The sequence below is a fragment of the Musca vetustissima genome, unplaced genomic scaffold (assembly GCF_032173495.1).
Source record: "Musca vetustissima isolate MV318-11 ecotype Yass unplaced genomic scaffold, APGP_CSIRO_Mvet_v1 utg19436, whole genome shotgun sequence".
Classification (NCBI taxonomy): domain Eukaryota; kingdom Metazoa; phylum Arthropoda; class Insecta; order Diptera; family Muscidae; genus Musca; species Musca vetustissima.
Window position 1 is genome coordinate 370,985 of NW_026884542.1, and position 60,948 is coordinate 431,932.

General features: G+C 34.0%; 1 protein-coding gene across 1 annotated transcript; it reads right to left on the bottom strand.

Moving 5' to 3' along the window:
• Window positions 1-50,338: 50,338 nt before the first annotated feature.
• LOC133331507 (cytokine receptor-like) lies at window positions 50,339-59,950 on the bottom strand. The gene is made up of 13 exons (XM_061539897.1): window positions 59,874-59,950; window positions 59,292-59,446; window positions 58,268-58,379; window positions 57,962-58,092; window positions 54,555-54,789; window positions 53,981-54,470; window positions 53,608-53,914; window positions 53,055-53,533; window positions 52,877-52,942; window positions 52,604-52,788; window positions 51,194-52,533; window positions 50,656-50,721; window positions 50,339-50,548 (listed from the first exon to the last, which is right to left on the bottom strand). The coding sequence occupies exons 1-13, from the start codon at window positions 59,890-59,892 to the stop codon at window positions 50,339-50,341; spliced, it is 3,795 nt and encodes a 1,264-aa protein (XP_061395881.1). The 5' UTR covers window positions 59,893-59,950.
• Between the last annotated feature and the right edge of the window lie 998 nt (window positions 59,951-60,948).

Genomic DNA, 60,948 nt, shown 5'->3' on the forward strand with positions numbered 1-60,948 from the left:
CAGTCTTATGGTCAATTAGTGTGTACACACTTTCACACGGTGAAAATGTGCCTCATCGAAATATTGGTTCTAGACGCCATGTTTCTTCGGACCAAATCCGTTTCAGAAAAATTTGATTTCATCCCATCTTTTTATGTCTTCCAAACTTAGTTCAATTCCGAATTTGGGGAATATCGGTCCATGCCTTCTGGTGCCTCCCACACAGGGGCTACGGCTAAGCCTAAATACGGGCTATAGTTCACATATAGTTCATTATCGAACCGTACGTTCTATTTTTTTATCTCGATATCCTTCGCAGTTGAAATGATTACAACAGAGTGTTAGAACCAAATATAAAAAAATGGGATTATATGGGGACTACGCCTAAAAGGGGTTGACTATTAGTAGTTTTTGGTAGGGAGATTTGTTTCCATATACGGCTACAAAATGGCAAATTTCAGTGATTTTGGTTGAAAAACGGGCTCAAGAACCTCAAAATGCCGAAATTTGGGGGTACCTTTATATGGGGGCTACCAGAAAAAATGGACTTATATTTATAATTTTTAGTGAAGATATTTGGTACCCAATAAGAACCCAATATACCAAATTTCAGCGAATTCGGTTGAAAAACGCACTCAAGAACCCCAAAATACCGAAACTTGGGGGTACCCTTATGTGGGAGCTACCAGAAAAAATTGACTTATATTTATAATTTTTAGTGGGGACATTTGGTACCCAATAAGAACCCAATGTACTAAATTTCAGCGAATTCGGTTTAAAAACGCGCTCAATAACCCCAAAATACCGAAAATTGGGGGTACCCTTATATAGGGGGCTACCAGAAAAAATGGACCTACATTCATAATTTTTTGTGGAGTGATTTGGAACCTATTAAGAATTCAAAGTACTAAATTACAGCCAATTCGGTGGAAAAATACGACCAAAACCCCAAAATACTGAAAATTAGGAGGTACCGTTATATGGGGGCTACCAGAAAAAGTAGACCTATATTTATAATTTTTTGTGGAGACATTTAGTACCCAATAAGAACCCAATGTACCAAATTTCAGCGAATTCGGTTGAAAAACGCGCTCAAGAACCCCAAAATATCGAAAATTGGGGGGTACCCTTATATGGGAGCTATGCCTAAACGTGGACCGATATATCCCATCTTCGAACTTGACCTGCCTGCAGACAAAAGACAACCCTATGCAAAATTTCAGCACCCTAACTCAATTCCTTCGGAAGATAGCGTGATTACAACAGACGAACGGACGGACATGGCTAGACAGCCTTAGAATTTTACTCTGATGAAGAATATATATACTTTATAGGGTCGGAAATGAATATTTCGGTGAGTTACAAACGGAATGACAAAATTAATATACCCAGCATATTATGGTGAAGGGCATAAAAACGAAGAAAAGCCTAAAAATATCAAATTTTGAGGTAGCACTATATGGGGGCTACCGTAAAAATGAACCGATATATATCATTTTCAATACCAAACATGCCAGAAGCGACATTAATATACATATGTTCCGAATTTCTATCTTCAATATTGCGAGCTTTAGTTTTTTTACAGAAGTGTCTTTTTGCTTCAATAAAAACATACTATTGTAATTACGTCTGTTTTTTGACGTTAGATGTCTAAATTTTTGTGTGAACATGTAGTTTGATTAAACAAACAATAATCAAACAAAAAGTCAATTTCGAATTTTTTATGTTGTTACGCCCGTTTGCATTTATGTGACGATATGTATTGAACAATTCCGATTTATTGTTGAATAAAAACTCCCTCGATGTCGACTGTCATTATTTGCCCCCTGACTTCGTTTTTGTAATCAATGACCATCGGTCTTCCAAACGTATTCAAAAACGCCATTTTGAATTTTTACTTTTAACCTGTTCAGTGTTAAAAAAATTGTTTTTCGGAATAAAAATCTAAAATTAAATCATAAAAATGCATAGAATTTTAGAAAAAACAGCAATTTTCATTTTAACCCTCGGACAGTTTCGTCTGTTTTTCAGCAAAAACAAAAACATCAATGTTAACGGTACATAGGATAACCCAAAAATCGCAAAGAAAGAGAGAATTTTTAAATGCCGAATATATTCGACAAAAACACTGAAAGGGTTAATCAGCGTCTCCGAAAACCTTTTAATCTGATATTTAACATTTTTCCTACATCCACTGCTCTAATAACAACCAAAAATGGGATATCTGTCCCTCAGTGAGACAATGCACTGTGGCGTATACGCTCACAGAATTATGCTTATGTTTCTTACTCATACGCCACGAACCTCCTATATATAAATTACATATTATTTTTCACTAATTTAACCCATTATTACCAAAAGACAACACCATTTTTAGCTTATATGTACTATATATATAGTTGATATATAGTCCAGGGACCGGGAAAATTGGTCGCCATAGGCGATATAAGTATATATAACAATATAAAATAAAGGGCAGAAACTTCCGGACTCGTGTATATAGTTCTTATAGCATTTATGTCTTATGAGACGTTTTTAACCGCCTCATTACTATATTGATATCTAGAAGAAGATCTGGGTCCAGGGTTATGGACCTAGACCGTAATAACGTCTGTTATGAGAAAATGCATTATGTCAAGACTTTACTGTTTTATGTGTTTCAGAAAATGACTATTTCAATGATAAAATTAATATGCCAAATTAAGTTATAATGGCACTTTGGAATTGGACACCTTAGTCATTAAATAATGCATAAAAAGCCTGCTTGCATTTCTTCAATTAATATAAATAAATAATGGTTACCTAATGTTTCCATATTATGAATATGTTTACGATTCAACGCCATTGGAATTTGCATACAAGTCCCAATATGTAAAAGCATCTCGATCTGTCTGAACGTAATGTTTCACTTTTTCATCGTTGTCAAACATATCCATCCACGTGCTTATTTTATGTTAATGGAATATTTTCATTACTTATGCAAAATTGTTTCAACAGAGAACACTTTACGATACGCGTGTTTTCAGCAAACAAATTATTGCGAAATTTGGCATTTTGACAAGTGAAAACACATGTGCCCTATCACCTTTTACATATGTCGATACTTAATGCTGCAAAACGTGTCATACAAATAATTTGATGTATAAAAATGATAAAATATCTTAAATAACCGAAATGGATTTCTCAAGAGCATATGTGTTAGTCATTTTTTATTTTATGGTTTAATCTATGTAACTGTTTTAGTTTCTCAGCACCATTTGGTTTCCTGAATATTAATAGATTGGAAAGGGTCTGTAGGTTAAAAAGTAATAAAGGCGTTCAAATTGCAATGTGTAGAAATTCAGTTAATAGGGAAGCGCAAAAAAATAAAACTTAGAGTGACACCATTAACATGAAGTTTCTTATATTTCTGGGAGTGCTTAATTAAAGACCTTTCGGTTGGAAAATGTCATTGGTGTCTTCAAACACACAGAAAACTGACAGGGTATGAGATCTGTGACAAAACCATGGGTACAGAGTCGATCAAGTTCATATTAAACTCCGTCTCCAACTACATAAAGCTGGTCAACTAATCCGTCACTTTTGTACAAGAAAACCAGTAAAGAAAGTAGTAAAGTCAGACTGGGCCGACTATATGATACCCTTCACCACTTTGGCGATATTCTACAAATGTATCTTTACAGATCTCGTCTTTTCGAAGGAACATTGACATGAAATTGAACGAACTTAAAAATGCGATCTTTATCTATAAGAAAACCGATTAACATCAATCCTTACACATGCCATTCTGCAATCTATTCCATACTTTTTAAATAGACTTTAAGCAAACTTTACGCACACTATTTGGTATGCTTCACTGTTTAAAATGTAATATCAATCAAGCACCCATTGATTATTTGGTTTACAATTAACATGAATAGGTCGAAATTATATATGGAAACTATGCTATATCTAAATCTGAACCAATTTCAAGGAAACTTGCCCGAGATTAATTTATATATATGCTATATGTAAATCTGAACCAATTTCAAAAAAACTTGACACACACAAGGTTATAGTAACTTCAGTACATTGTACAAAATTGTGTGCGGGTCGGCCAATTTTTGGTCTTTTAGTGCACAATTTACATTAAATCGGACGAAAATATATCTGAACCGATTTTCGCAAAACTTAGCACATATCATTCTGGACCCAATTCAGTACCCTATACCAAATTTCGTGGAAATCGAAAGATATATAGAGACTTTGGAGACCCATTTACCTTAACTCGGGCTAAAATATAAATGGGAGCTATATATGTCTGACCCGATTTTCTCGAAACTTGGCACACGTCTTTCTAGACTTAATTCAGTACTTTATGCCAAATTTCGTGCAAATCGAAAGATATATGGGCAATATTGCCAATTTTTTAATATTCCATTTTCAAAAAATCAGCTTTTTTGTTTTTGTGGCACATCTATGATTTTTGGTACACATATAGAGAAAAATGTCCTGACTACGAAACCGTTCGCGATCAAATTTTTGGTTGATGCGCGCAAAAGTTATCGAGGTTTTAATTTTGAGCATAAGAAAAAAATCTTAAAATTACGCCGTTTATTATATTGACCAAAAACGTTGATATATTCTTCCTCCGTAAAATAAGAATATGAATATATTATAATAATCACGATAAAGTTGCAAATATTCGCGAAATATGAGAAAAATAAAAAAAATATATAGCAGATTACATCAATATTTTCATTATATTAATGACATACACACACCTAAAAAATAATTTAAAAATATCTACATAATCTAAACACCATGATGAATCAAATGATATCAAAATCACACAAGTCCGTGTAGCGGTTTCTAAATCACAGCGACAACAAAACAAGATATTGAGGAAAAATATTTGTTTTTGGTTCGAAAAAATAATGTCATCATATTTATTTTTTTAATTGTATACAAGAAATTTCAGAAAAAAATGTTGGGGTTATTCTGCTATTTTACCCGAATTTCGCCGAAAAATTGACATATATAATAATAATCACTTTTTGTGTATAAGTATACGCCTTGCGGATTATATCAAGACCCTTCCAATTAATCTTATAATTCTATAAATAGGAATAAATCATAAAATAAAATAATATTATGAAATGTAAATTTTAAATTGCGTGTAAATCGCGTAATTCTCAAAATCATTTGATGCGCATGCGGTTTCCAGGAAGTACTGAAGTTTATCTTCCAATCCATATATATTTTGCGAAATTTCATTTGACGGCTAAGATGTGCCACACGTTCCATTGAAGTACCCAAAAAATCGTAAAACGCGAATAATTTCCGAAAACTCCATATGCCATTAACGCGCATCCGATTTCGGTGTGCACAATAAAAAAATTCATCGATCTATACCGATTTCAATGTGGTCCATTAAGAACCATGGATGTGCCAGCTCACACTATTTTTGAGATAAATTGCGTCTAAATCGCGTAATTCTCAAAATCATTTGATGCGCATGCGGTTTCCAGGAAGTACTGAAGTTTATCTTCCAATCCATGCATATTTTGCGAAATTTCATTTGACGGCTAAGATGTGCCACACGTTGCATTGAAGTACCCAAAAAATCGTAAAACGCGAATAATTTCCAAACACTCCATATGCCATTAACGCGCATCCGATTTCGGTGTGCACCCTAAAAAAATACATCGATCTATACCATTTCAATGTGGTCCATTAAGAACCATGGATGTGCCAGCAAAATCTATTTTTGAGATAAATTGCGTACATCTCTCTTTCGGCTGAAGTTTTTAAAGTTCTCTTTTTGAAAAAGATCAAAATCCGTATGATGTCATTTATTGAAGCGGAAATGATACACAGAGAACGCAAATAAATCCGCGATATTTTCAAAAACATTTTTTGCCAAATTTCGTGTTTTTGGAAGGCCAGTTCCCGCCGTTCTAATAGATGGATTTTCACGAAGAAGATTTTATATCATCCGAAACGTAAAAAACCTTATTGATCGCGGGTACCCATATCATTCAGTTGACAGATCTAAAGATTTGGACCGAAAAATAGGTTTTTTAGAAATTTGATCGCACAAAATTCGCACCTTCGGATGAGTATTACTCTGAAGCTGTGCATACTACATACACAAAATACATATCAAATGACGCAGATTCGCGACTACAATAATCTTATAATCGATTTTTAGAAATTCCTGTTTGCGTATTAAAGCTAGAATAAAAATTAAAAAAACACTCAAAATCGAGCTTCAAAATGTCAGCATCATTTAAAGGTAGATGCAGTGAAAATTTTGAAAAATGATACATAAGGGCGTAGTCCCCATTTTGTTGGCTTCTAGTTTTATTTTGACCCGAAGACCGTGCAATGAGTGGCTTAGTCACAAATCGATAGAGAACATAAAAAAACTGGTTCGTCTCAACGTGTTTTTACACATTTTTTTACATTAAAGTAGACACAGCTTCCACCAAAATAAAGTTTGGAGGTCAATATCATGAGCAGTTTGCAACGACAGATCAATTAACCCAAAACTATTCACTTTTTTTCATATACTTAAGTAGTTCCCGAGTTATAAAGGGGTGAACCTCCGCTTCAGCTATGTTAAAAAATTGGCAATATTGCCCATATATATATACCTTAAATCGGACGAAAATATATCTATATCTAAATCTGGATCGATTTTCACGAAACTTAGCACACATCATTCTAGATTTAATTCAGTACGCTGTGCAAAATTGCATACAAATCGAAAGGTATATAGGAACTTTGGTGCACTATTTACATAGAATCGGACAAAACTATATATGGGAGCTATATCTAAATCTGAACCAATTTCCACGAAAATTAACACACATTATTCTGGTTCTAATTCAGTACTCTGTGCCGAATTTCGTGCAAATCGAATGATATATAGGGGCTTTGGTGCACCATTTACCTTAAATCGGACGAAACTATATTTTAGCTCCCATATATAGTTTCGTCCGATTTAAGGTATCTAAATCTAAACCGTTTTTTCCCAATTTCAATTGGGTTCGTCCTTGGGACAAATAAGAGACTTGTGCCAAATTTCATCCAAATCGGTAATAAATGCGACCTGTACTTTGTTTATTATTTAACATCTACAGACGGACGGACGGACTTGCATAAATCGACTCAGAAAGTGATTCTATGCATATTCTCAAAAGGAACGATGTGTCTACCTCGTTTCCTTTTGCCTGTTACAAACATATGCACAAAGACATAATACCCTGTACCACAGTCTTTATATTGGGGCGGTCTTTATATTGGGGCTAAGTTGTAAACTATTGAGAATCTGAAATATCAAAATTAAAATACCGAAAAGAGGTCGGCGCCGTTACATGGATCACAATGTACAAGGAAATTTTTTCTACCTTCCAAAACCAAAAATAGCACATATGTGTATACACCCTGCTCGTTACTCGTATGGTTTTATTGTATTATTAAGTATAACTATGTAACATAACTACATTGAGGATCATATGAATACATTTAGAATAATCATAATATTATATAACAAAATTTGCAAAGATTTGTTTACTTATTACCAATCTAATCTACGTTCACAAAATATTGCAGTGGATTTTTGTGAATATCTAGCTGTACCCACGGACAATTTGCTACAACATCAATAGCCTTTGAGGTAATTATCCAAAATGAGGCTATATGCAATCCCTGAGCTTGGGCAAATTCTACACAACATACAAATGGTAATTGATATTATTATGAATATTGTTGTTGCATGTGCATGCACATCGAATATATTTAAGATACCTTATTTGCTCATTAATCCCCTACGAAATTTCGATAGCCAAAATTTGATGTGATTAGGAAGCAACATTTTCTATTTGTCTACTCTCCAATACTGTTGTTGATTAACACAAATGAGGTATCATGTAGGACATGTCAGTGTGATATTGTGAATATATGAAAACGCTGCCAATCATCATTACGTTATTTAATATTCATATTTACACATTTTTCGATCGGTTTTATATACTAACGTGCTAATACGATGGTCATTGTAATGATGGCTCCAAACTGATGCTGTAAAATGTAAACGAACAACCTGCATTTAATGCACGTCATTTGCCAGCCGGTTGAAAATCATAAATATTTGAAATCGAGAATGAAAAACAAAAATATATTATGTTAGAGGTTAGGGTGGTAATAATGTTGAGCCTATAATGATTTACTTTATATATTGTAATTATACAGCTTTATTATACCGAAAATATTGACAACGGAAACAGGGAAATTAAAAGCAAGAATACTCCGCAGTTGCATCGTTATGAATCGATAGCAAATGCGAGGACCAAAAAAAATATTCCTGAAATATTTATTTTCAAAAAAAAGTATTTTTTTACTGTTTTTCAAATTATTCGCCAGCATGATTTTGACACTTTTTCATATGCCCAAACAAATTGTCCATTCCGATTGTCAAAAAACGGTAACACCGCAATTGAATGTGCGGATATAAAATTAAGCCATTAAGTGACAGGTGACCACCTGCTGGTTTAAGTCGATGTGTAAAATTAAAGTTTTGTCGTCTGTTGGCCATCACAATCCTTCTCCGAATTTCAAAACTGAAGTCATTCTTTTTATTTATGGCGGTACCAAGGTATATGAAATCATTAACTACCTCGAAGTTGTAGTTCTCAAGTTCCACAGTTGGTCCGAGTATACTGGACGTCTTGCGCGTTGATACCATCAGCTTGGTCTTCTTGCCGTTTACTGCCAGACCCACTTTGGGAGACTCCTTCTCAATTTGTTCAAAGTTGGCTGTTACCGTTCGCAATGTACGACCCATTATATCGATTGTATTGTTTGGTGTACAGAGCGCCATTTCTGTTCACCTTTGCGTATCGTATGACCTTTTCCAGTAGAATATTAAAAAGATCACACGACAAACTGTCACTTGTCTGAATCCTCGTTCGGTATTAAAGGGCTCCGATAGGTCCTTTGGGACTTTAACTGCTGACCTTGTGTCACTTAAAGTTATCCTGCATAGTCGTATTAATTTTGCAGGGATGCTGAACGTAGACATCGCTTTAAACCCCTCTGAACTGATAAGCGGCTTTATAGTCGACGAATAGGTGCTATGTGCCGATGTATTTTTCGTGGGACTTTTTCTTGTCTCCTTTTTTGTTCACGGGACACAGGATGCTGAGGCTCCAATCATTGGGCATGCATTCCTCTAGCCAAATTTTAGTAATCACCTGGTGTATGCTCCTGACCAGCATCTGACCACCAGCCTTGAATAGTTCGGCTGGTAACCCATCGGCTCCTGCTGATTTATTGTTCATGAGCCGATTGATTGCTTTTATGACCTCATCTTAGCTAGGTGCTATACACTCTGTACCATAATCTCTTATTGGTTCTGGGGTATCTTCTTCACCGCCACTATTTGATACCAGAAGCTTTTCAAAATGCTCCTTTCAGATTCTCAACACGCTGTCTGTATCTGTCACCAGGTTTCCTTCACATTACGTGTTGCTACTGTCTGCAGGGTACCCAAGAGTTGCTTTTGCTGCAGTATGTAGGGAGTGGGCAATTCTTTTCCATTGTGCTTCTATACTATTATCGGGCTTTCGTAAAGCACGTGGGTAAGTTGAGCGGAGTAGGCCTCGGCTACCTGTTGTGTTTACAGCTTTTTGACGTCGAGTTTCCGTGTTGTGTTAGTTCGCACCTTTGCTGCAACATTAAGACGAGTACGATTATTGACTGCTACCATGTAGTGGTCGGAATCGATATTCGCTCCTCGGATCGAACGAACGTCTAATACACTGGATGAATGCCTTCCGTCTATCACAACATGATCAATTTGATTTCTCGTTGATTGATCAGGAGAAATCCAGGTGGCCTTGTGTATATCGAGATGCTTGAATCTGGTGCTGTTAACTACCATGTTTTTTGCTGCCGCCAAATCAATCAACCTCATGCCGTTGTCGGATGTTACTTCATGAATGCTGAATTTTCCGACGGTGGGGCCAAAGATATTTTCCCTTCCAATTTTTGCATTAAAATCTCTTAGCAGAATATTAATTTCATGGCCAGAGCAGCAGTGATATGCTGTTTCTAGACGCTCGTAAAATATGTCTTTAGCCTGCTCATCTTTGCCTTCAGTCGGAGCATGGGCGCAAATAAGTCTGATGTAGAAGAACTTCGCTTTTATGCGGATTACAGCAATTCCCTCATCTACTGGAGTGAATCAGGAGACGAGGTCTTTTATTCTCCTGTTAACCATAAATCCGCAGCCAAATTCATGTCTCGTTTCATGGCAGCTATAATACACTGCGTAATCGTCTGATTTACTTACACCTGTCCCTTTCCATCGCATTTCCTGTAAGGCAATAATATCGGCTCTGTACTTCTTGAGTACATCCGCCAAAGCGAAAACTGCACCTGTTCTCTAAAAGGTGCACACATTCCAAGTGCAGATTCGCAGATCGTGGTCCTTTATACCTTTGCGAGGGTCGTCAACATTAGGGGGGTTTGGTTTTCTTTTTCTTTGCTTTTTCATAGTAGGAGGTGTTTTCCGAGTGTGGGCAACTGACCCGACGCCTCAACCAATTTTTTTATAGTTCCTATGGGTGAACTCGCGGCACATATTAGCTCACTATTTCAAAGGGTAATGAAAAGAGCTACCCCAGGAAACACCGCGGGGAGGTCAGTGTCCACAATTGAGATGAAAGAGGGATCAAGATAAGCACGGACTTCGCCATGTCCATTCACTTAAAAAAAATTAATAGTTTTTTTTAATGTAGACGCTTTCAGGGGTAGTTACTAAAAGGAGTTGACCGATGGTCCCATCTTCAAACATTACACATGTTTGATTAAAATATTAGGCTGTGTAGAGTTTGATTTTAGTCTAAAAGTTTCGGTCACATTATTCAATCAAACATATTTTATCAAAATAAAGACCATACTATTTTTGACACCTCTAAGTTGTACGCTTACTTATCTCAGGGCATAAACATAATATTTATTTAACCATATTCAACTGTCTTCATACTTATTAATGGCGTGACTATGATTTTTTCCTTTTTCCGAATTATTTGTGGAGATACATTGGTGTTGTCGAATACAACTTTATTGCGAATTTCACTTTAAGCTATCCACAAACAGCCAATAGTACCCACAACATTGTAACGGTGTTTACGTGTCCTATTTAATCCATTAACACTTGGGCACACAACTCAATACAAATACATTATGTAGACATTAAAACACATAAAGAGGTATGAATATATTCCGGATATATAAGGGTGGATCATGAAAACGAGATTTCACTTTTCTGGAACAAAATGTCAAAGCCTGTAGGACAACTTAGCACTAAACACCATATGACATATTAACATACACAAATATATAGCTATTATATTTTTTTGAACACGGCTTTAAACAGATCACGCACGATTCATGTTTTTTTTACTGTCAAACATTTTTCATTTTGTTTTATACTTTAATCATGAATACACTAATCAACATAGATGTGAACATATATACGTCTAGAAATTCATGGGCGAAAGAGGCGCACAAAACATTGGAAAAAACACAAAAATTTTTGAACTAAGCAGACTGATAGGCTTTAAAGCACAGAGCGTGTGGGGAAGACAACGAAACGTTGGAACATTTTCTATGCCAATGCCCAGCTTTTGCATTCATCCGAACCCAATTCTTGAAAACCGACACTATTCCTGAACTTAATGACCTAAGGGGGTGTGAATGGAAAATATTAAAGGACTTCTGTAAAAACACAGAATTCCTAGAAGAATAGGGAGACCAAACAAAAGACTTAAGAATAATTCCAATCTAAATACTTTTCCTTCCTAGAGCGCACAACAGGCCTACTATGGCTTAAGTGTATGTCCCATAATGGACATGTGGTGGTTTTTTTTTAAACCACCCCTCTTTTCAAACTAACTAACTAACTAATCATGAATCGCCTTAAAAATCAACGACGCTTGCAAATCGTTGAATCAATTATCGATTTGAAGCTTTACAAAACACAGCTGGTGCAAGAATTGAAGACAAACGACGTACCACAACGCATAGATTTTGTTTATGGCAGTATGCTAATATTGTGCTAACCGGATGAACCATTTGAAGCGTAGTCAACATTTACGTAAAATACTATCGATTTAAATATAATTTTTTAGGGTTTTTTAATTTTGTATGTTTTCTTTGTTTGGAACAAAATCCTATAGCTCTTAATAATTTTTGTTATGCGTAGTTCCATGTTCCATGTTTTCCAAAAAATATTTATATTCATCTCTTAACTAAAAAATTTTTATAATCGATCACGAACTGAAACATTTAATTTAACTGGTCTGTCTATGGCTCAAAAAAGACTATTTTTAATACGTTAGAAATGCATGCGTATTCTGAATGATTTGATATTTTGATTTTTAGGAAAGTTTCTTACAGAAAATATTTCTGCCTCAATGTAGTGCCCAAACATTTGAGTAAACCAAAACAAATATTTCCATAAAACAATATCTCTTTGTTATAAATCTCGATACAACCTAATGTCTATGTGCCCAGCCATTTATACACTACGAATATACCTCGTTACAGCGATACTCCAAATTTCTTTGTAACGAATGTCCATTATGGTGGACAGTAAACGAAAATGAATGAATATTGGCAATTTTCATGGTCATCTTCTGACCCCACCCCTTCATCCCACCTTCCAAAGTATTTGAGTGCGTTGGACTCGAATGTCCATGGCCTTCCATTAATACATAAAATTATTTTCCATCCAATACGTGCAAATGTAATACTCACTGTCGTACATTAACCCCCATCATTCATTGCAATTGCCGCAAAATTTATGTGAGATATCGGAATCGAAATGATTTACACCATAAACTGGACCATTATATATGTTATTGTCAAATTAGTAAACAATGTTGTTCATACATACATGCATATATTATCTATATAGGCGAATAGCATGGACGTGTAAGGAGGATTTACAATCATCTACTGATGAGTATACGAGTGTTGGTCGTAAATACTAAAACAGTGTAAATTCTAATAAATAAAACCTCTGATTAGATCATCTCTCGCTGAAAACAAGTACAAATGTTGTTAAATTCGAACGCGCCGAACTTTTTATATACTCCACCATGTGTTGGACTTTCAAAATACATAAAATCGATCGGAAATTTATTATGGAGACTTGTCTTGGTAAATTGCTGCCAGGGAAATTGAGAAATGGGAGCTTTGAAGTGTACTGAAAAATTTCTTTGAAGACACTGTCCCGCAATGCCAAATTACAGCCAATGAGGAATCAAAATGTCACAAAAATACTTAATATTGGCATATTTGCAACCCAAAGATAATACAATCCACGAAATATATGTCAAACTTTTGCGGGTATATTTTTTGGGTTTGGGGGAAGAAGGGCGATTTGTTGGATGATTTTGTTATTATATATATGAAATTTGAGATATAGTCAATTGTTTAGTGGGACTATAAAAAGAAAATTTCAGATGTAGTCCAAAATCCAATGGATCGAATATTCTCCTATAAGTCTAATAGACCATAAGCGAATTACACCATAATTCAAATTATTCACAGCCTAGATGAAGCTAAATTCATAGAAAATACATATTTACATGAAATCTATAAATAAACATATGGATACTAATTTATTATGAGAATGTTCACTTGAGCGATTTTTCCTACTATTTCATGTATTCCTTCACCAACTTGTTCTTCAAAATTCTATTATCGCCTAAGACGACTGTACATATTACTACAACAAACCTCACATTATCAATATACATATTGACAAAATTTCCCTCACACCGCAATACCAAGTACCCAGAACAACATCATCTTCGTAAATTATTCATAAACATCTTGTCTATTCCAAGGTCCAATCTAATCCCCCCTCAATGACGTTAAGAACAAAAATTAAAAAGTTCTCTCGTAAAACAAGATTGTGGTGGTGATGGTAAAAATCAAGATTGACGTTTACGATTAATTGCTTTTTATGAATATAATTTTTTGTTTGTTTGTCGAATGTTGATGGATGTGCAGGGTATGCTGAAAATGGACCATCATTTAGATTATAAATAAATCACAAAAATATGTTTGGAGATTTCATTTTCATGTTTAAATTCCTTCAGGATTTATGCAAATTTCCGTTCTGATTAAATAAATCGATAAAAATATTTATTTATAAATACTCTTCATTGGAAAATGCAATATGGATGTCTCATGGAGAAAATAAGCTGCACAAAAATAATTGTCTGTGTATAAATTATATTCGAGACAAATAATTATATACTGGAATGTTTAAAAATAATTATAACACAGATTAAGTTGTTCCAAAACAAAAAAAAAATGAATAAAAGTGTAGAACTTTTTTGTATCTGTATTAATTTAATGCACATGAGATGCCAACAACTCGATGCTAAAGGGCTGAATCATGAGTTTCTCATGCAATAAAAAGAAGCGGGTCTAGAAAACAGCATAGAAGGGTATATCGGGACTCCTAAGTTGTCATCAAAATAAAGGATGTAAAACCCTTCGTGGTTTCAAAAGTATGAGACTTGAATTCGACATCTGTCAAACTAAGTAGTTAAATCATTTTTTTTCTTCTCAGTTGAAAGTATGTCATTTAAGACAAGTGAAAAAGCTGTTAAGTTCGGCCGGGCCGAACTTTGGACACCCTCCACCATAGGTATAAAGGTACTTGAAATTAAAATATAAGGAACATATCAAAAAGTGGACATATATCGACATTTCTAAAAACGGGTTATGTAAACCATAATACAAGTTTCAGAAATTTTTAATGGATAATTATACCCTCAGCCTTTTGGCTAATGAGGGTGTATACATTTTAACACGGTGAAAATGTGCCTCAACGAAATATTGGTTCTAGACCCCATGTTTCTTTGGACCAAATCCGTTTCAGAAAATATTAAATTTCATCCAAACTTTGCTCATCTTTTTATTTCTTCCAAACTTAGTTCAAATTCGAAGATGGGGAATATCGTTCCACACCTTCTGGAAAGGGGCTATGTATAAATGCGGGCTATCACTATCGAACCATACGTTCTACTTTTTTATCTCGCTATTACAGAGAGTCTTAGAACCAAACTTAAAACACGGAACAAATCAGATAATTATTTTAATATAAACAAGCGAAAAAGCGTTAAGTTCGGCCGGGCCGAACTTTCAATACCCTCCATCATAGATATACTGTCAGGTACTTGAAATGAAAATGTGTATAGGGAAAATACAAAAAGTGGACCTAAATTATAGATGGCTGATCGAGCTTTAGGTCAATATTTGTATTTTTTATTATTTTCCGATATTTCGAAATTCATTGAATTTCATCTTCAGGGAAGTTTTCTAACCTACAATAAATAAACATTACAACTAATTAGAATATATATCACAGCTTTTTAATACTAAAAACATATAACTCATAAGATACGATCGCTTACTTTTAAATAACAAACATAAAAATAATTAGCTTAAAACACGGTCAAAAGTTATTATTGCACTGATTGTTATTTGTTAATTGCACGATCCCCTCCTGCGCGTTAGATGTCTGTAGCAGTAAGCAGTGTTGTCTGTGTCTGCTTTGTTGTTTATTCGTTTTGTTGTTGGTAAACTATTGATGTGGAGCATCTCTATTGTTAGTCTCTTGTTGTAATGGTTCTCTTCTTGTAACACTTTCACGTCGTCTATGTTAGGCAAGTGATTGTTATGTTTACAGTGTTCTGCTAACGCCGTTTTTTGCATTGAATTTGTGTATCTTAATGTAATGTCAGATTTATGTGCTGACATTCGTGTTTTCAATTTGTTTTTTGTTGTTCCAACATATAATTTACCGCAACCTTCTTTCTCGTGGACCTATATCGACACCATAATGTAAAATATAAAACAAATTTCAGAAAATTTTAATCGATAATTATACCCTCAGCTTTATACACTTTGACATAGTTAAAATTGTTCTAGATCCCATGTTACTTTGGACCAAATTTGTTTCAGAAAATTTTGATTTCATCCAAACTTTGGCCATCTTATTATTTCTTCCAAACTTAGTTCAAGTTCGAAGATGGGGAATATCGGTCCACTCCTTCTGGTACCTCCCACACAGGGGCTAGGCCTAAATACGGGTTATAGTTCATTATCGAACCTTACGTTCTAGTTTTTTATCTCGATATCCAGGTGATATGATTACAACTGAGTCTTAGAACCAAACCCAAAACGCGGAACAAATTGCATAACTATTTTAATATAAAATAATAATAATATAATTTTTTTGTAGGGAAATTTGTTACCATATACGACTACAAAATACCAAATTTCAGCGAATTCGGTTGAAAAACGTGCTCAAGAACATCAAATTAGCGAAAATTGGGGGTACCCTTATATGGAGGCTACCAGAAAAATTTGACCTATATTTATAATTGTTGGTAGAGATATTTGGCACCCAATAAGAACTCAAATTACTAAATTACAGCCAACTCAGTGAAAAAATCCGGTCAAAACACCCCAAATACTGGAAAGTGGACCTATATTTAAAAATTTTAGTGGGGAAATTTTTTTGTCGATCTTTCTCAATTCGTTTAGAGGCTAGAGTGATTACAACAGACAGACAGACGGACATGGCTATATCGTCATAGAATTTTACGATGATCAAGAATATATATACAGTATAGGGACGGAAATGATTATTTCGATGAGTTACAAACGGAAAAACAAAATTAATATACCCTCCATACTATGGTGAAGGGTATAAAAATGGATCACTTAACTATATAACAACGCAAAATATTATCAAAACTGACTATAATAATAGCGATTATTCCACAGTTATATATCGTGCTTTAAGAGGATATTATGCTTTACATAATCGTATGATAATAAATAAAATTACCGTATTTGAGGTTTAAGAATCCTCAAGTAATGAAGAGAGGCTATCCAGTAAAGGACATTGTTTGTGATTGGATCTACTTCTTCGAAAACAGCGATGGAACGGCTCTCACCGTCAATTCTTACACCCGTCAGCACACTGTGGTAAGGGTATTACATTTTTGGGAATATGTTTGTAACGGGCAAAAGGAAACGAGATATACCAATGGTTGCTTTTGAGGAAATGAATAGCATCAATTTCTGACTCGTTTTAAGCATGTCCGTTCGTCTGTCCATGTTAAATTGAAAACAAAGTATTTGGCCCAAGGACGAACCCTATTGAAATTAAAAAAAAAGCTCCCATAAATATTTTCTTCCGATTTTACGTAAATTGTGCACTAAACTTCAAATATAAGTTCGATTTTACGAATACTAAGTGTAAAGTTTCGTAAAAAACAAGACGCTGATACATGTCACACATCTTGAGGAACAATTCCTTGCCGCGCAATTTCTCATCATGGTGATATCAACTGTCACCAATATTCGCGGGTTGGTGCTGGAAACAGTACGCGGAGGTCATGTAGATATTATATATATATATATATATATATACACGCCTTTCAATTGATCAAAATTGCTCGTCAAATCCTGCACAAAGAAGTACTATATGTTTGGTGATTTCATCGACTCATGGAGCACACCAACGCATGACAACGCGAAGAACTCGTTCCAGCACATGGTGCTGGCAATTTCTATTAGATCATCTGCCACAGAAGTACTAGATCTTAGTCGACTCAAGGAGCACATTATTCATGATATCGCGAATTTTCTTTAATTGTGAAAGGCATAAAAATATCTGCGATTCTTGCAAAGAAATGCACTCGATTCAAAATGAGTAGCTGCACTGTGAATAAAAACGACACATGTTTATCGATCAAAATCGGGACAATAACAAAATAGATATTAAAAAACTTCTAAAATTATCGAATAGTTACGTCGAATAGGCAGCGAAGTATGTGCTTATTATAGAAAACGGCTAACAGTATACGTACTTGTCTTGAAAATATTTAATTTTGGACATGTATCTCCAAAATTCATCTATAATAAATTCAATGTATATAATGTCAGTAGTTGTAAATAGTATGTAAAACAAGAACCAAATAAACAAAATATAATTAGGTCCAATTTGCATTATCCACATATCACTTATTTTCATTCTATTAATTAACATTTCATAGGTGGTAATGACGTACATGAAAAACACTGAAAGCACCCCCAAAAACACTGAAAGCACCACATCATTATTGCTTTACAATTGCCCCAATACAAAATAACACTGTCGTCATAAAATTAACTTTCCATTAATCCAATATAATTTAAAATTTATTGATTTTTATTTTCCCACAAAAAACGTCATTCCTTTATTCGATTTATTTAAAAACTCTGCCGTGGTAGCCACAGCGCTTACCAGCCACCTACAATCGGCTGACCTTGCTGGGTATGTTTGTAAGTACGCCATTGTTCCCTCTGTTGATTGATTAATGTTTGGCATTGTTCAACAAATAATGGAAAACGCATAAGCACACTTTATGTGTAAACACACGTACGTACATACTCGTCCGTATGTAAATTGAACAGTGACTAAAAGTGAAAGGCAAAGAAGATACCGAAGAAGAATGTGGAAGCATTCAGGAGATGGTCTGTCGTAAATTATTACATAATTTAGAGGATTCAAACATTAACAAAGTATAATAGTATAATACTATTGTAATTTTTATACCCTCCACCATAGTATCGAGGGTATATTAATTTTGTTTTTCCGTTTGTAACACATCGAAATAATCATTTCCGACCCTATAAAGTACATATATTCTTGATCAGCGTAAAATTCTAAGACGATCTAAGCATGTCCGTATGTTGTAATCACTCTAGCGTCTAAACGAATTGAGATAGATCGCCAAAACTTTGCATAGAGTCGTATTTTGTCTGCAGGCAGGTCAAGTTCGATATAAGGGTACCCTCCAATTTTAGGTATTTTGGGGTTCTTGGGAGCGTTTTTCAACCTAATTCGCTGAAATTTTGTACATTGGGTACCAAATATCTCCACAAAAAATTATAAATATAAAAAATAGTTCCATTTTTTCGGGTAGCCCCCATATAAGTGTACCCTCCAATTTTCGGTATTTTGGGTTTCTTGAGCACGTTTTTCAACCGAATTCGCTGAAATTTTCTAAATTGGGTTCTTATTGGGTACCAAATATCTCCACAAAAAATTATAAATATCGGTCCACTTCTTCTGGTAACCCCCATATAAGGGCACCCACAATTTTCGGTATTTTGGTGTTCTTGAGCTCGTTTTTCAACCGAATTGGCTGTAATTTAGTATTTTGAGTTCTTAATAGATACCAAATCTCTCAACGAAAAATTATGAATATAGGTCAATTTTTCGGATAGCCCTCATATAAGGGTACCCCCAATTTTTGGTATTTTGGGGTACTTGAGTGCGTTTTTCAGCCGAATTTGCTGCAATTTGGTATTTTGTAGTCGTATATGGTAACAAATCTCCCAAAAAATATTAATATTTCCCCCCTTTTTGGGGTAGTCCCCATATAACCCTTTTTTATATTGAAATAGGTATCTGATTTGTTACACGTTTTGAGTTTGGTTCTATGACTCATTTCACCTGCGGAGGATAGCGAAATAAATAATTAGAACCTAGCCCCTGTGTGGAGGTTCCAGAAGGAGTGGACCGATATTCCCCATCTTCGAATTTGAACTAAGATTGGAAGAAATAATAAGATGGGTAAAGTTTGGTTTGGTTTGAATATTTTTTACGAAATATCGCAATTTGTTTATGTAAAAAATTGATTTGGTCGATATTTTTGAATAAAGAATTTTTGTGTCCACTAACCACTACTGTCATTGGCTTTCAAATGAATCATCAAAACAATTGTACAACAATGCAACATGTTTGTTAACGCATCTACACACAATGACCGAACTACTTAAACTGAGATGTTCTGTACCATCATTCAAGTTGAATAGAAAAATCTCCTTCATTTACTTAGCACTCGAACCAGTTTGTAATGTACAAATGCGGATGATTATATAAACTGAGAGTCTGAGAACTTCAGATTCATGGAATTTATTCATTTTAAACTCTACAATATTACATTCCAAATACAATAACATTTACCTAATGTGATATTTGTACATATTTTGAATTTCTTCATATTATAAGGTTTAGACAGAATCACTCAATTACCTATAATTAAGATATAAACATTGTTCCAAATAATGAATTAATTCTTTTTATATATTAAAATATTTACATACATTTCGTTCGAAATGCCGAAACTACCAAGAATTAAACAAAAATGGGGAGCTAATCCAATTGAGCATTTAACCGTTCCGTAATTTTTTATGTTTGCTACCCAGAGCACCTCATTTTGAAGCTACATATTGGGTAACTTTTTTGGTTGAAATTTAATTTTACCTCGTCAAAATAGGAATATCTCAGGCTTTAGCCGCATGTGTTTTTATATTGCCCTGCATACAGATTAATAGACTGTTGTCTTATTTCGTCAGGAAAAAAGAAACGTGTCCAAAATATACGGTATTTTGGACACGTTTCAACCGAATTGTCTATAGTTTGGTATTCTCATTGGGCGACAAATCTCACTACCAAAAATTATTTTTAGTGACCCAAGATCTAGAGAAACCCCCATAAAATGTTACCCCCAATATTCGGTATTTTAGACACGTTTTTAAACCAAAGTGGCTGTTACTTGGTATTTTGTATTCTCATTGGGTGTCAAATCTCATTACCAAAAATTATCAATACGAGTATCGATCCCCATTTTGATATAACCCCATATAAGGTTAGCTTCTCCATTCAGTATTTTGAGAATTTAAACATATTTTTCAGCGTGTTCAAGGTCCTATCATAGCATCAGTCTTTTCCTAAGAGCCTCCATTAATTTAAGACATTTAGAATGTCAAACTCATGGTGGAGGGTATACAAAGTTCTGTCCGTCCAGGTGAAGTATTAATGTCCAATCACTTCGAACGAAAAAGCTCTTGATGTAATGACTTCTCTTCAATTATTAAAGATTCTCAGAATATGAAATACGACAATATTGTTTATTAACATACTAGCGGGCGCGACAAACCCGACTTTTTTTGCCTAGCAATATTATTGATGTATATTTTTTGGTATTTTAGGTTGGTTTTAATATCCTCCACCATAAGTATTTGTCAGAGCACACAGAAAGTAACATTACAAACCTGAATATCTACAATTTTATGTTTATGCTCCCTCCACGGTTTGCGAAAGAACTTTGAAATTTGCTCATACATTTCTACTACTCATAAGATATTTGGTATTGAAAATGTTCAATTTTTCGTCCATTTTAAGGGTAGCCCTCATATAACGATACCGTTATATGGGGGCTTGAATATAACGATATTCAAGAGAAGGATATTCAAGAGAATCTCCTTAATTAAAATTTTCAATATTGATTTAAGTATTCGTATAGCCCCCATATAACGGTATCCCTTAATATTAGATATTTGGCATATTGGATATTTGGCGCCCAAACTTCCAAATATCCCCCTTATTATAGTATTTCACCTTTTTGGATAATGTGGGGGATATTAAGCAAAATGCTTCATAATATATAGCCATAATATTATGGCTACCAGATGGCATCCAATCCAATTCTATTTTGTCCATGTTAACTAAATTGTTATTTTGATGTAAAAACATTTGTAGTTCTTGGACAATTCTTCTTTTCACTGTTAAATTGGAATGTTTTTAAATCTTAAAAAATGTAAGAAGATATCATTATTCAGAATGCAACAAATCTGCATTGATTATCACATTGGTTCTTATAAGTTGGAAAATATTTCGTCTTTCGTAGATCTAGGCGTAATATTAGACCCTAAACTGAAGTTTAATCTCCATATAGAGTCTTGCATTAATAAAGCAAAATCTTTATTAGGATTCATTAAGCGCTGGTCCAAAGAATTTGATGATCCTTACGTTACAAAACGCCTATTTATTACTTTAGTTCGACCAACACTAGAGTATGGTTGTATTTTATGGAGCCCCTCCTACAAGTGTTATTCTGATAAAATAGAATCTGTCCAAACTCAATTTCTTTTGTTTGCTTTGCGGGGTCTACAATGGGACCCATCTGTAAGGCTCCCCTCATATGAAAGTCGCTTAATGTTAATAGATTTGCCTACCCTTGAAAGTAGACGTTTTATGCTAAGGGCGATTTTTATAATAAAATTGATACGTGGCTTAATCGATTCCCCTAATTTATTAAATGAAATAAATTTCAATATTCCATCCCGTACTACCCGTAACTTTATCCCAATAAATTTACCGCTCGTAAGATCTAATTATGAAACTAGTAGTCCAATGCGAACTTTGTGTGAAATATTTAACAATATATATAGTAGCTTATCACTGACTGAACCATTAGATATAATAAAAAAATTACTATTGCGTATGTAGCAGAGTGCCAGATGTGTAGTTTGTGTAGTTTTTAAATATTAAAGTGATTCTATATTTACTTTAATTATAAATGTGTTTATTTATAGTAGTCTATTGCCGGCTGATAAAATATGTAGCCGGTCATCCCACCATTTACTAACCCCTCCATAGTCCGGACTATGGGGTTTCGCGTTCCCTTAGATATATGAGGTCGCCCCCACGGTCGGTTGGGGCGGGTGTGAGTGGCGTGGGACCGAACGAAAAAAAAACAAATTGTGAGCACAACGATTATTAACCTCCGCATCTGAATTACCCATAAAATAAATTTGTAGAAATTGATCTGCATCAGGTAGTTGTAACAGTGCCCCCAGTAAGTGACAAATATTTCCTTGTATCTGAAATATTTAAATTTTTGTCCATCATTAATTTCCGATGTTTGTTTTAATACAAAATGGAATATTATAAGAAATATATAGCCATTTTTTATACCTTGAAAGTGGGCATGAAATTGTCCTGTATAATATTTTTAGCGCCAAATGACGTCATCTAAAAACAGTTTTTATGTTTCTGAATATTGGCCAAGATATGATTAGAATCAATTTCAATCCCATAAACTAATGAGCGTAAAGGATCTGGTGGTAGGACCAATTGTAGCAATTTTACTTTTCCTCCAGGAAAACTAATTCAATAGATTCCCCAGTGTATTTGAGCGCCTTACAATATATACAAATTATTTTCATTTCGCTCTATTTCATACCGTCGTGCTTGCTGCTCTATTTCAATTGCATTCTTAGCCTATTTACTTCATTGGCATTCTGACATAGCAATACGACTATTTTCTTGATCTGTCTCTTTCTGGTCATCAGTGCACGTGAGATAGCTCTTCGCCTATTGGATTCACTGTGACGACCTAAGTTAGGTAGTTTTCTGCTCCACATCTTACCATAATTAATAACTTAAAAATTTTCAAACATAAAAAAATAATTTGACACAAAATGCAAATTTTATTTAAAAAACATTTGTGTGAAAAATATAGAAGCCGATTTTAGAGGTTTCGCGGTATTTATTCGACATTTTAAACCTTCTCGAACATTTCAAGACTAAGATCAGATAAATCCGTTCAGCCGTTCCCGAGTTTTAGCGTGACTAACGAACAGCAATTCATTTTTATTTATTAACATATTCGCCGAATGAGAAATGTGCTTCATAACTGAAGAAAATTTCGTTTAAGCACCCATTCGACTTTATGGATGTTCAGTTAGTTTCAGTTTTTGCATGAGCTGGACTTCTACGGATTATGTAAGCGCAGATCTAAAATACGCCATTAAGTGCTGTAAGACAGTCCTAATTTCTGAGGACGATAAGGAATCGACACTTTCTGCAAACACTTTAGCATTATTTTCTTTTTCACAATTTATAAATAACCATAACCGCAATATCCTCCTAAAGCAATGTGACTGTGGCATAATTGTGTGGGTTTTTAGATAGTTTATAGATCCATTTCCGAAAATGTTCGACTTTCAACAGAAAAACAGCTTAGCTTTACAGATGACGATTTCCGGCTCCATACTTTTCAAAGCACGAAATAGATAATCCTTTTATATTAGAAATTTTCCGAATATATTGTTTTTATCCGCTTTTTGCATTCATTAAGCTTTATGCTTAAAAAATATACTAAAAATAGTTCTCGGTTAGAACTAAATTTCTTTCTATTCATTTTCCGAGTCCCGGCACTTTGTCCATCTTCACCTACTTCAGGATATTTTGCAATTCTCTTACACTGACTTCACTGACCCATATAAGACCTGTATTGACGGACAAAGAGTAAATAGGGCTCGGTTGAGTTAATTTTGAAGATTTAATTTTTGTTTCTCTCACCACTTTCTACAACGGCTGAATACAACATATTAGTCGTTAACGAAGACAACAATAGTATTAAATCTATCAGAATCCCTGTAACACATGAATACCAAATATTTTTTACAGCTAATTCCTCATAGTTTTTTCTTTCTCTTTTGACATATTCCTTTTGACATAAAACTAACCATCCCTTTTTATAAAGCTCTCCTCCAAAAAAATTATTTTATCAAAAACGAAGACAAACAAAAGACCGACAACCAGAAAACAAACAAGAATGTGATAAAACTTAACGCACCATGAAGTCGTAAAAACCTAATCATATAATTCTTGTCAATACCCTAAATATGGCAACTTCTTCGGATTTCCATAAATAAACTGGACACTCCGTCAATAATACACTGCGTAGCATAACTATGGTCGCACCTTTAATTCAATTGGTATGTTAGTTGACAAATAAAATGGACCCATTAAGATATAGTTCAAAATAAAACGACCAAAAACACATATTATTCAACAAAAATAATTATTTTATTTTTTATGGTTTCGCCGAATTCTGCACTTTCAAAATTGCTGGTGTTGCATAACTATAGACGCACTTTTACAAAATTAGAAAAATTTATTTTTTAAAACTTAAATAAAATAAAATAACTTTTATAAATAATGGGTAGGGCCTCCCTTATTTTGAATAAGTTCAAAAATTGTATCCATCACACTGTTGATCAAAATTATTCGCAAGTCTTCATCGATTGACCGCCATTCATCGATAATCACTTCTTGGAGGTAAAATACAATTTGGTATTGGCGATTTTCTGCATAGACACGATGGGTCAGGATTCCACACATGTTCTCGATCGGATTTTGGTCGGAAATTTTAATATTTTTCGATTTGAACCATACTTGAGTATGGCGAATTTTATGAACTGGTGCGTTGTCCTGTCCTGAAGTTTAAAAAAATAATTTTTTTCTAATTTTGTAAAAGTGCGTCTATAGCTTTGCAATACCGGTAATTCTGAAAGTGCAGAATTCTGGTTTCGCCGAATTCTGCACTTTCAAAATAAATAATAAATTAATTATTTTTGTTGAATAATATGTGTTTTTGATCGTTTTATTGTGAACCATATCTTAACGGGTCCATTTTATTTGTCAACTACCATACCAATTGAATTAAAGGTGCGACTATAGTTATGATCCGCAGTGTATGACTTTGGATTACCACAATGCTTGCATTTTACCTCCAAAGGTTTGTTTTGCAAACTCAGCGTAAATCATAACTTTCCCAAATTTCTTGTTGATTGTGCCCAAAGAAAGATGTTTATCTCTGCCCAATGGGGGAATATGTATCATATAAAAGACCAATTCCTTATAGGAAAAATATGTCGATATTTTGTAACATTACATCATGTGTGTTAACATTAATTCGATATACTTTAACCAATATAACAAACTTTGAAATCATGAAATGGATAACTCTCTATAAAAGCTATGTACTCATTATACGGTGACCTTTACGTTCTTTACATATTTACATGATAACGACCTTAAGTTAATAGCATACTGTTACATACATAACTACAAATGTGCCAGGGCTAGGCCACAATATTTGCATATTTTGGGATTACAATCGACCGCAACATATAAAAGCACAGCCCATTATTTCCATATTCAGCGATAATTCCGTTAATATCACTTCCGTGTCGATTTGTGCACTTGTGGTTAGATACATTTGTATTAATGTTCGTTTTCGCCTTATTATCTAGAAAAGTGTTCACCAAATATTAACCGCAAACTTTTCCACCTCGAAGATCCAAATAATCCTAAATACGTAAGTAGCAACTTCAACGTAAAGGGACAAAGGAATGAAATAATAAATGAATTTGTAATTTCAAAGGATTAGAATAGTGACAGTTAAAGATAAGTTATCATACCTCAGCTAATGGAGATTAACTAAGAGAATGATTCGAAAATAGCACGATTTATTTTTTTTGGAATAACAACTGTAAACGGGCTCTTCTAACACTAACAAAAATAATGTCACATAAGGGTACCAAACTCCATACACAATCGCATGGTACAATACAAGGTAACTGCACTTCAAGTTCGATATGACACTTTTTAGATTTATGTAAAACGACCCAGCAGGAAAATTTTGTACACATTATATGTGAAATATAAACTATGATAATACAATTTACCCTTTACAATATATAAAAAAAATAAAACACAATTTTGTGTAATGTTCTACATTTATTTTTGATATATTCCCAAATCTGCAGCCGATGGAAAATATAGTATCAGCGTTTATTTTTTTCTGAAACGAGGTTTCTCCCATGAATTACATTAATTTAAAAAAGTTTAATCGCACGTTAACAATTATACATTATAAAAACAATGAAATCGCAACAGAAATTCGTTGCCCTTCGGTTTACAATTTACTTCAATTTCCTAATGGGAAAATGTGGCAATGAAAAATTCCTATTTTCAACGCTAAAAGAAGTGTGTGTGAAATACGATTTTTTTGCAAATGGAGAGCAGGACTTCTATGAGAGAGGCAATGTGAAGTTACATTTAAAATGGCAACAAATCATACAACAAAACGGTGCACATTTGGCCCAAATCGGACATTCCGAAGCATTTTAAATAAAGTCCTATAGTTCATATAAAAGTAATGGATTTCTTTTTCCCCAACTTAATATTTAGAGTTCAGTAAGAATTTGGACACTAGAAGCACTGCAAGACAGTTTCCATAGGACTTGACGGAAAAATAAAATATGTATGTGTAAATTTATTTAAATATTGATCAAGGTTTAAATATAGATGACTAAAGATGATAGATTATACAAATATATGACAAATAGAGGGCATACATTTTATAGATGACAGCCAGTTAAAATAGATGATTGTCCTCTAGAAAAGAGGCCGTATGGTCACGTTAGGCTAGACATACCTTAACCCATGGTACAATAATACAAGGTAGGGCAGCTTGAGGTGAATAACAAAAAATCAACTATGCACGTGTGGCCTCTTCTGCCAAAATTAAAATAAATATACGCAACAAGTGTTTGTGTTTATTTGACATTTTTCAACACAAAACTAAAAACGCGAAAAATGAATGAAAGGTTATGATTTCTTCTCAAAATCCAGTAGGGAATACCATAAAATGTTTGTTTCACCCGCAACATAACGAACGTGTTAAAAACTTTATTTTCATTTCAATTTATTTTGAATTTATTTGACATAGAATTCAAAACAATACGCACACATACACAAAATATGTATTTGCTTTTTTACTTGAAATTGGAAAGCAGTCAAAATGACTGCCTTCGGCGTTCTAGTGTTAATTTATTATCGTTCAGATATAGTTGGGCCTAGTTTTGGAATTATTTAAATTTTTTTTAAATAATTCCAAAACCAAGTTTAGAACATTTTCCGCAAAAATGTGTTTTACCCTCCAATATCCCGAAATTACATACTACAGCTACTACAACGGGAATGGGGAATACAATTATACTCGTATGGGGACTACCCGGAAACTTGGACCAATATTTATAATTCTTGCTAAGAAGATTTTGATATGATAATCCTAAATATACAATTGCAGCCAATTTAGTATAAACTCGTGACCAAGCTCCCCAAAATACCGAGTACCAATATTAATAATATTTAGTAGAATTTCTTCTGCCAAATAAAAGAACCAAATTCCAAATTACAGTTGATTAGGTTGAGAAACGTGCCCAAAGCATCGAATAATGTGGAGTACTGTTAAATGGGGACTATTTGGAACCTTGGGCGAATATTGATAGGTACACTTTTTACTCAATTATCTTTTAAAATATAAAATTACAGCCAAATACCGAGCATGTGTGCTCTGATAAATACCAAGGTGTTACAAACGATCTGTACACTCCACATTTTGTTAGAGAGTGTAAAAACAAATCTAAAATGCCGATAATTATATACCTGAACAATACTGCTAAGGCAATACAACGTTTGCCGGGCCAGCTAATCTGTATATAATACTAAAATTGCCAACAAATTATGTTTTTTTTTTTTTTTTTGAAAATGTGAATTTTATATTAAAAGGCATTTACTGCCTCCACCCCGTACAATGGTATGTAAAAATGAATTGTAGAATTTGTATTTTTCAACTCTGCATTGATTATTAATTTTTATATTTACGGATTTCAATTAGAAAACATTTAAATGTCCTGTGGTGACAACAAATCATGAAGATTTGTGTTGTTACAAAAATATGTAGCATATGAGCAATGTCATTTGTGAATAACCTACGTTTATATTATTAATTTGATTTTCTGCCATTAAGAGAAATAAAAGTAAAAACATTATTTAATGTATGTTCATAATATTGTTTAACCTCTGTAGCATATAACATTCTTTTTGCTGTATTTTTCTTTTCTTATATCGATCACCGTCAATGCTAGTTCCGCATATAACTAAAAATTCCGATGTGTGTACGGAGTCTGAGTGCTCAAGTCTAGTGCTTGAACTAAACCAGTATTTTCGTTTTTGCTTTCTTATGCCTAAGAGAATCAGTAGAGGGTGTTAGGGGCCAAAACTAATGAACATAAAGATTAACTGTCTGCTGGGATTAACTGTCTGCGGAGATTTAAAGCAGAGGATTTTAGAGATATAAATGTAGTAACATTTATATCATTCTCATAAAAAAAAAACAATTGAAAAAGCGTTAAGTTCGGCCGGGCCGAACTTTGGATACCCTCCACCATAGAAATACAGAAACATTTTTGAAATGAAAATATAGGGAACATACATATGACTACAATTCTACCAACGGATTGTTGAAACCCACATAGAAATTTCAGCAATATCAATGGGAGTTTCCCTATAATCTCAAAACCCCAAAATGTCGACATAGTATAAAATCCTGAACATACTCCAATTTAGAGGGCAAATTTATATGAGGCATACTAAACCGGGACCAATATTGACCACATTGTGTATGAATTTGCGAATACTTGGTGTTTTCATTATATAAGAGGTTATGCCTAATTAAGGGCCGACATAGCTCAAGTTCCAAGCTAATAATTTAGTTTTGAATCCCAATGCCGTGCATCACGCTAAATATTAAATATGTAGGATATTTTATATAGGGCCCGCCTAAATGCGGGTGGATATAGTTCATTCTCAAACCTCACTTTCTACTTTTTATGTCGATATCCTCCGATAGAAAAATGATTACAACCATACAGGGTATGAACTGAAAATTTCGTCTACAGAAGATCCCCTATTCTATGGTCAAATACAGCTATTTGGTAATAACCCCAACACACGGAACAAATTAGCCAACTATTTTAATATAAAAAAGGGGGTTATATGGGGACTACCCCTAAAATGGGGTGAATATAAATAATTAAAAATTGGGGGGTACCCTTATATGGGGGCTATCAGAAAAAGTGGACCGATGTTTATAATTTTTTGTGTAGATATTTTTGCACTAAATAAGAACCCAATATACCAAATTTCAGCGAATTCGGTTGAAAAACGCGCTCAAGATCCCCAAAAAAAACGAAAATTGGGGGTACCCTTATATGGGGGCTATCAGAAAAAGTGGACCGATGTTTATAATTTTTTGTGTAGATATTTGGCACCAATGTACCAAATTTCAGCGAATTCGGTTGAAAAACTAGATCAAGAACCTCAAAATACCAAAAATTGGGGGTACCCTTATATGGGAGCTATGCCTAAACGTGGACCCATATATCCCATCTTCGAACTTGACCTGCCTGCAGACAAAAGACGATTCTATGCAACATTTTGACGATCTATCTCAATTGGTTTAGACGCTAGAGTGATTACAACAGACGGACAGACGGACATGCTTAAATCGTCATAGAACGTCATAGAAAGCTGATCAAGAATATATATACTTTATAGGGTCGGAGATGATTATTTCGATGCGTTACAAATGGAAAAGCAAAACTAATATACCCTCCATACATATAAAAAGGGGGTTATATGGGGACTACCCTTAAAAAGGGGTGAATATTAATAATTTTTGGCGGGGAGATTTGTTACCATATACGACTACAAAATACCAAATTTCAGCGAATTTGCTTGAAAAACGCGCTCAAGAACCTCAAAATATCGAAAATTGGGGGTACCCTTATATGGTGGCTACTTGAAAAAATTGACCTATATTTATAATTTTTTGTGGAGAGATTTGCTACCCAATAAGAACCCAAATTACTTAATTACACCCAATTCGGTTAAAAAAATCCGGCCAAAACCCCCCAAAAACTGGAAATTGGGAGGTACCTTTATGTGGGGGCCATTAGAAAAAGTGGACCTATATTTATAATTTTTAGTGGGGAAATTTGGTACCCAATAAGAACCCCATGTACCAAATTTCAGCGAGTTCTGTTGAAAACCGCGCCCAAGAACCCTAAATTACCGAAAATTGGGGGGTAACCTTATATGGGGGCTACCCGAAAAAATTAACCTATATTTATAATTTGTAGTATAGAGATTTACTACCCAATAAGAACTCAAAGTACAGAATTTCAGCGAATTCGGTTGAAAATTGCGATCAAACCCCCAAACATTAGGGGTACCCTTATATGGGGGCTATCCGGAAATATGGACCTATATTTATAATTTTTAGGGGAGAGATTTGTTACCCAATAAGAACTCAATGTACCAAATTTCAGCGAATTCGGTTGAAAAACGCGCTCAAGAACCGCAAAATACTGAACATTTGGGAGTACCCTTATATGGGAGCTATACCTAAACGTGGACCGATATAGCCCATCTTCGAACTTGACCTGCCTGCAGACAAAAGACGACTCTATGCAAAATTTTGGCGTTCTATCTCAATTCGTTTAGACGCTAGAGTGATTACAACAGACGGACATGCTTAAATCGTCATAGAATTTTACGCAGAACCTAGGTCCTCAGAGCAACACAAATGTTGCCAAGACCGCTTAACGTTCTGAGCCATCAATACTTCCAAAACGTTTGCGCAAAAAACATGTGTATACCAGGAAGCAATTGTAGGTGTGTGGATTAATTATCCATCGCTACAACAAAAATCTGCTTTGAAAAGGACTGTTCCTAGAATGAAGACAAATGTCGAACTTTGACAAGGTTGAATTCAATTCGCATATGCAAGTTTCGCATCAGGGCGGAATAAATACAAGTTATCAACGTACGACATTTGTAAAGCCACTTAGCCCAATATGCCTGATGAGCCGCTTAACCAACGGCGAAACGCGTCGCATAATGGTGGGTACGTAGGTTCTTCTCCTGGCTTTCCTTTTCATTGCAAAACTTAGATCATCAAGCTCGACTCGAAAGAGTATAAATAACCACTTAAAAAAACTGATCAAGAATATATATACTTTATAGGGTCGAAGATGATTATTTCGATGCGTTACAAACGGAAAAACAAAACTAATATACCCTCCATACTATGGTGAAGGGTATAAAAAAAACAAAAACATATTTAAGGAATGTAGCTAAATAAAAAAAGGATTCACATCAACTCAACAATAAAACAAATCAGAGAAATCTATATATATATATATATATGTTCACAAAAAACGTATATATATTGAGAAAGATATTGATCAAAATTTCTTTCCACACACTTTGAAAAATTTGCAAACATTATTTTAAATAAACGGCTGGACCGATTTCTGTTAGTGTCTGTAATTAAAGTGGAAAGGTTTTACTAAAAGAACATTTTGAGAAAAATCCGCGAAAATGTTCCAAAATATATATTGAAAGGCAGCATATAATTTTTTTAAGTAGTTTTCAATTATGGAAAATTCCCAAAATATATTAATTTCCTAGAATCAATTGGATTGCCATCGCTTTGAAAAAACTATAGTATATGAAAATAAATTTATATTTTCATTACCGAAAAGAGAGAGTAAGATTAATCGCTATCATTATTTGGTCACGTTTTCCATAAAATTAAGATTTATTTAGTTTAGAAATATAAGTAATGTTATGTGAAGAAATTTGCATGTTATGTAAAGGTTGTGAAATTTTTCTCAAATAAAACACAGCAAGACATGGTAAATTAAAAATTAAGCGGTTTCATTATGCTTAAAAGCGCCCAATGATGGAACAAATTGTTTTGAACTTATAAATACAACACATATCCCATATGATATCTGGGCCACTGACCGAAACTTGATCGTGTCTTTGATAGGAAACAACACCAGGAATATTTTTGAGAAAATAGCCAATACATAGACATGTCTTAGTAAAAACGAAAACGTCTATCAATATATTCAATATAGTTCAATGACGTTAGGAATTCGCTATATACGATTACAAATACGTCAACAAAATACGAAGGTATTATTGAACATTTTCTTATATTCGGGTAGAATAGATTTAAATTCGAACCCTACATGGAACCCTTCCGCATTACATGCTCTTTGTGTCTAACTTATATGTGCCTTTATGGTTCCTCAAATGTATTTTTAAAGATGTGGAAAATGTTTGCATTGTATCACTCACGTTTTCCTTCGGCTGTTTGTAATTACATTGGGAAGTTTTTTACGGAGAAAAACATCAAAAAGTTGGGAAATTGGAATAATTGAACGTTGTTTTAGTTACATCGTTTATAAATCAAGAACGTCTACACTGATTTTGACGATTCAAAGGACTTATAAATCGTATGTGGTCAGAATAGGAAAATATGCAAACTAATTGCGAGATTCCGCCAAAACAAATATATTAATTAATATTTACAATCCCCCAATTTTTGTATTAATATTGCTTTAATGTTTAAATAAATTGTTGTTTTTTAAGACATATGGTTTTTTGAGTTAGTTAGATCAAAACTTCTAATTTCATAAAATATGTGTATGTTCTAATACTAATAATGCGATCATTAACATCGACGAAAATAATGGTAATGATAGCATTATTAGTATTCCCGTCTGATATTTGAGGTTTTGTCTTATTTTCTTTAGAACCCAAGCTGTTGGATATGAAATCTCATTTTCATATTGATCAAAAAAGTGTATTATTTTTCCAATAATGTTTCTTTTTAAACAACAACTTATTCAAATGTTAAATTAAAATCAAGTTGTTAAAAATATGAGGATATAACAAATCCGATTACAACATTTCACAATTTAGAGTTATGATATAAAAAAAGGCATTTGCAATTAAAAGAAGGTATACGGCGTCAACATTGACAAAACTTTTCACATATACAAATCTATAACGGCAATCCGAAAACTATTTAACAATTTGTTTAAACCCGAAAAAACTATAACCACTAAATTTCAATGACAAATTTAAAATTCTTCGTGTTATATACTGATTTCAATATAAATATCAAGAGGACAGTTGGACATGAACAAAATGATATTGTAATTAAGAGTCCTTCAAGAAGGGACAAATAAGATAATGTAAAAACCTTGGAGCAATAACAAAACATGATCTTCTATTAAAAAAAAAACATTTGGTGAAATAAGTTCTTACGAATTTTAAACTGTTATAAGCTGCATTGGGGTACCAGTTAATACTTTTGATTGACATCAACTTAGTGGCAAATGTTTTTTACCAACCTTATATTGATGCAATATTGATCAGGCAGAACAAAGTTTGCCGGGTCAGCTAGTGTAGAATAAAAAATTAGAAGTCAGGCGCCAACGAAACGAACTTCTCATTGGGGTCGTATCGCTGGTAGCGTAAGAACTTCGAATTGTCACAAGAGACATTTGGGTTTGAAAGGTTTTTTGTAAAGAAGCTATTAATAGCTTCTGGGGAGAATATCCCAACAAAAAAAACTGATGAGGAAGTGGCGAGATCCGAAATAAGTCTTCCCTGCCTTTTATACATCCCCACTAATAAATAGTTGTTTTTTATAAAAGCAACAAACTGGGATTAAGCCTGACTATTTTGCAAAAACAAAATACAAATGGTATCCCAAATAACCCCCCAAACACTACTGAAAACAATAATTTTATATCAAATATTGCTTCCGATGAAAAATATCACTTTTTTACTTTCTTCAGTGCTGGTTGCAGACAAAATGGCCGAGAAGATTCAATTTTGCAAACCAAGATACCTCTTAATCTTTCATTTTTTGGAAAAAAAGAATTATGGACAAAAGAATTGAAATAGTTACCAAAAACCTGATACACAGCCAAAATCAAATTAAAACTTCATATTTAGATGGCGTTGCAAAAGTTAATTTAGCCAAAATAAAACAATGTTTCCATCAAGCGCACAGTGGGAAAAAATGCAGATTTAGCGCGCAGAAAATAAAAGTAGATGTATTACTGTATGTTTATCGATATTTTGGATAAGAATAGATTTAGATGGACAATTTTAATTATTTTATGAAAAAATTTGACAATTTTTTATTAACCCATAAAGCGCCGATTTTTTTAGAAAAAAACTTAAATTTTTAGGTGAAAATTACTATTTTGAAGCATTTGAAACATTTTATAATAAGCAACATTTTTCGTTATAACTAATAGTACTCCTAAAATGGGAGCTTCTTTTAAAAATTCCGAAACATTTGGAGGGTAAAAAGTGGGTTAAGAGCAAAAACTATTGTTATTATATGTATCTTTATTATTGTTAATATTACATATCTAAAACATTAAACTGTATATATTTTAAAAAATTTAGGTAGTTTAAGGACTTCTTCAGATAGTGGTTCACTATATCGATGGTTAAGAGATGTACTGCGAGACAAACTTGATATTTTTGGATCAGAAGAAAATAGCAACCTATTGAAAAGATCCCTCATTGTTTCCTCACGACAAATTTTTTCTGGTGTACAGTTCCCTGTAGTTCCAAAAGTCCTTATTTCTGGGTCCCATGGCTTCTTCAGACATATATATTCTTTTACATCAGAACCATTTTTAGATTTTAGCCAAACTTCAAAGAGCTCTCTGTACAAAATTGACATTTTTCCACTTCACTTGTTTATGAACTAAAATAAATCGCCATTCACTTATTTATAACTTGTATAATCACGTTCTTTGACACTTATTGAATGAGAAAAATCTATGAATGAACATTTGTTAGATGCGAATTTTTCATTCATAGGTAGAAAAATCTATAAATAATATGTATTTTTGCATTCATAGGTAATTGATACCTGTATCCGACCCTAACGAAATTCGTATGACAAAGTCATAAAGTCATCCGAAGTCATGTCAGTCACAACAGGTATAATAAAAGTCCATAAACTCCACCTCCACGAAAATCATAAATATAGGTAAAACAGTGTATATATGTATATATATATATATGAATGTTACACCAATGATATTTTTCCAGGGTTCATAAAGTGGACCCTTTACCTGCGATATTTTAGAAGACTCTTACAAGCGATTTCAATTCCGATTTTTATTTAGAAAGACATTTGGAATAAATGTATATTCAGTGCGTGAGTTTAAAATCAACGTCTGGAGCAGCTTACTTAAATACCCTCATTTTCATACTCACACCCAGTACTCTGGAACCTTAGGATGGACATTTTGAACTTGTTTTTTTCTTATCTGCTATGCTGTGATCTATTTCATGTCATATTTGATGAATTATATCAAAAAATTCACAAATTTTTAATTTTATTTGAAGAAAACCTTAAAAAAGCTTCCTACACCAAATTGGCATTTTTTTTAAAAAATTGCCATAAATCCGAGAGTCGCAGGAAGTCGCAGGAAAAAAAATAGTATGATGTTCTACGCAGACACACAAGAAAAATAAAACACAAATCAACGCCTAAATTAACACCTAAATTAAAATAAACCTAAATTAAAATAAGTAACACCTAAATTAAAATAACTTATGGGTTATATAACTATACCATTTAATTAAATACCAATACTATATATCAAAAATGGACAATATTTTATAATATTATATTCACAGAATGCACACGGCCATCGCAATTTTATAGCTAAAAAATACCATTTTTAACATTGGAAAACATTTCTATTTTAAATGTACCGTTACTCCGTTCTAGCTTATTAATTCGGATTATTTTATACGGACTTAAGTACTCTCAACACTCTACTTTAAAACTGCATTAATGTTTTAAAGTTTCCTTCAACTTCATTTTTTATTTTCTGCGCGCTAGATCGGTATTTTTTCCCCACTGTGAGGCGGTTGTTTACCTAAAATTGAAGTCAGTTCAAGCAAACTTAAAATGACGCATATTGGAAAAATCTTGTAGGATCAAATATTCCTGGCAAGCCACGCTTTCCACCTCCGTATTACGCTACCTTCAACTGAAAATTCTTAAACCCTTTAAAGTAAAGTTTATGTGAAAGGCAGCAATATTGAGGACCACTTTCGATCCATTTCCCAATATCAAACACATTCGAATATTTCTTATAAAATGTCTCGTCCATCATTCAATTTGTTAAACACATTTTTTTGTTTAAATTAGTCTAATTGGCTGCATATATTTAAGCATAAAATATTAGATCAATTTTTATTTTATTTTTGCAATTTAAACAAATTTCTAAACCAAAACAAACACTAAATTGGTGAGAATTTGTGGTTTTGTGTGTTTCATGCAATTATGACACTATTTTTAATATAACTATACATATTTGTCCAAATTAATTTATGCACACATTTAGATACAATGTTGCGGTTTATCTTCAATAACCATGGCGTTTGAAAAATATTACACAAATTAACTGCATATGGGCAGTAAATCAAAATGAACAAATTAAATAATTCAAAAATAAAAAAAAAAGTTTAAAGAAAATTATCGTTTATTACATACGCATATTATATATCCAAACCCAGTAAATATTGTGAATGCATAAATTAGCAACACATATATTTATTTAAAAATACCTACATTTATCATTTACAATTTACGAGGAAATTGACATAAGTAGTCTTTGAGAAGGGTCTAGAAAATGAAGGTTATATAATATAACAAGTACAACACAAATGCCGACTCACAAAATGAAATGTTTTTTTTTTCGAATCACACTTCAATACAATTTTCGATTGTGATTAATATCCTCGAATTCCATACTGGACGACTTATCGAATAGGAAGTTTTTTTAAGTTGCGTTTCACTTTTAATAATTTTCAAAATTATCATTCAAAATGATTATTAACACTAGAACGCCGAAGGCGGTCATTTTGACCGCTTTCCAATTTCAAGTATAAAAGCAACAGTGCATTTAATGACACTTTTTTTTTAAATTTGGTGATTTTTTTATAATAAACGCAATTTAATTGTGTGAGTTGCATGTTCCTATTTAATTGTGTGACATGTTTTGTAAAGGGATATTTTAATAATTAGCCTTGGCAACCTAACAACAAAGTTCAAAGCATTATTCTTTTCAAAGTGTTAATTGGTGTTAGAAAGTTTTCAACCCCACGACAGATATATATGTAAATATTTCATTTACCGCTGTTTGATGGTGTCCAGGCAAACTGGAACTAAAGTTTAATAAAATCGAAACTTTCCAGACATTAAACATGGTGCCGCTTTCCGTACAAAGAGTTGCACCGCTCCATTGAGCTAGTGACCATGTTTATTTAGATGCATGTGTATTGAATGCTATATTTTTGTATGTAGATCTCTCTCATTATGCTTGAAATGTAACATTTAACACTATAAAATGTTTTAGTTAAAAATTATAAGCAAATAGCCTTATCAAAATTGCATCAATAATGGGTTGATAAAAATTAACGAATTCTTGGAAATATATTTGAGAAACTACATGTGTGTAAACTTTAAATTTAAATAATATTTTCCTGGTGACGGTTTTTACTAATACCCCAATGTATTAAGCAAAATTGTTATTACAGCTCTAGGTTTAATGCAGACTCAAGTGCATAGTTAAGACTAAAAAATAAACGTTTTGTCGCAAAAGGGTCGACAACGATTTCTTTCGTAAAACTCCTCCCACTGCAATTTCAACCATCCGATGGGAAATTTGAGTCAAATCGGTGCAGTCGTTCTCACTGTAAACATGTTTCACATCATGATAAATATATTTGAGGGACCATAAAGGCACATATAAGTTAGACACCAAGAGCATCTAATACGCATTTGCCTCCTTGTAGGATTCGAATTTAACACTAGAACGCCGAAGGCGGTCATTTTGACCGCTTTCCAATTTCAAGTACAAAAGCAACTGTGCATTTAATGACACTTTTTTTTAAATTTGGTGAATTTTTTATAATAAACGTAATTCTATGAGGTACAAAAAGTCACCAAATTTAAAAAAAGTGTCATTAAATGCACAGATGCTTTTGTACTTGAAATTGGAAAGCGGTCAAAATGACCGCCTTCGGCGTTCTAGTGTTAAATATATTCTTCCCGAATATAAGAAAATTTTCGATAAATTGTTGAGGTATTTGTAATCTTATAAAGTGAATATTAAATATTTTTCATGCAAATTTCGTATGTCTATGTATTGTCATTCTTTCACAAATATATTTGGTTTTGTTTTCTATTTAGAATACGCTCAAGTTTCAGCCATTGCTCCAGATATCGTGTGGGTTACATGCCATGTGCTGGTTTTATAAGTTAAAAAAGGTTGTTCGCCATTATTGAGCATTTTTAAGCCTCCTTATCTTTAGTCCATATAAGAAACTTTTCTGCTAATTTTCTGCTAAAAAAATTGCGATTTATTTTCGGTTTCATATTATAAAATTAAACTCTATTAAATATATAAGTTTATTTTCACATAAAATACTTTTTTTTGTATAAATTGAAATATTTTGAGAATTTTCCATCTCAAAATTTCCATTCATTAAAACCTTTTCACTTCGCTTACATACAACCGAAAGAAATTTTGGGCATCGGTCCAGCCGTCCCTTCAAAATATTTTTTGCAAGATTTTCTCAAAATATTGTTTTTTTATCTCTATCGGGAATACACAAACTATATATTGTCGGACTTCGAATTACAAAGAAACAGAAACAGCATGTAAATAAAGTCTGGTCTAAATCGGTGCAGTTGTTTTTGAGTTTAGCGATTTTTTTAAGCTCGGCTTCTGGAAAGAAAGTTCTGTCACAAGCCAGCTAAGTAAATAAGATCACGAACATACATGTAATATTTATATATATATAAGGCTTCGTATAAGAAACGACTTGAAAAAGTAGAGTAACTTCTGGTGATGTGGACCATGCGTCAAATGTGGACCACCCCCCATATCTAAGAAAATGCTTGAAATATGCCAATGCGGCCTTGATAAATGTTTTCCTAATTAGTGAAAACAAACATAAAACTTGGTTTTTAATAAATATTTGCAATGTTGAAAATTTAGTAGGTGAAAATGTAGCTCTGATTGTAAAAGTGTGATTTGAAAATTTTTTACCACAATAGTCGAACGATTTTGTAAAATAGTCGAACATTTTGTTTTTCTCGAATATAAAGAGGTTATGTGGTTTTCTTGCTTTCTTTAACAAAAATACACGGTTATCTGTAATTACTTTCGGTTATTTTTTAATTTTTATTCATTTTTGAAGCCGATAATTATTTTTAAATAAAAACATTCAATGTCGGGTAATGTGGACCACTATAAAAAAGTGGGACATTTTCATGAGGACGAGTTCGAAACAAGGGCACATTTAATATGCGAGGAGGTATTCTATCCTCTGAAAACTCGATATCCGAAATTATATGTGCCTCGGTTGGATAATGAAGCAAGGACCTTCAAAATACCGCAAATGGGGTGGTACCCTTAAATGGGGGTAATTCCAAAACATGGACCCATATATTTTTGCATTCATTGTTACCCAAGAGTGCAATAAATTGAAATTTATCACAATTAATCCACAACCTACCTTTAACTTACTGATCCTCATTTCCCACACATACTGGTCCACATTACCCGCCAAGTTATTTTTATTTGCAGTTTAGAGTTTTTTGAAATATAATGCAATAACATTTTTATGGACAAATATATATAATTTTTGATCTGGAATATAATTAGCCAACAAATCTACCATGCTGTGAAAACAATTTGTTTTTATTTTTTAGCGTTGTTACGCTCACAATATCAAAAAAAGAAAATGGTGGTCCACATTACCCGAAGTTACTCTAAATGAATTGCAGAGTTGAATAAAAAGTTCAACAATTAAGAATTTTTTTAAATTGTTAGAAAATACTTATCATGAAGCATAGTTCTCCCATTTAAACCTAAGGGTCTGCTATTTGTCATTTCGGGGCCTTACATGGTTAAATATACTTCCCAAGTAAACAAGATCGAACAATTCATTTTCCAAACTGAAATCTGGCATTTCGAGTTTCCAATAGTTATGAAAACTCTTGAGCATTGACCTTTTTATTTAAGGTATTTTTCAAACGAACTGGTCATAATACAAGAATATAGGTTCTCGAAAAATATATATTTCTTTATTTTTTCATTTTAAAGGGTATATCAATTCGGTATTGCCGAATTTAAGAATGTGTTTGCTCTGTCAAGTATACTAATAATTCATTACAATGTAATATCTTGCGTAATTCATGATTTAAGTTCCAAATTCTACTTTCTCTTTGTCGTTGTTGTTGTGGCTTTCGTTCAAGTTTTTGTTGTTCACTGAGATGTGGAAAACAGCAATTTGGTGGAGTTTTACATTTCACACACAAGCGATGAAATTAAAATTAATGATACGAATCTATTGTTGGTAGTGTCTTCCTTTGCTTAACTCTATTCGGAACAACATTCGTTATGTTTGATGCTCCGACGCAGAGAATATGTTCGCAAACGCATCCACCCATTATCAACACTAACCCAAAGAAATGCAAATGAAAACAATAACTGATAAAAATTAGATAAGAGACGTCACATAATTTTGCATACATCGTCGTATCACCCCGTGTATTGTAGGTCCCCCCTTTTACAAGAATAATCATTTTAGTTCGTCTGCATCAATAAATTAAATAAAATCATCAAGAGCAACACAATTTATCATCATAATAACTCAAAATTACAAAAAATGAAGTACCAAATACCACATACGAGAAACTCATAAACGTTTCATGTTCACGAATTTAAGTTTTGTCAATGTTGTTATATGAAATGATTGTAATGATTTTGGATTTGGTCTTAGGTTATGTTAGGGATGTAGGTCGTTAATTACAACCGTCTACTCGGAGACTAATGTCCATTGTGATCATCCTTTTTTACTTGCAACGAGAAAGAGAAGAGAGAGCGGAAGAGCAAGAAAAGGATAGTGAGAGAAGGAGAGCGTAGAGGTTTTTTAGCCATGTCGGATTTTTGACAAAGCCTAGGATCTGGTTGGGGTCTATTTTAGAGAAGAAGGCTAGATTATCAATTTCATATCTTTCAAACTCTATATGTCTTCTGCCAATCAGCGATGGACATTTGCAGAGGATATGTTCAATTGTTTCTAGCTCTTCTTCGTCCTCTCCGCCGGAGTCCCATTGCGTGGTTTCACATATCTCTCAATCTGAAGATTGGACAATTGTGAGCCCCCTCGAGCAAGCTCGTAGACTATCTCATTGCCTTCAATGTCACTATATATATCATTCAGAGCGGACCTGCAATCATTAACTGCTTTTGAGTTTATAGTACACGACTTCTCCGCCTTAAGGGCCGCCAGACTATCGACATATATAGTCACCGGTCACGTAATATCGGCAGTAAGTGATTTTACTAACTCGGCCGCTTTCGTGATTGCAAGGATTTCTGCTTGAAAAACGCTACAAAGGTTGTTAATTTTATATGAGTTGTATGTTTCCATACCCTACAGTAAACACCTGCACCAGTGCCTTCCTCCATCTTTGACCCGTCTGTAAAGAATTACAGACCTGGCAGCGGTAAGGAGCCGCTAGTCCAGGATTCCCTACTAGAAAACTCTACTTTGAAGTCATTAAAGTCTCTGTGATAGGGAACATAGTCACTAATGTGACTATTTTCCCTCAAACTGTTACAACCTAGCGTTATGTTTAGGATACTAGCGTGACCATAGTTCAGCGAATTCCAGGCATTCGTTTGCCGGAGCACATCTGGCCGCCTGGAATTTAATCAGAATGTCCACTGGTTGGAGATTCAAGATCGCATACAAGTCTGCCTGTGTGTACTTCTTAGCCCTCCGGAGATCATGATTGAAGCCGATCGCTGTACTAAATTTAAGTTTGTCAGCAGTATCTTTTTGTTGACCCCCTACCACCAAACAAGGCAACCATATATAAGAATGGGAAGAACGATCATCACATACAGCCAGTGTATGATCTCACGTCTTAGTCACCAACTCTTACTTATGGAGTTCTTGCATGAGTAGAGCTAACAGTCCTTTCTTAGAGCTTTCCTCTACATTCCTATTCCACGTTAATTTGCGGTCATGGATAGTACCAAGGTTTCTTGCTTCTTCAGAAAGGGTTAAGGTCACTCATCCCAGTGATGGCAAGCGGAAACTATGAATCTTAGGTTTCCTAGTGAATCTTAGGTTTCCTAGTGTGTTAATGGAGTTTGCACCAAGACCTTTGGCGTATGCCCAGTTAGACAGAGTTGATAGGGCTCCCCAAAATATCTGAAATTGTAATTAGAAATTTACCACCAACCAGCAAGACTACATCATCGGCATAGGCTACAAACTTTATCTTAAGATGGTCGAACTTCAGCAGGATCTCATTTATCACCAGAAGCCAAAGAAGGGGAGATAGTACTCCTCCCTATGATGTGCCTCTGTTGACAGATTTCCTCACGGAACTCTCTCCTAAGGGTAATTCTGCTTTCTACCATTCTATCAATCCAATCCGTTAGAAGTGAGGGGATACTTGAGCAGAACGGATGGCTTCTGGCTTCACATTGTTAAAAGCTGGCTCAATGTCAAGGAATGCTGCTACAGTGTAGGCAGAGGACTCCATATTCTTCTCGATGCATCCAACCATCTCATGTAAGGCTGTATCCTCTGATTTGCCTTTGATGTATACATGCTGTGAGTTGCTAAGTTTGCTTTGGTCAATAGTATTTCTGATTTCCTAGTCTAGTAACCTTTCTAAAGTCTTGAGTAGAAAGGAAGAGAGGCTAATTGGTCTTTTAGTAACGTATGACTCGGCTTTCGGGATGAAGGTTACTGTTACCTCTTTCTATAGACTAGGTATGTACGATAGAAGTAGACAAGCCCTAAAAATGTCTTGCAGAAAGGCTAATACTCGTTCATCTGCGTGTTGCAGCATGGCCGGCATTATACCGTCTGGACCAGGAGCAGACTCGCTCTCGTACATATTGAACTGTTCTCTATAAACGTCCCAATCTGTACTGAGTTTTGTCTTACTAGCTCAATTGTATGCTTTCCTTGCCTTCCTCAAGGATGCAAGGTTTTGTGACCACCATACCGGCTGAGATGTTTTCCCAGAGTATGTTAGGGGACAAAAAGCTTTATATCTCTTCAGAAGAGTGACCGTAACATTGTTCACAGCTCAACATCCTCAACCTTTTTAAGATATTTATTACCCAGGATTGAGGCTGCTGTTTTTGCTTTAAATTTGTCCCAGTTTGTCTTCCGAGGATTCCTATAAGGCTACTGTTTACCTCTGGAGGTAGGAATCTGGAAAGATATCAGTCTATGTTCCGAAAAGGAGCATTTTTTAGATACTTCACATTTCATAACCCAGAGTCGTCCATATTAGTGAGGGTTATGTCAATGACTTCACCTCTTACTCTATTAACGAACGTGTATTGCCTAGAGTTGGGTAGTTCCGGAACGAACTAGTTCATTGGAACAATTCCAAGAAAGGAACGATCAGAACTAGTTTCAGTTTTTTAACGAATATAGTTCCTTTTTCTGATCTTGTTCCTTTTTTGATCTCGTTCCTTTTTGATCTCGTTCCTTTTTGATCTCCTTCTTTTTTCTGATCTCGTTCCTTTCACTGATTTCGTTCCTTTATTCTCATATTCTTCATTCGTTGTCGTTCGTTTTTCAAATGCTGTCACATTGTTGACAATATATCAATTTATTATTATGGACCAAAGGAACTATAAAGAGCAAAGGAACTGTATGGAGTAAAGGAACTATATGGAGCGAAGGAACTACATTAGAGAACTAGTTCCTTTTTAAAAAAGGAACGAGAACCTCCTCATCTGAAGGCCGTCGTTCTGCTTTTCCACTAATCTTTGTGTGTTTTCCAGCCCCTTAAAAGGCGGTGAGATCAACACAGAGGTTACCATTCCGCTTGGTATCTCTTGGACCGCTACAGCTGCCAGTCTGCTACCTTCCCAAAGAAGTTCGCAGCTGTTATTGTCATCGTAAGGAAGTCCGCAGTCTCCTTAGTACGACAATTAAAAATCTTGACCCCTTAGTATAAGAAGGTCTGGCCAAACCGTAGGTTCCGTCGATCAACTTCGTCGGATTGGAAGAGGTCCTTCAAATAGCTGTCGACTAGCAGCCATTTATCTTTGCTGGTGATCCCGTCAGGGTCAGCTCGATCCATGATTGCTACTCGCAGATCATCCGGTGCCTCCTGGAGCAGCAGAGTCGCTAGGCGCCGTTGTAGGTTTTCACCATACACTCACCGCTCTTCGACACTACTACCGACGCAAACGAAGCAGAGCTTTGTGCAGCTGACGACTGCGTGGGTCTCTTGGCAGCAGGTTGTTGTTCCTCCGAGGACCTCATTCTCTTGACAACTGTGGGCTGTGGCCGAGATTTGGCACCCGGGGTTACAACCGCCGCAGAGATAGGCCCAGCCGAAGCAGGCACCTGTTTCGCGCTCTCTACCTTTGGCGCATCCACTAACAACTGCCCAATTGTCACAGCCTTGGATATCGGCTTTGGCAATTCGACAGGGGGTGCGCTTCTTGGAGCACTTTCCTCCTTCTGGCCGACTTCGACAGTCCTCTACCTTCCGTCTTTGTGGATTCTGGTGTCTGGGACGTCTCAGTACACAGTTTACCCTTGGGGGGTACTGAGGGCTTAGCCAGCGATCTCCTTGGCATCGACTTGCTTAGCAGTTACTGATACTGATGATTCATCCATCGACGGGAGTCTCATCAGTACCAGTTTCCGCTTCGACAGCCAACTGCCTGAGTAATCTCGCGACATCACTACAGGTCATGGAGATTGAGTGCGGATCCTCAATCTCGCCAGGGTTTACATCCCTAGTCATCTAATTAGTGGGTCTGGTATCGCAATTATAGGAGTTGGTGCGTAACCCGTCCCTTCACATATATAAATAACATATTTGAAAGTTATATCTTAAGCTAAAGTTGCTGTCCAACTCCTGAAGCTGTGTAAAAACCTTATTCGTTTTTCAAAAGCATTTACGGCCTTACTTTTGTTCATATTGCAATGCAGGCTACACTTTTATTTATTATATCATATCAATTACTTTCCAATTTTTCGTTAACATTACAATCTGAGACACATCGGTTAAGGAATATTTAATGTTTAATGATTGAAATGTTATTGGATCCTATTAACACGATTTCATAAACTAATTTCCGGTAACAATTGTTGTTGGATCTGCAATAAAGATTCAAAGTTAAGGACACATACTGCAAAATACACGTTCTAGTAACTGAAAGGTTGATTATGCTAGGCCATCCGACAATTTATTTTAACCACAAGAAGAATGACAATACGATTATCCACATGGACAACGACAGCAACGGTTATACTCATCAAGTTCAGAATTGAATATTGATTGGTATTGGACACTAACAATATATTGGATATTTGTCTTCTGTGCCTCGACATTCAACGAGATATTAATTAAAAGATAATTACATACGAACAAGAAGATAATAACGTTGGGCATACGTGCGTATGTACATGTATTTACCGTTGGCCATCGTAATGACGAAGAGCGTAGCATCAATCTCATACGACTATTCAAAATACATTCCTGAAATGAGTGTCAGAGTCAACTAGTGTATAAACATAATAAGAGGATTTATATGCATTTTTTACTTACAAATTTAATATTGAGGAAAGTTTTTATCACCTATAAATCCTTCGCAATAATTTACAAATTATGTCGAATTCGTATCAGTTGAATCATATCAGTGCGTTTTTGCACTAAGACCTTCGCATTTCATTGGTGATTTTTCATTATCGCCTAAAATTTACAATGTTAAGTTTATTCGTATAAAAACTAAAATATGTGACAATTTAATCATGGGAAAATAATAGAAGGCAGCCTCATTTCAATAATAAGCAGCAAAAACGTCATTCAGTTCAGCAGTGGCGACCTTGTATATCCTTCAAAATACGAATATTGCGGATGCCATTATGGGAGTACACACTTAACCTGGTGTTATATGATATAACGTTGTTATGTGAGTCTGAAAGATCGCCGGCCGAACTTAACGACGTTGTTACTTGTTTTTAGATTATATTTTTTCCTAATATCAGCCAGTTCAAACGTAAACTATTTTCTAATAACATGGTGGGAAGTTTTGGAATATATTTTTTGTCCAGATTAGGAATCAAATTTTATCTGGCTCTTTTAGTACGTTGACATTGTACTAGATTTCGTTAACCCAGTGGGTTTAAATTGTCAACTCTTTTGACAATATGCCAAATAATTATAAATGTCGTTTTAGACTAAAACTCACACAATACAATTATTAAAATTTTGTTACAGCGAATTGTACAAAATCGAACAGGATAAAGTCATAGTTATTTTTGATGATATACATAGAATTACTTTCCTAGTATTTACCCACGCATTCAAAGTATTATAAAACTATCCATTTTGAATCGATGTGATAATAGAATCTCAGAAATTGTGTCTAAAATGTTGTATTGGCGATTCAATGTAGTAAATACCCACATAAATACCCGCAAATGGGTATTTGACAAAACCTTGGGTATTTACTCGATAAATACCATCTCTACAAATGGGTACAAAAAACATTCACCCTTATTGTATTTGGTGGGAAAATCCCTTATTCTATTTGATGAAGCCATTATAACATGGCTTCCGTTTTTAAGTCTCTGTCATTTCGACTTTTATCCATTATGGACAAATATTCCTTGCAGCGCTTCAGACATTATTTTCGACACGACTGGGAGTTGTGACTATCACAACTTCAAATCGTTTCCAATACTCAGCCCGCACGACCCTTTGACTAGAGACATTGCTGCCAATTTGAATGTGTTCGGAAGGAACGTGGTCCTGCTCCGCGTTTCAAATGAGGTGCTACCCAACACGTACCTAAGTACTGCCTTGTTCATTCTAAAAATTGCTTGCAAACCTTTTCAAGAAATAACTCTGTTTTTGCAAATAGATACTTATTTTTCTTCCGATATTTAAAGATTTAAAATTTTTGCCCCACAAGTCTTCTTCTCAGTATTATTTTTTTTTCATTATTCCATCCATTATTTTTTCGACGAGAATTGTAAACAAAATAAATCAGCTGACACAAATATTGGAGATGTGTGTTCTGCTTATTCAAATTCAAAATTAACAACTATGTCGACGACGTCAAATAGAATAAGGGCGATTGTGTTGATACATAGTGACAAAGCATACCACTGTTATAACTTAGCGACATCTATTTGTTAATATTCTACGAGGAAATCATTAATATCAAGCGACCCCTATATGCCAAATACTCATATGACGAGTCATGCTGTCGAATAGTGAACGACCGGCCGAATCGTCAATAAATGGAGGAATTAAACTGAAATATCTATGTATGTGTTTAGAAGAACCCTGTAGGAAATGTCTACAGTAAATCAGTATTGACTTACTATTGACATCGTCACCAATACTGTTGACCGACTATACCCAACACAATGCATTTTACTATTGACATTTAACATGTGCTTGTCATTGGAAATGAACTAGTGACTTGGTCAGTAGTAAGTCAGTAGTTTTTAGATATAGACACAGCGTCGCATATGTGGACACGGTCAGTAGTAAGTCAATAGTTTGTATATATAGACTAAAGGTCACATATGTCACTTGTAAATTTTTTATAATTTCTTTTGCTCAAAAAATTTTTCACCAATTAATTAATTTAATTATTACCATTAATAACTTTAAACTCGCGTTTTTAACAAAATATCTGTCTATTGCCGCCAACATATTTATAATTAAAGAAAAAAAGAAGAAGCATAACCATGCTCAGTTGGTTGTTAACATAACAAATGCTTCTTCTTATTACATGATATGTAGACAAGTTGTAGAAAATATGGAGACATGTCGCCACAATAGTAGACAAAGGCGATACAACACCCCACATTTCCTTCAGGGAAGGAAGCGGTCAAGTGAAATCTTTGGAACTTCCATTTCTAAATCTGACATTTTTAGAATTTTAAGTTTCAGTTGGTTTTGTAGCCAAATAATTTGTGAATTAGAAACATTATGAGACCTTATGTTATAATAAATGTTTTTGACGGAGGTTTTGGTATTTCATTCACATTAGATATTATGTCTATTAACCATGTTTGCCTGTCCGCCAGTCTGTTAAAAAAAGGATATGTGGGTCCACGTTTTTATATAGCCCCCATATATTGCTACTCCCAAATATTTGACACGTTTGGCACCATTTTGATGGTGTTCGAAAGGAACATTGGCCTGCTCCTCGTTTCAAATGAGGTGCTATCCAAAACGTCAGAACATGGCAGAAAATCAGTTGACACAAATATTCGAGATGTGTGTTCTTTTTTATCGACGTCAGTCGACGTCATTGCGGAATACCAAATTGGTGTCGACGTCGTCGTAAAGTGACATTGTCTCAAAATTATATAGACTCAGGACGATTATCCTACCCACATCATATATCGTTCTAAATAGGCCTGAATCATTAAAATAATTTTGCAAACCACTGTCAATTTTTTCAGAAGGAGAATACAAGTTTGAAAGCGTTCATGGTACCTACTTTTTCCGTGAGGATTGATTTTCCTTGCGGATATTTATTCACGATAGAAGGAAAATGAAAAGAAAAAATTCCTTACGGATTTGATATTCATGATTGAGCTGTGTATACCCTGTTAACCACAAGGAAAGTCACCACCGAACTTCTCAGTGAGGTGGAATCGCTGGTAACGTAAGTACTTTGATTTGTTACAAGAGATATTCGAATGACACGGTATCAACATCCAGAATGTGTAAATTTGGAAAAGTACACTTCTAGTCAAATTAGAATTTGGAAATTAGGAATAACTTCATTTTTTTATTGAACGGACGATCCATTAGCAGAAATTCATGATACAGTCATTACAATATCGCATTTTTATTAAAATGTTAGATTATGTTACCAAATAAATATAGGCTCGTAATATACAAGAATTTATCATAACTTCGTATTAAGTACTGTGAGGCGGAAAAAAGTCAATAAAGTGTAAAAATGCTTATACTTTTGTTAAATATTTATTTCGTTATACAAAATATTGTTTTTTTTTTTTTTTTTTTTTTTTATTTTAAGGCCACAATGTTAAACGTGTTTTTGCTTTCTTTTTTGCTTTTCATTTAAAAGCTAAATATTAAAAATACTAATACACTTTGATTAATAATATACTTAATATGCAATATGTATGTAGGAATACAACAAATAGTTACAAATTGGCCTAACATAGGCATCATCTACTCTATTGACGTGCTGGTGTATTTTTGTTTAATGTGTTACATATATAAATTTTATCTCTTTAAAATAAACTTAAAATTAAATAATAATAATTATATTAATTAAAATCCTGTAAAGCAGATACTGTGACGAAAGTACACAACATGTACGTTAACAATTTCTGTTAATTTAAATTAGACTCAGCTAGCTGCCAAATACACTGGGTGTATTACAATGCAAAATGTATGAATGTTTGTGGATATTAATGATGAGCGAGATGAACAATGAAGGCACTTTCTGTTTTTCTCTTACAATTACAACTAATAATAATTACAATATACAACAACAAATACAAGTTTATATAGTATTCGTATATAGACATGAATGAAAACTTAACTATGATTAGATTGTACAATGTTTAAAAAAATTAATTTAGATGAAATGATGAATATATGGTCGAATGATATCTTATTCACATGAACGAACTTATGAAATGTGTATATATGTATAGCTTTATATTACTAAATAAAATCTCACTTTGTACAGAAGGAATTAAAATATAGAAAACAATTTAGACAATTGTGCTGATGAAGTTTTTTTAGAGAGCTTAATTAAATTGTGGCTGCTGGCCAAACGCTGTTCTCAGCTCATCTCGTGTAACATAGCCTGAAATAGGCGGCACCATATTCGCCATGCCACCTCCGCCATCATTCCCACCTCCGCCAATCACAGTCTGTGATATATGGCTCGGAACCATTGTTTTACTAAGTGCTTCCAGTGTTGTATAGCCATTTGTACTTGATGGCTGTATAAAATTCTGTAAAAGAGAAGGGTACAACAAAAAACGTTATTTAATTGCTAGATATTTTCAAGTGAAATAACAATTTAATTTGCATTTTATTACTATTTGGACATTTCAATTACGTTATGACCGCGATTTGTACACATAAGCAGAGCTTTGTAGGTTTTGGTAGGTAGTTTGGCATTCATCTATCACAAACGAAATTTCAAATTGTGACAATAAAAAATTGCCTTCAATAAAATTGTAGTCAATTCGTATTTAAACTATAAGAAATATTTATTTCTAATGTTGAGCTAAATGAATTCAGAATGAGTGATGTCGTTCTTGTTTACTATAAAAGTTTAAAAAATATCTAGACATCTTCATGTTTTACATTCTTTACATGACTATAAAGCACGAATTCATACAATGAATTAGTAATTACTGAACTAAATATTTACTAAGATACCGTAAATTTCATAATTCCATTTATAAATCAAAAAATACAATTGTTGCAGTTTTTGGCGATTATCATTGGCCACTAAAAGAGCGAACACTCAATGGCGTATAATAGGATATCTCCGAAGAAGAAATGTACATTCCGCGTGGAACATATATCATATTCTCATATACAATAACTTTACAGAGGGATGTACTAAAAAAATATACATTTTTACAAACCTTTTGCAGCATATGTGGTGCAACATAGCCCGTACTGCTTACTGGTATGTCACCCATTGTTGTAGGAACTGTTTGTATTGGTGACATTTGTGGTGTTATGTTGGCTGATGTTGGTGACATTGCAAATTTCGGTGTCGACAGATTACATATGTCGTGCAGTTTTACATAACCATTTTGTGACGGTATTATTGCAGCACGATCTGCTGTTAGACTATTCAATCCAGATACTTGTTTTATATATCCATTTTCTGTTGGTATGAATGATGGAGGCAATTCGGAGTTTTGCTTTCCATTCAATGTCAAAAGATTAGACGGTACATATCCACCATTATTGCCGGACTGTAACAACATTTTATCGAGTGTACTAGTCGACGAAGGTGGAATTATTAAACTGCTGTCGGTTGGTTTCAAACGCTCCATAACCATGTAAGCATCATCTACTGTGGACATTTGATGGTCTAGTACATCATTGTCGTGATGATCATCAGCCCTGACCGTTTCTACATCATAGTACTGGGTAGAGTTGTCGGAACCAATGTAACCACTACTTTTGCCCAACGAACCTGATGTCAACCCATCAATACCTCCTTCATCGACGTTTACATGGTCTCCATTCTGACAAATGGTACTAAAATCATTACTTATTGATGAAAGTAGATGGCGACTTTCGGTGTTAAAGAAATCTTTGTTGCGACGGAAGTCATTTCCGTCATCTTTCGTTGGATATGCCATTGCCTCCAAACCTGGTGGTAGGGCACATGATATATTTGCCATTTTTTGGTATTTATTACGGGCCACGTAAAAAGCTGCCAATACACCCAACGAAGAAACGACCACCAACAAGGCCAACATGGTAATACGACTTAATTTGGTGTCAGAACAGTTAGTCACAGGGCCTTTTTCCCATACCGATTTGTACAGCACATACTTCTCTTGATCGCTATATTTGCGTATCATTCTTTCCTTCTCCTCCGACATGCCACCATCTTCACATCGCAAATCTTCATTATCGCCAAAATAACCATTGTCTTGTGATAACTCATAATCAGAATCCATTGAATTCTTTGCAGCAAATATATACTGATCGATTTCGGATTCACGTAGGGCCACATTAACAGCTCTCACTTGCAGTGTGAAACGTTGATCGGCATCTCTACAAACTGGCAGATTGAACTTGCACGTGGTGTTTGCAACATTGGAAATATACTGACGTTGTATAACATCTTTGTGCCAAACCATTATTGCCACCTGATAGAACTCTACACGACCCGAAGGAACCTCAGGTTTGGACCATTGCAAAATATTTGCCGTCTCAGTTATGTGACTTGGATTCGAGGGAACTGCAAGATAATGCAATACATTTTAATTACAAAGTCGTAATTGACGATATATTCTGCTTTTAGAACTTACTTCCCACCAATGTTTTGACATTAATGTCGTTACTATGCTCAGAAGGTGCAGCATTAGTATATGCCACTATGTACACTTTATAATTAGTAAAGCTACTCAAATTCTCCAAAGTAAACGTCATTTCCTTTTTCGAACAAATGGAACTATCCAACTGGCAATCAATGATATGATTTTCATTGTTGTATCTGCAATGAGAAAAAGGGAAAACATTACAAATATGATTTATTGCTTGCCTTCCTTTCCCCTTGAAGGTAAAATTAGATAAATACTTACTCTATCCTATATTTGGTTAGTTTGCCATTGTGATGTTCTGGCGATAGCCAAGTTAGGACCGCTGAGCTACTGGTTATATTGTGGGCTCTTAGTTGTAAAGGTTTGGAGGGAGCTACAGAACAAATTGATGGGCATTTTAGAATCATGGCAATACAATACCGATAACTAAGATAATAACCTACCTTCTTCGTGGGTTTGCACAATCAGCGGATCACTCATTTTGCCAGTTTTAAATTTCGAGAAAACAAGCAATTCAATTTTATACACCGAATAGGGTCTCAATTTTTCAATTACAAACTTTTTGGCAGTTCCGAGTATGGTATGGGTTATGGGTTTGTCGGCACACGCAACCTTATCACCAATATTGTTATGTTGACGATGTACACGACAATACGTAATATTGTAACCTTCCAGCAATGATGTACATATGTGATCGGACCGCAGTTGAATAGTTATTGAGCGCGATGAAATGGACATGAGTTCTGGTTCCATTTTGCCCAGATCGGCTGTTATATCAGCCGCACACATCCAATGCATACCTGAATTGAAGTCACGATAATTCGCCGACACAGCTAAATTAAGACTCTGGTCGTCCTTTTGTGGTGTCACAATGAATTCCGTGGAATCGCGGCTTACATGTGCAAAATTTATAGTACCCTAAAAATGTAAATATCACGAAATTTTAAGATGCGTCCTGACTAGGGGAGATTGTCTCCAAACTACAAACATACCTTACACTCATCCTGCGTGGCTTTCCTCGACTGACACCAAAAAACGGTGTAGTCTACTAAACCTTCTTTCCTTTTGGGTGCACCCCATGACAGTTTATATGTTCGGTTTACCGAATCGTATACATTTTTTATCCATTCCGGTGAGGTCAAACTTGCATCATGTTTTGACCAGACCGGAATATTAATTATACTACTGTTTGGCGAATCACCTTCCGAGTTGCGACTTTTGATAACAAATTCATAGCGATGCTGCCGATGCCAGGGAAATTTGGCTGAAATCAAATCTATTTCCAGGGGTTCTAGTGAACTGTAGTGATGAAATACAAATAATATGAAAAAAATGCTCATGACATACAAGTAAATCGCAACTTACACTTTGGTACCGTCAATTTTCACTTGTTCGATGACATAAGTAAAATTGGGACCATTCATTTTATATTCCGGCAATTGATGCCAATAGAGACGGACTTGTGTTTGTGTAGGAACAATGTAAAAACTGCCATTATCGGTAAGTGGTGCGGCATCCGGCGGGCAAGCTGCTGTGCGAAATTTCTGTATATATGGTTCACTCCAATAAGAATCATCGAATCGTGCCGACTTCTTAACACGTACTCGGACACTTAACTCATACCAGACATACGCAAATGGTATATCGCGCAAGATGATCTTGAATTCAGATTGTTTTTGACGTATTTCATAATTGGAATGGCTCATCCAATCAACATTGCCGTCTTTGGGACGCAAACGAATGTCATACTGTAGACCCTTAGATTTGTAATAGCTGTACTTGATGTTGTACCATTTGATAATGGCCGAATGACATGTTATATCCTCAAACGTGTACTCTGGCCTTGGCGGAATTACTGTAAGTTGGGAGTTATTACACATTAGAATCGCGTTCTTGTTTTTATTTTTTTTTTACGATTTTTGTTGTTTTCAATACTAACCACTTTCGTAATTATTAATCCAAAAAGTTTGCACATTTGTGCCCACACCATTTTCACCCCTCAACGTAAAGTTGAAGAATTCATGATTTTTCTGATAGTTATTCTCGTCCATTGTCAAATTACATATTGCCTGTTTCTCTTGGATTTCCAGAGGACATGTTTGTATATAGTTCTGTGAATAAATTGTACGATAAACACGTTTTCCGCTTTGGTCCATATAATAGGTGCGATATAACTACAAGTTTGTGTGTTTGTAGGTGTGTGCCAAACAAAAGGAGTGCACATTTCAAGAGAGCACAAGTAGCAGTGATAGAAGTGAAGAAAAGCCCGTGATAGTAGTAAAATCATGCATGTGTAAGTGTTTCAATTTCAAATCCAATAATGTTATTTTGTTTGTATTTTTCACGTTGATGTTAATTGATAAATAAGGCAGAGTATATAACCACAACCCCAAACGTCCAAATATATATCCATTCATTCATTTATTTTGCAAATTGTTGTTTGTCATGTGTAGGCACATGTGTGTACATGTATGTGTGTTTTTGTGTTCGTGTTCGTGGTGTTTGTAATTATTATTATTGTTTATACAAAAGTCCAAACGTTAATTGATTGAAAACGAACGAACGGACGGACGAACGAACGTAATGCGGTGGTGCATGGAGTGGTGGTTGGTTTATTATCACAGAAATTGTTGTTAGTAGCCGCAGATAAGTTCGGTGCGTTAGGGAATGTATTTACGATAGAATTTCAATGTGGATAGTGGTAGAGTGTTATTTTTTATTAGTACAAATATTGTTAAAGAACATTAGTTACATCAAAAATAGCGAAATATTAGCATGCACAATAATCCCAAAATATGTAAAAAGAAAAAAGATTAAAAATAAGAACAACATATTAGTTATAAACAAATTAATTTAATTTTTGTTTTTTTAATTATTGGTATATAGAAGAATTTTGATAATCATTTCTTTGTTTGCTATATAATACATTTTTTTTGCTAATCAAATATGCAGATATTATTGCCTACAACATTATTCTATATACCAATATACCAAATTAAAAATAATATAACTTTTAAATGGCTTAATGTTGTCAATGAGAAATAAATATTTTTAATTTTTGAAAAATGAATGATTTAATGGTTAGCTATAAAAAAAACTACAATCAAACATAAATTGTTCATTATGTAACTTTAAGGGGACCCCCCCCCCCTTCTCGGGGTCAAAATTTTTGTTGATATAATTCGAATCTACACTGATTAAAAAATGTCTCTACAAAATTTCAAGTGAAAATCTCAAGAACTCTTGAAGATATAGCCGATTTATTGTGTCAGCATCAAGTGACGGCTGAAGGGCTTCTCAAACTTTAAACGCGTTTTTCTCTAAACATTTTTTTGCGAATGGCGGGCACGATAACTCAACAACTAATAATCCAATCGGTTCCAAATTTTGCAACGTTTCTCTGGGAGTGTATAGCTCTCGTATGAACTAGGATAAAGCCAATCGGTGAAGATCTTCCTTATTTTTTAACTTAGTTTTTGGTAAAAAATCGGCGATTTTCCAAAAATATTTTTTCAAAGGTCCACCATTTTGTTAATTTTAGAGCGAAGTCAATAATCCTAGTTCATACGAGAGCCAGACATGTACTCTTTCTAACACAGTTGAAATTTTTGGATTCCGATGTTCCAGTGAGGAGTTATCATGCCCGCCATCAAAAATAAGGACTTTTCTTTAATTACAAAAAACAACAACAAAACAATAACAAAAATTTTTTGTAAATTATTTTTCTTCTCTTTTAAATCTTCAATTATATATGTGCAAAGTTACAAACCTTAACAAGCGTTGGTATTGATTTACCAGCCCATTGAAAATCTTGAAAAATTAAAATCGAGAATGGGGGGGGGGGGGGGGGTTCCCTTAAAACGGAGAAATGTAAAATTAGTGTTTTAGCTTTAAATTTTATTTTTATGGGCTCGCCCGTATGTGTTATGCCTAAACTATTACCCTTTTCTACAATGCATGATTCTATCTATACTGAATTTTCATATATATTCTGTGCATCAAGAACTTGAAGTTAGAAAAATAATGAAATTATGAATCGGTCCTCGTATATTATATATACCAACCAACCTTATAGAGTAGCACATGTTAGTCTAATCAGACAACTCTGCTTGTTTCAACGACCATCCAAGTGATGGTTTTATTTTTTTATTACCACCAAAGTTGATTAATTCTTCCAACGAAGTTAGCTTATTAATACTTATTATGGAAATTTTTATTAGAGAAATCCATATATTTGTGTGAATTCAATAAAAAAAATTAACACAGTTATTTTGGTACGGGATTTGTTTTTAATTTTATTAAAATTTGGTTGCTGGACATTTTATTTGAATTCATTGGAAAACCGTATCGTTTTCATACATAAAATTAATTATCAACTTGATGGATAAAGCTGTCACATATTATTGGAATATAAATAGTAACAATAACATGGACTAAAATACACAGTATAATTTTTTGAAACATGAACATTGTGAAAAATATGCATTATAACTGTTGAACATAAAAATCTGTTGAAAGTGATATCATGGCAAAACGCAAATAATGTACTTTGAAATTTCTTATAACGGTCAAGGGACCGACAAAATTGATCGCTATAAGCGATATGTCGTTTTAAACGATATCAAATATAGGGCAGAACTTTTCTCGGAACTATGGGATAAGTCGTTATAACCGATATGTCGTTATAAACAATTTCGTATATGTATATACAAATTAATATATTTAGAAAAGGTCGTGTAAAATGTATAAAAATCGCAAAAAGGAATAAAACACAGATCACAATTAATCAATTAAAATGCTTTATTAATATTTTATTTAGATAAGAAATACGGAAACTGCTCCAATATATTCAATGATTTTACGTGCATACGCCTTATGCAATCACTACAAGAGAATATGATATTCGATATCGACCGTTCAGTTATTTACATATCGATATATTCTAGTTCGACATAAAAATGTTTATCAGAATACTAAGAAACCCCCCAGTCAAAGTACAACACAGGCTATATTCGCATTACAACTGTTATCTATTTATAAGTTAAATAAGTAAAATGTGAAAAAAGGGGTGCAATAAATAAATAAACTGTATGTATGCATTTAGCAATCAATAAAACCATATGTAAATATTTGATTAATTACTAATTCCAATGTTAATACATAATAACCTCTAGAAAACGAGCATATTGAATTTGTGTTAAAAACTGCTACTACTACCACTACAGTGCAACAAAAATACGTGTAACTTAAAGCTAACTCAAATAATGAGCTACTACTACATTATGAGAGGGGAGTTGGGGAAATAAACTTAAGAACAAACATCATGTTAACATATTGTCAACTTACCGCCGATTGAGCCGTATAGTTTAAACTGTATTTTGTTAGTATAACATTGTGCGGTATGGAGAAGTTGCACACCATATATGTGTAGTCGTAACCACGACACTTAAAGTCTGTAACGTCCAAGGGAGCAGTACCTGGGTGAACAGAAATGAAATAGAATGGTATGCGTTAGGCAGCTGTTGGGTTTGGAAACGACGCATGTACGTAAATGAACGATAATAAAAGTTTGTGAATTTGTTTTTGTTTAAATAAAAATGACACAATTTCTCATTTATCGTACACTGGAAGGAAAATTGTGGGCGAACTTACCGACTGACACGTGAGTGACGCCAATGCCCATGCCATCACTTTTACACACATAATTACGATCTTGTTCTGTGGCATTTCGTAACATGAATGTAATTGTGGCTTCATCAGTAATCTGAAAAAAATAAGATAAAAAATAATAAATAACAGGAAAACAAATTAAAATGACATGGAAGTTGAGAGGATGGTGAGTTTGAACAATGTGTTTTTGAAGTATTTCTTGCTACAGCGACGTTATGGCAAGAATATAAAGTAATACTAGTCATATATCCCATAAATAAACTGTGGAATTGTACTTTAATTAATAGACTTCGCTTATTAGTACAGTGCTATTATATATTTTTTTTCAATCCCCTTTCATATTCCTCTACTATATTTATTGATGGTACACAATAATATCAAGATATTGGACTTCCAAAAAGAGTTTCGAGTTTTTAATCTTCAACGTTCTGTCATGATTTGAGGGATACAAAGAACTAAAAACCCAATACAATTCTTATGGAAGTATACCAAATATGCAAATTGATGTTCTATCCACCAATCAATGACCATTTGACATAAGTTTTACTTTATTTTTGGTATAAATATCATAGACAATTTCTTTATAATTTTTTGAAAATTTTTAATATTGTACATTTTGAAACAACAATTTAAAAAAATATGTGTCCCCAATTTATAGTGTTTCTTACTGCGAATTGGATTTTTTTTGCACATGTAATTCATTACAATCCCTTATTATAAGTTTGATTTATTGCTATCTTCTAGTTGCATTTGTTCTAAGCTTTTAAAATACACAGCTATAAAATATGTAACGACAATATGCATGCAATTTAAAAGAATGTAAAATTATTTATTGTGTTTTTTAACTTTTATTTTTAATTTTTTTTAGATAAGCATTTATTGATTGAAAAGCACGCATATGTTCTTAAGCACCTACCAATACATCGATATTGTTTCATTTGTTTGCAAAAGAAGTTTATAAACATTAAATGTATTCTTATCATTATAGCAGATAACAGCTACATACCTCTATATCCGTTTCAGGTACTCTTTTTCCCGTATCTTCTTCAACAAAATACAATGATGAGCTATTGACTTTGTTGCCGAATTTCATTAAATTCATGCGACATGTTATATTTGCATTGCTGTTGATTTGTATCTCCAGTCTGGGTGGTTGGGTTTCTAATAATAAAAATAATTTTTTTCGTAATTATAATTAAAACGTATGAATAAGAATATGCAAATATGCCAGTGTAAACAACTAAGTTAGGCCAAATGTAAACACATAGCTAGGCTAATGTTTAACTATGACTATATCGAGCAAATAAAAACGTTTGTTTAGGGGCTTGTTTTTAAATGTCAAGATTCTGTTAAAAAATAACAAAAAATTGCCATACGCTTGTGTTCTGCTATATGCAGGTCCATGACTACCAAGGTGTGAAAAATATAAAGATAAACAAAAAATTCAAAAATATTTCTTATTATTTGCTTATTTTATTTTTACGATTAAACAAACAAGTTTAGCGAAATCTTTTTGTACGAAAAGGTCGAAATGGCAAATTTGCATGTACGAATTTCAAACAATACGAGTACAATTTATAACACTTACCGCCCGGAGAATTGTGCATGGCACAATGGGTAAAAGGCAGAATCACATAGAATACGGTTAACAAGAACTGCAGCCATGATGATAAACTATAAATAAACAAGAAGATACAATATATTTTAATAGCCATTAGTTATTTATTCAGGGAGTTAAATAAAAAAATTAATTTGCTGATGACATCTTTACCTTGTCCCGCAGATATTTTAATATGACATGGAAATATGAAGAACCTTTTTAATATATACCAAACCTATGTATTTTGCCTTTATTATTCTTTACAGACTAACACGCTCCATGAATGTGGTAATGTAACCTTTAGATTCTACTAAATTATTACGATACGTTTAGTTTTATTATGTAATGCGATTTATGACCTTTGTGTTTCGAACCCACCCCAGTAACAACTGACGTTCATTGATATCGGTGTAATAGACATAGACAGGTATATGCTGAACACACCGCAAATTAACCCATAGATATAAACAACACATTTTATAAATAGTAAAATGAAACAATAAAAGTGCAAACTCTTCTTAATGTGTGTGTGTTTCCTGCTACTGTGAGAAGCTATATTAAATTCAGAAATTCCAGTCATGTCAGAACAAAAGAATTGCAAGAATTTGCGATTAACAATGGATTATTCATCTGTAATACTATTATTTTCATTTCCAGGATGCGTTATTAGTTCAAAAACACACGCACAACTAATTCTAAAACGCCTCGGGTGACTTCTTTTGACAATTGCTGAAATTGCTGCACATCCTTTTAGTGGGTGTGTGCACATTTAAACGGAAGTAAAGCAATTACCCGAATACAAAAATTCCAGGCGTGACATGAGCAGGTAACTTTTAAATATCAAAGCCAAAGAACACCATCCGAGCATTTAAAATCGATTAGTGAATTTTCCTTTTAGCAACTCGTAATTTTAGGAAATATAACTTCCAACAGGATTTTCAGTAAAAGACAAATTGTTTGTACCATATACTCTTATCAGTGGGATGTTATGCCAAGCCGTTGGCGGTCGATGATAAGTCCAGATTTAAGGAACTTTAACATGTACACATCTCACTGGAATTGA

Bases quoted from the DNA above. Each gene is read 5' to 3' on its own strand.
- LOC133331507 (XM_061539897.1), bottom strand. The intron at 54,471-54,554 runs GTTAGTATTGAA...CCCAACTTACAG, and splicing joins GATTAATAATTACGAAAGTG to TAATTCCGCCAAGGCCAGAG. The intron at 50,722-51,193 runs GTTTGTAAAAAT...CGTTTGTGATAG, and splicing joins CACCACATATGCTGCAAAAG to ATGAATGCCAAACTACCTAC.